General features: G+C 31.5%; 1 protein-coding gene across 1 annotated transcript; it reads left to right on the top strand.

Moving 5' to 3' along the window:
* Positions 1-34369: 34369 nt before the first annotated feature.
* LOC139490024 (homeobox protein 2-like) lies at positions 34370-67722 on the top strand. The gene is made up of 4 exons (XM_071276880.1): positions 34370-34734; positions 62496-64275; positions 65486-65600; positions 67529-67722. The coding sequence occupies exons 2-4, from the start codon at positions 62527-62529 to the stop codon at positions 67561-67563; spliced, it is 1899 nt and encodes a 632-aa protein (XP_071132981.1). The 5' UTR covers positions 34370-34734; positions 62496-62526; the 3' UTR covers positions 67564-67722.
* Positions 67723-72089: the final 4367 nt, after the last annotated feature.

Genomic DNA, 72089 nt, shown 5'->3' with positions numbered 1-72089 from the left:
ATTTCCGTCATGAATGTACGTACATGTAAACGACGGTCAGTAAGATAGAAAATATGAATTTTATATTTTGTAATTCCAATATCATATTTCAAATGTTTAATGTCACTCTGTATTATACACGATTTCAGATATATATATAAAGAATGGAAGTGTCCGCATGGTGCATAATCTATTGAACCAAGTAGAACAATTATAAGTAATGTTTGAACATTTTGTTTGACTTTATTGGATTTTGTTTAAAGTAAAAAAAAGAAATGTGGATCACCGATCTCACTTTCTTGCTAACGAGCTAAATATAGATTTTCTGTTATGAATACGAAAACGTTTAGCCTATAAATTTAGGAAGAATACTTTTTTTTAATTCATGACCAATGAATAAAGCTGGACCGTATTAACAGAAAACAAAGAGGTATTTATTAGTAAATTATTAGTATTAGACTTTTGTCTCTAAAAATTTGCATATGCTAATAATTGGTTTTTAATGTGGAAAACGACAAATTAGAAAGTTTCAAAAAAGGGCCATTATCATTTACAATAAAAAAAAATGTTATATGACAGTAATTGTGTTATATCTATAAAGCCAAACAAAAACAAAGTTGAAGAGCATTGAGGATCCAACATTCCAAAAAGTTTTGCCTAATACGCAAAGGTAATCTATGCCTGGAATAAGAAAATCCTTAGTTTTTTTTCTCGAAAAATTCAACGTTTTGTAAACAGGAAAGGAGTAGGTCCGGTAAGGACTCATTTTGGCCTCAAATTTCAGTTTTATATGACGAAAGATTTTGACCACTTTTTAAAGACTTAAGTGTCTATTTCACATGATTTAATTAGTATAAGTGAAAGATTTTAACTGATTTAGTCATTAAAAACGATCCGATTCAAGCTCAAATATGAAAAATCTCTCAAATATGCCAAAAAACGTCACTTTTCAGATGGTTTTCGTCAAAAATGAAAGTGGCCGCATCCGTGTTCATCCACAACCTTTATATATGTTATGTATTATCATAAAATACAACTTACATTTCAATATTAAGGATGAACACGAATGCGGCCATTTTCGTTTTACAAGGAAACCGTCTAAAATTTAACTAAAATGATAGAATTTTGAAGATTTCAGTAATTTAGCATGACTTAATGGTGCTACAACCCGATATATGTGCATTGTATTGTCAAAAACAGTCCATATTTATGTAGCAGAAGCATTCAACTGTCCAATAAATAACTAAAAGTTTACATTTTAACAATTTTGTAAAACTGTTATATTTTGGGGCCAAAAAGGGGTCTTACCGGACCTACTCCTTTGTAAAAATGACCACATTATAGATATTCATGTCAACTCCGAAGTGTTGACTTCTGGGCTGGTGATACCCTCGGGGACAGAACGTCAATCATAAAAGATTTATGTTACATTTATTAGGATCCAGCAGACAAACTCTGCAAACATACACTGACATACAACATAACGGACTAAAACTTTAAAACAATCATACAAATATATCTAACAAAGACTACAACTTAAAAGGTAATGATGGTTAATTTAAAGTTTTAATCATTGACAGTACATACCGTATACAGTATACACTTTCTTGATAAATTACAAAAAAAATAGATATAAAAGCAATATACGTTTCCCTTTCGTTTGATGTGTTGCGCTTCTGATTTTGCGGTTATAATCATCTTTGGAGTTTTTCTTTTTTGTTATGTTACTTTTCACATATTACATCACCATATTTATGGTAGAAACGTTATGACAATTCCCGGGGCATTTATCAATATCACGAAAATGTGTAGCTGCGCGTCAGGAGAAGTCAGATGAGTAATATTTTCACTGTTCTTAGTTTAATGTTAGTAGTTTAGAAATTGATTTTGTAATTAAAACAAAACATAAAGTCAACAATTAAATTAAATGGTAAATCATTCTATATTTATTGTCTACTCAATGTCTATATCTAATGGCATAATATTCTTAATTGAGCGTCATGTTAATCCTAGTGGGATTTTAAACGCGTTTTTTCATAGTTGTAAAGGTATGTTTATCCTTTGAAAAGTTATATTGAGTACTACGATTACGTGCAAAATCTCAGATTAGATACATTTATCATTCATAAGGAATTCAATGTATTGCTCTTTATAAATGCCAATAACAGACTAACTCTGTAAATAATCAAGAACATGAACGGAATACTTTGCTTTATTCTTTATATTTGATATTAACTATGAGTGTGGGAAACACACAGCTGTTATTCTTAAGGTGAGTTTTAAAAAAAATATATATATTTTAACTGTCGCATTTCAAAATGTGAGACCAAAGGCTGCAAAACATGTGCTATTTTAATTACAGATGCTGAATTCACTAGCAATTTGACCAAGAAGTCATATTTTACCAGAAGTTACGATGATCTGAATTGTAAATCGATAAATGTCGTCTACGGATTAGAGTGCAACCTTTGCGGATTGGTATACGTCGGTGAAACGAAAGAAAGGCTAAACAAACGTATGTGCGGTCATAGATCAGACATTAACCTCAATGCTAACGACATTCTATACCAGCATTTCAATCAGCCCGATCATTCCATCGTTTCTATGACAGTTCGCATTATCGAAAAGATATACCATAGCTCTAACAATCCTAATCTTTCAACGACTCTCCATAGACAAAAAAAGACTACTGGATTAGACAATTGGGAACTGCAACACCGTATGGCTGCAATGACAAAATTGATGGTATAGGTATTCTATCTAGTCCTTCTTGATGAATATTTTCAACTCGACTCCTCGACATAGACGTAGTCATGGTCATCGTCATTATAAATCACCTTCTCTGCATGATGTCTCTATTAATGACTTGCTGTCATTCATACAAAAGCCATTAGGTATTCATCACATTCGCAAGAAATTTTATTCATTATCCCTTTCAAAACTTCATTCTCTGTTCAATTTATGTTTGGAATCCACTGTTACAAACCCTCATTCAAACCAATACAAACTTCAAGCTATTATTTCAGATATTGCAAGTCACAGACTTTTCAAGCCAGTTCGCATTGGAAAAGATGAAAAAGAGAAAAGATCTTTTCTAAATCTTTCCTTTGCCAACAAAGGTCTCGATGGCGTCAACCTAGGCAATATCCTTCATCATAAATTAGTTCAATCGAAAATACCTCCTTATTTCAAAGACTCAAAGACCAGTCTGTACCAATAATTTCTTATACCTATACCAAACCTATTGCAACTAAAATTTTCAATTACAAACGCGTTTTGCAGAATCTCGATATTGACGACTTCAAGTCTAAACCTCCTGATTGCACTTGTGCTAGTTCCCAATTCATATATAATCCTGCTGGCCACGTTTATACCGGTGACCTTAACATTGTTAATAACACTTCTCTACGAAATGTGTTATCGAAAGGTCCGAAATATCGTGAGCCTAAATCCATCAATTGGAAATACAACTTTAAAATTTTGATGGACTCAGTCGAGGATTATGCCAGGCAATGGGCTAAACGTGAAAAGGAAGACGTAGACACTCTATCCGAATGGATTAAGGCAGTGAGGTCGTTAATACAAATCAGAATCAAGAAACTGAATGGGTACATCAATGCCCATGCTACGTCAATCTTTAAAGACCCAAATGTTGCTAAACACTTATCCGATCTCCATGATAAATATGTTGTTGTCCCCGCAGACAAAGCCCCAAATAACATCGTTTTTGTCTGTAAAAGTCACTACATTAATTGCTTGATAAATGAATTAGGTATAGACAATTCACTTGGAAAATCAACATATACCCTCACGACACTTACCAAAGAGGAAATCCTGGATAATCATAGGTCTGTTCTTTGTTCCTTTGGTATTTCAACCAAAGATGAAGAACTGGATCTTCCATCACTGTATTGGATACCTAAACTACACAAGTGTCCTTACAAACAACGGTATATTGCTGGGTCATCCAAGTGCTCCACGAAACTTCTTTCTAAATTATTAACATCTATTTTATCAGCAATCAAAGACGGACTTCAAAGTTATTGTGAAACTGCCTATTCTAGAGGTGGCGTGAATCAGATGTGGATACTTAAAAATTCCAAAGATCTTTTAGAGTACATACAATCTAACTCTCTTTCATCTTGTAACAGTATTAAAACATTTGACTTTTCTACTCTTTACACAAGTATTCCACATTCCAAACTAAAAGACAAATTGAAAGAGTTGGTATTACTTTGCTTCATAAAAAAGAATGGCCAACGTAGATACAAATATCTTGTCTTAGGGAGGGATAAATCATATTTTGTAAAGAATCACTCTGATTCAAACAAAAAATTCTCTGAAACCGATATTATCAAGATGCTTGATTTCTTGATTGACAATTTATTTGTATCGTTCGGAGGACGTGTTTTTCAACAGACTGTCGGCATCCCAATGGGAACAAACTGTGCCCCTCTACTTGCCGACTTGTTTCTTTATTATTATGAGGCTGACTTCATGCAGGAACTTCTTTGGAAGAAAGATAAGAAGTTAGCAATATCCTTTAACTCTACTTTCCGCTATATAGATGACGTTCTTTCACTAAACAATTCAAAATTTGGTGACTATGTGGAACGCATCTATCCCATCGAATTGGAGATAAAGGATACTACAGATACAGTTAAGTCGGCTTCATATCTTAACTTACATCTAGAAATTGACAATGAGGGTCGGTTGAAAACAAAACTTTACGACAAAAGAGATGATTTCAGCTTTCCAATTGTGAACTTTCCATTTCTAAGTAGCAACATTCCAGCAGCACCTGCATACCGGGTATATATCTCCCAATTGATACTATATTCCCGTGCTTGCATTTCCTATCATGATTTTCTTCACAAGGAAGCTATTAAACCAAGAGTTCCAAATGGTGAAGTTGAAATTATCCCTTCGTTAATTTTACGGACGCCATCACGAGTTGGTTGACCGTTATGGAATAACCGTTTCACAAAAGATATCAGATATGTTCCTTACGTCGTAATTACAATCCCCTTCCCTTTCACGAATATGACCTACCGAATAAGACTATTTACCGGATTTGTAATCACATAAGCAACACGACGGGTGCCACATGTGGAGCATAAACAGTTCGAGAAACCTTTTGTTTTAGATTTATGAGTTTGACTGTCCCTTTGGTATCTTTCGTCCCTCTTTTAAGATACGTCTTTTTTCAATGTTTTTGTTTTAAACGTATTTGACAACATTTTCTGTAGTAGGTTAACACCAGGAATTATGTTCAACATGTATACAAAAAGAAGATGGGGTATGATTGCCAATAAAACAACTCTCCACAATAGACCAGAATGACATATAAATTAACAATTATATGTCATCGTACGGCCTTCAACAATGAGCAAATCCTATATCGCATAGTCAGCTATATCCATTTATATCATTTCTTGTTTTGACGTATTATTTTGTATTCTTATCATATCAGTCTGTATTTGTGTTATATATTTTAAATTTGTGTCATTTTATTTTGTACTTGTGTAATGTAGTTTTTTATTTGAAAATTTGTGTCATCTTGAAAAAGTACGACCACTCAAAACCGACACCTTATGCTTTTTTTTTTGTCTGATAAAATATACTAATATACAAAGGATACAAACAAAGTACAGACAAACCCAAAATATATCTGACATGCCCGATATCCTGCTGATGTTTGGTTAAAGAGTGCAGCAGTAATATGTATTCATAGTCTTGACAATGAAAAGTAAGAGGTCATACTATTCCTTTAATTCATTAAAACGAAATGCCAAGAATATTTACCAAATTTTGGCATTCGAAAAGGATCTTAGAGAAAAACATTTAAAACAAGATAAACAAATGAAAAAAGAATTAAAATATAGTTAGTTGTAATTATCAAAATGAAAATGACACTTGAAATTATCTGCTTCAAAAGTGCTTTACTGGTTTAACCTTTTTTACGCCAACATTACAAAACCTTAAGTTAAGTACCTATAAGTACACGTTCGCCTGAAAATGTATATGATCCAAAAGTACCTACACATTTACATATTCTTTTGAGTTAAATTTTGCAGGAGGAAATTGGAGACTTTGTACATGTATTCTTGTTTATAATTTCTCTCTATATATTAATTACAAAATTCACTGAAGTTATGTTATAAAGGATATTTTTTTACTATCAAAGCACTAACTACAGAGCTTCTGATACCCTCGGTGACTAGCAGACCTATGATTTAAACCAAGAGTTCCTAATGATGAAGTTAAAATCATCCTTTCGTTAATTTTATGGACGCCATCATGAGTTCATTGACCATTATGGATTATTCGTTTCACAGAATATAGCTGACATGTTCCTAATGTCTTAACTACAATCCGAGGAGTTCTGGATTTATCTTATCGTTTTCTTATCCATTTTACATGCGTTTAATTCTTACAGGCTGTTGAATGCTACACCTCGAACATATTTGTTTATCCTGTGTGAAACTATCTTGGTTACCCGTATTACGTGCAAACTATCAGATAAAACGGATTGATCTTCAAACGGAAATGCTTTTTGCGTCATGGTTCTTCATAAATGTCCATAATAAAAGCAATTTTATAGTAAACAACAATATGAATTATATACCGCTTTATTCTGTTTAGATGAAATAAGTCATGGTAAACAGACAGCTGTCATTCTTTAAGGCGCAATTAGTTCTAAAATAAACATTAAAGGAGGATACTTATTAATGAGGTATTTGACTTAAAATTTATATGGCAAAATGTGGACTTTTGAATTTTGTTTGTTTTATTTAAACGAACAGAATGTCATTTGTTTTGTTATTGATTTCAGATACTAGTACTAATGTTAAGCACAAAAACCAACTTTACAAATAATTTGATAATACGATATTCACATTTATACCGTACTAAGTACCAACATGATGATATATTGCTTTTCCAATAAAAACGAGCGAACATGTATGGTCATTCCAATGCAAGTATAAATTGTTATGAGCTGATACGGAAGTCCGACAGAAAAAACATATCTCTATCGATGCTCGCAAAAAAAACCCAACACATTAAAACATTTTGTGCATCCCAAGTACTTTTCTAGATCTAATGTGTGATCAGGAACGACAAAATCTAAATTTCAACCGGATGACACCTTGCTAACAAACCATACCATGAGTTTTCACTACGATAGGTGTATTTTAACCAGGGGATGACAAGTGGACAATCAGTAATGAAAAGTCGAAGGAACAAACAAAACGACTGAATAATAATGCGGGGAAAAAATAAATAACTGAACAACACGATTCTACATAAATTGAAGGAATACCTCAGATGATCCGGACGAGTAAACCCCAGAGTTTTGTTATATACTTGGGACGACGGCTGTACTACATGGATCATAGTATTAAAAATATTAAATCAAGTTATACATAGAATTTGATAAATCCAATCGAGAAAAACAAACTCTATTTTGACGTTGTTTTATCTTAAATGTTTCATGTTTCTTTTTCTTGACTTTTCAGTGTTAGATATCTCCTGTTTACGCCTTGAAAACCGTTGGTCGTATTTAAATTCTTTATGACTTATTGTCTTTCGTATATTAATTTGTGAATTTCCAATGACATTAAAAAAGGAACAACTTGAAAGCAGACGGTCAAATGAAAATAGTTAGATACTCTATTCCATGTGTATTTTATTTGCTTAAGAACTAATTCATGGAAGCCATAGATTTGTTGGAAATTTAGACATGGCCTGGGACGTTATATTCGAATTTTATCCTGAACGTTAGCGAGGGATAAAATTAACGAATTTTACGGCCCAGGCCATGTGTATAAATTTCCAACAAATCTATGGCTTCCATGAATTATTTCGATTCTAATAGGAGAAATACGTTCATTCAAATACTGAAGCGAGGGTGAGTATGCCGTGTGTGTAGCTGTTCTTTTTACTCCATGTTAGATAAAGCTTAAATATTCTCATAAATCTTAAGCTTGCATTGATGTTTTCGTTAATAACCGCTCGAAAAAAATTGTTTAATTCTCAAACCCAATATTTCCGATTTTTAATTAACATGTTGCTCGTAAGCTACCGTCAAATCCAAAATTGACATTTCGTAACGAAGGAGCTGCCATGTTTACTCACTGAAATCAAATGCAATAGAATAGAAAACAAAACAAAACAAAACCTTCCTCAGAATTCCATTTTAATACAATATTATACGAACTTCGATGGTTACAAAAAAGTTGAAATTTTTGTGACATTGACTAAATATTGTTTATATACTGCAACTTAAATTAGTATATTGATAGTTTTAAAAATCGTAACATAAATATCAAGCTTATTTTCATCCCTTAATGAATCCCTCATTGTAAAGAAAGTGTTCCATGATGAAATGTACATTGCACAAAATATAGCTATGTTACTATATTTAGGAAATAAACAAAACTAGTTGCAATATATTAATTCTTTTTATGATGCATCCGAGTACTAATAAAAGTTCTTTTGTCTTTTGTTTTATTACAATTTCTAAAACAATAAAATTGGCAAAGCGTTTGCAAAGTAGGTTCAAATACATGTGGATTTACGTGGGAGGTATATTGTAACATCCATTATTATGTATATCTCTGAGTCTGCGCTAAGTATAGATATATCGAGAATTTTCACACAGTGTTGTTTACAAAGCGAAAGAAGCACGTCATATTAGCAAAAGTAATAGAAATAACGGTTTTAACGATTAACTGCGTCTATTAAATTTGTTTAACTCTAATCAAATAACGAATATGAATCATGAATACGCATAAGTCGTTGATTTATATGAATAACTGGATACCAGATATTTCTCTGCTTACTTTAAAATCTGATTTCGTAATGAAGGTGTGAGGAAATAATCGTTTTGCATGACACGGCATTAATTGATTTATATTCATATTACTTAGCTGTATCTCCGGATATCTATGTATAGTAGTATCTTGTTTTGTTTTGCTTCCTCATGGTCGTTACCTTGATATTAATAAGCAATACACAGCAATAAAAAATGTTTTAACAAAATATGTCAATACACTGTATTGTCATCAACCATTCAGGTCGGATCACGAGGCCACTACCCCTAAATTGGAGTAATTTGAAAAGCAAAAGACAAAATAAGGCAACAATACAAAGAGATAATAATCGTTTGTTTACAATCTTTTGACATAAACAGTTCGAGAAACCTTTTGTTTAGTTTTGTATAACTTTTAATATCGAGCAAACATCGTTGGTAACATGGATGTCAATATGTACAGCTGCAATCCTATCACGGCAGGATTCAAAACATCACAGGATATAATCGAACATCAAATTATGTTCAAATTTGACATCCGGAACATAAAAAAAAATGTTCGATTCATTTTTTCTTTGCGTTGTTACGGTTTTGTCGTTCTACGTCTTTGTGCTGATTTATATTGATACAATTTATGTTCATAGTTACATTGTATTGTATTGCTGTTTGATTAGATGTGTCGATTGTGGAACGTTATATTGCACGTGTTAACAAAACAACCCTATTAAGAATAAAATACTCAAAACAAACAAAAAAACTATAAATATTGGACATAAATACAAGAAGATAATTGTCAATAATGAGAAAGCTACGTAATTTGTATGCATATGTATTGACAAATATTATCAATAAAAAGCTTTCAAAATATGAATTGCTTTTATGTAGCTACTTGTATGATGAGTTTAATTTTTTCGACTACACGGACAAAGAACTATTACGATTATTGAAGAAAACTTTTGTAATCTGGAACCCCGATTTTTATTTACGGTTTCGAAGGTTAAAGCAGCCCAGTAGTCAGTATGTCTGTGGTGTTAGCATGAATTAGCATTGTCATGGTAATGATTATAAATGAACTGTTTACAAAACTACATTTTTTCAAAATAGTTTGGATGTTCTTCCCCAGGAATAGATCACATAAGCTGTACTTTGAAAAACCTTTCTGAATTATAAGTCTTCAACTTTATACTTCATATGGACCTTTTTCTTTGAAACGTCACTGGTGAGTCTTTTGTCAACAAAACCCCGCCTGACGTATACATTTTGATTTTGGTATATATGATGATCAAAACAATAATTACGTCAGCGAAAGGGTTAATTAACCATCAAACATATGACATTCTAACCGCAATAAAGTTTATTTCAAACAACGTGATAATGTTTATTTAAACCAACGACAAAACTTATTCTTTTAATATTTTCTAACTTTCTTCTCCTCATATTATATAAAAACAAAATAATTAAAGCAAATTGACAGTGCTTCTCATCATGCAAAGACGACTGCAGAAGACGAACAAGACATGCAGTGGCAGATTCAATGTACTAATTCGTACCTTTATTTTTTATTGAAAACATAATTCTCGTTTCTATCATCTGTCCTAATTTAAAACAATAAGTAAGTCAGCGTATTGTGAACATAAATGACATATGAAAGTGTAATACATTTTTTTTTATAGCGAAATTTATATGAGTCTATAATTGTGAAATCATTATGAAAATGCCTATGCCAATCACATTATGTCATTTCTGCATTTGTTAATTATATAGAAATAAGAAGATGTGATATGAGTGCCAATGAGACAACCTGCCATCAAAGTCAAAATGCGTAAAACGTTAAAAACCATATGTAAAAATACGACATTCTACACGGAGCTTTTGCTCACATCAAACAGTTACCTATAAAGATTCCCAAAATGACTAGTTCATGCAGTGTTAAACAATTCTAAAAGTAATCCTTAACTCTACCCGAAGTCAATCAAAAATTCATATTAACAAAAACGAGTCAATTTACACTGAAAGAATTAGTTTTATTGATATAATATAAACACAATATTAATTAAAAAAAGGGGGAGATGTAAAACAATACCAGAAAGACAACTTTAACCTCAGACAAAATAGCGTAAGATAAAATACACAGGTAAATGTAATAATTTTGTTGTTAGGAGTACACGTAGAACGGAAATATTTATAATTAAATACATAAATGTGTTGTTCATAGTACGAGATTAGAATTGAAAATTTATCAACAGGTATACATGGATACTCGATCCTAATCTGGATTTGTTAAATGTTGTGCTTATTGTACTGAAACAGGTTATCTGAAAGTAAAGAACCAATGCACATGGCGTTCCAATACATTTTAAAACCTGACTACATCTCATCTTTGCGCAAATTGACACGAAAGTTATAATTACCAATTATTGATTAAAAGTACTATGCTGGAGAATAATTGATCAAACATTAGGCAAACTATGATTCAATATACACAATTATGTTTTATTGAAATAAAGACCACGAATTTAAGCCTAAATGACAAGCTTGCTTGTGCAATTGATACGAAGGAAAAATTCCTCAATATTCATGCAATTACCTTTTATTGTATGACAAAACATATATTTGAAAGTACGGAAACAAAATATTTTTTTAACTTCATAATTCTCGAGTGATGTTGTATTGGCTGCATAGCCGGGTACCGTCCTAATATTGAGTTGCAATACATTGAATTGATATATAAACATACATGTTTATATACTATTCATTGTAACATAGGTTTTAATATTGCATGATTTCCTGTTTATCGCAAATTCGATTACCTATTTGACCTTCTGTATGAGTTTATTCCTATACCACGAACTATTCCCGTTTTCTAATTCATTCACCAAAGCGATAATAGTTAGTTCATTAAAATCACATGTACTGTAACAATGAAATCGCACAAAATTAATATAATGATCTTTTTTTCAAAGGAACAATGAGCTATTGTCAGTGTTATACTGCAAGTTTCCTTACCATGCACTTATTAATTAACTAAGTAGGTAAGCACGACTATCAATCATCTTGTTCTTCGTAAGTATTAATAAAAGATTCTTTTTTTTACGCTAAAACATAAAATGATTTTCTACAGTGTTCATAAAACTGGATTATCAATAATTGATTTAGGATTATGTTTGAAAAATAAATCAAGCACTACGCAATCTATTCAAGAAGTACAAGACTCAATTTAATTGAAATAACAACCATGAATTCACGCCTTAATGACAATCCTTTAACGTTATCCAATATTAGAACTAAGTTAACTGTAGCACTTTCTCTTAACAACATGTTTTCGTATCCTTTATTTCCTTTATCCTGCTTCTTGTTGTTGATCAATAATATTTTAATTAATTTCGTCTGAATTTAACGGAAGGTGAAATTTTGTTCAGAAATAAAGTTTGTATGTTTTGTTTACTTTAAGGTTTTTGTAATGTTATACGGAAAGGATCATATTGAAGTCTGTTCCGTAGCAAAAACAAGATGACGAACAGAAAAGGAATAGCAACTTTTAACCGTTACATATATCTTGACTCCCCCAAATGCTGGCAAACTGATGACAATTTAGAATGTCATTTTAAATCTGATTAATTTACTTATTAGGCTAATACTTGATATGAACATCAATTCTAGTGTTAAGGCATTTTTTTCAATAAACATGTATTTTAAAGCAACTCTCAATTAATAATTATAATCCCATATTTTAACACATTTTTTTTTCATTGCTTAAATTTTAACATCAAATCCACAATTGACATGTAACTTAGATTATGCTGTCTTATTGAATTGTAGGAGTCTAAAAATTATCCAGTGATACAATTTAATATTACATAATTCATCTCATTTGTTAAAATAACCCAAACTTGTGATACAGTTACAGGGGAGATGATGGCGTGGCTTACGTAAAACGTTGTTTTTCGCCAATTCAAACTTTGACATATCGAGAACAGATACATACTCGACTGATTTTTGTTATCACTGAGACATAATTAACTCCGAAACGAGTTCATAGACCCTTTAATAAACAGAATTGTTAGTACATGTATAAGTTTCGACCCCAGTTATATTGTTAAACAACACATACAGGTTAATTTAATTACATTTCTGATTTGCTTCGGTGTAAAATAGCTTGTATGCAAATTTTTCGTAAAAATTCACCGTGATATCAGAACTGTACCGTATGCCTTTAAATCACACATGTAACGGAATAACCTTTAGTTTAAGAGGTTGTATATGAATGTAATTTTGCCTTCATGCTGTTTATGAGTTTATTTATATTATGAAATTATCCAAAAATAATCGTCGCAGATATCTATTTTAATGTATCCGCTACGCGCCGACGGTAAATTGTATTTGCAAACGGTAAATATCCAATTGATCGTCAATGCAAAACTTTTATCTTTAAATTTGGTCCTTTTGTGTTTAGATGTGAAAATGAAGGGTAATTGTCAATATTTAGATCTCTCTGACACTACATTCACTTCTTTCAAATCATTCGAGCAATTCATAACAATTCCACCAAATACATTACTGGTATCAAAATAAAAAGATGAAAACATTTTGAAAGGAATACATAAGTTTACAAACACTATATATTTACAAACAATATATTGTTTTACAAAATATATGATTTAACCTTTGACAACTTTAAACTAAAGAAATTGATTAGAGAAAAACATTTGTTACACTTTATTCCTTGCCGTTCGTTTGTGTAATACGGTTTGTATTTTTTTATTTATTTATTCCTTTTATTGCAATGAACTGACCTACTTTATCTTCATATTTACACAATGTTGCGGTTTCATTTAGCACAATGATATTTCTATTATAATCATAGTATTGCTTATAAAAAGACATATCACTCCTTTTTGCAATTAAATCGATGTCTATATTGTGACAATTATACAAACATATTGCTTTGCACCAGGAAGAGGGCCATATATAAACATTCTTACATCAAAAGGAGCGCTTCATAATTATTTTACTGGTTTTTTTTCTTCAATTATTTAAACATCTTTATTAGTTGAAAGATAATAAATCACCTGATTGAAGTGCCTTATAAGTGATCTTCATTTGATGTATTTATTTATTTTCTTTTTCCACATTTTATCCTAAGTTCTAGATTAAGAAATAGTTTAATAAACTAAGTTTACTTAATAAAAATAGCCTGTAGCTGAAAAATACATATTAAATAATCCTTTTAAATGTGAGAAATAGTTTGTCTGCTCCCTTTGCTTCTTATTCAAGGACACTTCATATAGCATTGTACGTACTATCCATATTATAGCAAAATAGTTATATTTTATCTTTAGTTAAATCATTAGTGGCCTTCTAAAGAGATTCGAGTAATGTTTTGGTGTGATGAGTCTGTGTCTAATTGACAATACTGGTAATCATACAAAACTCCAAGCAAGTTCGTTCAAAAGGAATAAGTCCATAAACACTACCAATGCCAAAATAAAACTCTATCAATTAACAGAAAAAGTTAAAAAAAAAAACAGCTGCCGTTACTGCCATGGTAATAGGTATTTTCCGAAATGAATGGTTATTCATCTAGTGAAACCTACCGCCTGTTTCCCATTCGTTTGATGTGTATAAGCTGTCGATTTTGCCCTTTGATAAAGTACTTTCTGATTAGAATTTTCTTTAGAGTTCGTTATTTTTTGTAATTTACTTGGTGTAGGACAGTTGTTTATAGGTTCGATTTATTGACAAAGTTTGGTGACCGAACCAAACATGTAGACAATGGTAATGTGAAAATAACTGGGATTTAGCATCAAAAACAGGGTAAACATACATCATAGACATACAACACAGCGGATCAAAAATTTCAAACAAAAACATTCAATGTTATAAAAAAGTGGCGTGAAAGCAAGTATTTATCCATAAGAAAGGTCCTTATTCATTATTGTTGTTTAATAGAACTATTTGAAAGACTACTTTAATGTTGTTCAATTATTGTGTCTTTTTTTATAATGCAAGAAGTATCAAATTGCCTATTAATATCATCACTCTGCATAAACGGCTGTGGGTAACTTAAGTTACCCAGTTACCCTCAGCCCAAGATGGAGCCGCCTTGCGTCGGTTAGGGACTTCTTTTCTATAGAATAACAATACCATTAATGCATCATTTAAACCACTGAATTGAAAAATTGAATTTATCGTTTAGGGAAACCACAAAATAAAGGTAACAGTAGTATACCGCTGTTCAAAACTCATAAATGCATCGACAAAAAAAAACCAAATTGGGGTAACAAACTAAAACCGAGGGATTTAATATAAGAGGAGGACAACGACACAACACTAAAATGTAAAACACACAGAAACGGACCAAGCCTCAGACAAAATCCCACGAGAATAACAAATATAACATCAAAATTAAATACATGAATTTGGGATAGACAAGTACCGTGACACGTCTTATCGCAATGTGAATTTACACTAAAAAATAAGAGAAAACAAACGACGCAACGTTAAAATGTGACACACACAGAAACGAACAATAATATAATAACGGCCATATTCCTGACTTGGTACAGGACATTTTTAAAGGAAAAAAGGGTGGGTTGAACCTGGTTTTGTGGCATGCCAAACCTCGCACATTAATGACAATGTTAAATATAACATTGAAATGACAACATAATATTATAGGAGAACGTATTAGACAAAGAAACACATGATTAATAGATAACAAAAAGCATCAGGTTTAAAATTCAATACCATGAAAACGCGGCTCGTCCACAAAAGATTGACCAGTGACGCCCAGATATAAAAGATTGAAAGTTTAAAAAAGTACAAAGTTGTACAGCACTGAATATCAAAAGTTGAAAAAGGTTGTGTCAAATACGGCTATGTTTTTATGCTTGAGATTAGAACATCCTTATTATTTAGAACAATTAATGCTTTTGCAAACAGTAAATTTTATCAAATGAATATAAAAGATATACATAATGAAACTGAAGTAATAACTAATTACATAAAACAAAACCCGAATACATAAGGCAAAGACCAACAGAGAATAGACAAACCCGACTCAGTCCAGGCCTCAACTCAATAAATCATAAAAATGACGTCAAATACGATGGTGAAAAGGCACAAAAATTACGTCACATTTGAATTTATGAAATTTCTGAAACAGCACAAATATGACGTCACATAAGAAAAACTATATCTCAAAAGTAAGATAGAATTAGGATTGATTTAAATTATATAATAGAACTAAATACTGATATTACATTTAAATACAATGCAATACTAATTAATAGCAATTAACTATAATATATATATATGTTCAGTTTGTTATGAATCCAACTTCAAACGTAAATTATCGTACAGATTACGTTGAACAAAATTAAATCTAATAAAGGAAGGCGGTGATTAATTTTTCTTTCCATAACACATAAATATAATATATAAGACATCGACACATTTGAAAAAATACTATGAGAATTACAAATATAACATTAAACATTTAAACTAAATACATGAATTTGGGATAGACAAGTACCGTAACACGTCTTGTAGTAATGCGAATTCATACTCAGCAAAACAGTCACAATCGGGAATAATTCACGTTTGGTAATTAAAAGATTAGACGACATAATGACAAACCACATTCTACCATGTGGTAAAAATGTCCTTAGCTAGTTTGGTCAAAGACACATCGTATGGATCCACCAATTCGTGATGTTGTCCATAAAATTTACGGAGTGTCAATTTTAATCTGTCCTCCTCATAACTTTATTGGAGCAATAGAGCCTAAACTTAACAGTTGATTAAATTCTACAAAATAAACGATCACAGCACGATTTGAAAAAAAACCCACTTAGGCTGTCCGTAACTTCAAAACAATTTGTCCGTTACTTTTTTCATTATACCAGTAGGGATGTCCGTAACTTTCAAAGAATCGACATACGTGGATGTAATGTTTTAACTTATGATAGAGATTGCATCGAATACATAATCAAAAATGAAGTAGATTTCTAGTATGATATAATTCATTGTATCGATGGAAGACATTGTTCGTTATATTGTATAAAAATTCCCATGACAATTATGAAAGGTTCAGCCAAAAACGAGTATATTCAAAAGACATTCATTTCCATTAATTTTAAAAAAAAATCACTTAATTTTTAAGTCCAATGATTCGATTAGAATTTAGTGGCCTGTTGCATTCGATGCTCGAAAGATTTAACTTTAAAGATTTGCAGTAAATGAGAAGAAAGGACTTTTGTAAAAATGAATAAACCTAGTTTTACAGTTAGCTGCCTATTTCACTTGTATGTAAGTTGCATTAAATTTCATTAAATTGAACAAAACTAAAAGACACAATAGGTAAAAGTCTGTGACAATAAAAAGAATAGAGCAGTCAACATAGTGTAACAATTAGAAATAGTATATGAAAATATAAATAACTAAGACATCAGGGTAATTTAATAGTATAACAATCCCTGATAACTTATAAAAATAATAAAACATACTAGGAAACATATTCAAAAGATTATTCATCAAAGAGTATTCACCAAAATACACATAAAAAAGAAACAGAGGTGAAAGTAAACCGTAAACAGATAATTAAACTCAAACATTTAAAGAGTATGACAAAGCCATGATCCGAAGCGAAAAAACGTCGATAAGAGCCACATTAGTGAATAAAAGTTCAAACCATAACCAGGATCGAGTACCACAAACCCAACATAAAACTTCCGTTGTGTAAGTATGATGCGTTAATAAAATCACATTTGGTGGTGAATGAGCAATATAAACGGCCGTATAGGTTACAAATCAGGGGTTTATGATGTTTATTGTCCTTTAATTGTTGTTCAAAATGAAAACTCTTAAAATTTTAAATCAAAAGTTACCCACATCTGAAAATAAAGTTACGAACAGTCTGCTTAGTTTCGATCAAAAATTAAAGTTACGGACGTCTTATGCTTTTTTTTTCAAAGTTGGACTTGCGCTTAAGTGATTTCTTAATTAACAAACTTCTGGTAATTGTTAGTGATTTCTTTATTCAATAATCCTATAAATATTTACATTCTGCATGAAAAACGTCGCAAACGGTAGATTTTGTATGAATTAAATATCAACGAGTTTGAAGTCCGCCATCCTGGGCTGTGGGTAACTTAAGTTACCCCCAGTCGTTTAAGCACAGTGATTATGGAGCAGTCTGTAAATGTTTTTGTTTGCATTTAAGATCTCGATAATGTGTTTTGGTCATTGCAAACATGCATTTTCTTTTCTTATTTTACGACAAACTATTACACGATCGTTGCAATCCAGGACGGCATGATATCATTTCAGAATGTTTAGAACCTACAGTATCTTTTCGGTAAATGCAATGGTTATTTGATATGGTATTGATTGTCAATGCTATGTTTGTTAATCAGGTATTTTTTTTTATCTTTTATAATGGTATCATAAAATTAAATGTTCTTCCTGTACTGAGTTTTATTACACAACTTTTAATGTGTGTTTTTTTTTAAATTTTTGACGCACTATAATCTATATTGGTATTGAAGGCAAAACTACTTAATGGATTAGTAATCTAATCTGTTGAAAACGAACTGGCAAAATAAGAAAAAAAAACACAACCAAAAGACATCCAAGAAGGCTCTCCATTCCAGGCTATCGTCATTAGTTGCGTTTTGTGATTGGCGATGGTATTTTTGCCATTTCGTTGTCCATTCGTTCCATGTGTTTGAGCTTTTGATTTTGCCATTTGATGAGGGACTTGTGGTTTCTCTTCGAAGTTTTGTGACATTCCTTTATGATCATATTATTGATATATGTAATAACATAAAATCAACACTTTATAATTTACATACGTCCAAAGCGCTCACTAAGTCGAAAAAGATATTGAACGCCACTGATGTACAGAGCCAAACAGTCAACTTTGTTAGAGGGGGTTGACATATCATTTCTCAATTTTTCAACGAACAAATTAAGAAAATTTTCTTATAAATGGCACTGCTGGTGTAGTTTTAATTCCCCGAGGGTATCAACAGCCCAGAAGTCAGCTTTTGTACTGACATGAATTAACATTGATATGGTCATATTTATAAATTAACTGTTCACAAAACTTTTGAATTTTTGAAATACCAAGGCTTTTCCTCCTCAGGACTAGATTACTTTAGCTGTAATTAGTAAAATTTTAGGAATTTTGGTCCTCAATGCTCTTCACTTCGTACTTTACTTAGCCTTTTTACCTCTTTTGGATTCGAGCGTCAATGATTAGTATTTTAATTTGTAAACGAATGCGCGTCTGGCGTAAATAAACTATTTAATCCTACTAGTATCTATAATGAGTTTATTTATGTTACTTCGACTCAGAGGCTGATTGTCCACAATCATTATATCGTTCGTGTAAATAAGAGAAAACAAAACTCTATAAAGTTGATGCGTCCGAAGCGCTAAGGTTATGTAGTCTTCTTGTATTTGCATTTAATTTTGCTACTGGGTGTCGTTAATCAGTAAATTTTAATAAAGTATAAATATTTGCAATATCCTTTATATAACCATCTGAAATTTCAATAATGTTTTACTTCCTATCAAAATGTTTCATATCAGAAATAAGGAAATGAAACAATTATGCATCCGAAACTTTAAGTGTACCGGTAATATAATTTACTAAAATATGTACAATATCATGATAACGGAAACGTTTTTATGTTACACAATTGTCATAGGGAATTCCCGTAATTGCGTAATGAAGTTTATAAAGGAAGAAAACAAATTAAATACAACGAACATGATTCCCCGCAAATCCTTAGTTTTAAGCAATGATAACGAAGCATTTTTTCTTCAAAGAAATGTCTGATATATTTTGAACGCTTTTAAAACAAACTAACTTTACAGATTTCCACGAAAAAGGTCTAAAAAATAATGAGGGATAGTCACCATTTTTTAAATCGAATTGAGAAAGGAAATGGTGAATATGTCAAAGCGACAACCACCCGACCATAGAGCAAACAACAGCCGAAGGCAACCAATGGGTCTTCAATGTAGCGAGAATTCTCGCACCCGTAGGTGTCCTTCAGCTGGCCCCTAAAATATGCATAATAGTACAGTGATAATGGACGTCATACTAAACTCCGAATTATACACAAGAAACTAAAATTTAAAATCATACAAGACTAACAAAGGCCAGAGGCTCCTGACTTGGGACAGGCGCAAAATTGCGGCGGGGTTAAACATGTTTATGAGATCTCAACCCTCCCCCTATACCTCTAGCCAATGTAGAGAAGTAAAACAATAACAATACGCACATTAAAATTCAGTTCAAGAGAAGTCCGAGTCTGATGTCAAAAGATGTAACAAAAGAAAATAAATAAAATGACAATAATACATGAATAACAACAGACTACTAGCAGTTAACTGACATGCCAGCTCCAGACCTCAATTAAACTGATTGAAAGATTATGTCTTCATCATATGAATATCAGGTACAATCCCTCCCGTTAGGGGTTTAGTATCATACTATCATAAAATATATGAGAAGAACATAACCCGTGTCATGCCAACAACTGTTTTTTTAGAAATAAATGTGTTTAGTTCCGATGCAAAGACCCTATCAGTGAATCAATGTTAAAGCCAAAATATGCAATCTTTAATGACCTGACAACAGTATCGTAACTATATCCCCTTTTAATAAGTCTATTTAAAGGTTTTGTTAGTTTCTGAGGAGTATACTGACATTTTTGTGCTTTATAAAGAATATTTCCATAAAATTTTGGATGTGAAATACCTGAACGTATAAGATGTCTGCATGTTGAGTTATATTTACGAATTATTTCCTTATACCGGTGATAAAATTTAGTAAATGTTTTGACCAGTTTGTGATATCGAAAACCCTGGTGTAATAATTTTTCAGTAATACATAAATTTCTCTCGCTAAAATCTAATACATTGTTACATACACGAGCGAATCGTACAAGTTGAGATATATAAACACCATAAGATGGTGACAAGGGAACGTCACCATCTAAAAATGGATAATTAACAATAGGAAATGAAAAATCATCTCTTTTATCATAAATTTTTGTATTAAGCTTCCCGTTTATGATATAGATATCAAGATCGAGGAAAGGGCAGTGGTCATTGTTATCATTAGCTTTATTTAAAGTAAGTTCTACAGGATAAATTTCTTTAGTATACATACTGAAGTCGTCATTATTTAGAGCCAATATATCATCCAAATATCTAAAAGTATTGTTAAATTTTTGTATCAAATGTTGTTTTGATGGGTCTTTGCTAATTTTAGTCATAAATTGTAACTCATAACAATACAAAAACAGGTCCGCAATAAGTGGTGCACAGTTAGTCCCCATTGGAATTCCAATAACTTGACGATATACGGAATCTCCAAAGCGAACAAAAATGTTATCAAGTAAAAATTCAAGTGCATAAATAGTATCAAAGCATGTCCAATTGACATAGTTCTTTTGTTTATTGCTACTAAAAAATGATCTAAAAGAGTTTGAACATATGTACTCGCATTCCGACTTTTTAAATGCCCAGTTAATTAGGGATGTGAATTTTTTCTTAATAAGAATATGAGGCAAAGTGGTATATAGGGTAGAAAAATCAAAACTTTGAACAGATTTAAAATCACCAATATATGCATGCAATTTATCAAGTACTTCCAACGAGTTTTTGACACTCCAAAAGTAATTAATTCCACTATTTTCAAAGGCCTTATTTGAACAATTTATTATCAGGTTTTTTATTGTACCAAGTGTACTAGTAAGTAAAACAGACAATTTAGTAGTTGAACAATGGCTGGAAGATGAAATAAATCTATATTTGTAAGTTTTTTTGTGCAGCTTCGGAAGCCAGTACATAGTTGGGACTTTCATTGTGTTTGGTTCTGCTTGTAAAGAAGTAGCTAAAAGTTTATGTTTGTTACAGATGTCGTTTTCTGAAAATGAAGTCAGTTGGAATGTTGGTGAATTCGTGATTTCCTTTTGCAGAACCTCTATATAAAATTTACGTCAAACAATAATGATATTATTAGCAGCTTTATCAGCCGGGACAAAAACAAATTCCTTGGCTAGTTCTGATAGTTTATTTTTGATACGCGAAATAGGGTTTTTATAGTTTTTGTTGAGGGTAAAATGTTCTTTAAAATGTTGTATTCGAATATCAACTATCTTCATTACTGAATTAAAAAAAGAGTCCAAAGATTTTTTGTCAGCTTTTTCCCGTTTTACCCATTTCAAACAGTAGGCGCGGAGTGAGTCGTTGATGATATTACGACACTCATTCCAGTTAATAGTTGACGGGGGACGATATTTAGGTCCTTTACTGAGGAATGATTTTAACTCTCGGTCGCGAACGATGTTAAGGTCTCCTGTTATAACATGGGAAATTGGTCCATAGGTGTATTCTGAATTACTGCAATTACACGACATAGGTGTATTTTCAGTGATATTTACATCTTTACACAATTGGCTATAATTAAACACATATTTTCGGGTAGATTTCTTGTAAATATAACAAATGAGAGGGAGTTCAGTATTATCAAAATATCCAGGAATTTGGTCTTTAACAGAATGGTCGTTAAAAATACCGGCAATATTTACAAAATCAAAACCTTTATTGACATACTTTATTTTAATAAAATGTTTTTTATGATCTTCAGGGCGATCAATTTTTGGAAACAGTTTAGAATAACAATATGCCATTATAATTTGGACAATTTCATACTTAGGACTGTAATATGAAATTGTGTTGCAATCCTCTAAAATTTTATTTAATTTATTTATAGGTAAAGAACAAAGCTTGGTTAACAGATAATGTCTGCCGTTGTTTTTTGAAATGGAAATTAGGTCCGAAATATTTGTATGGTTGGTCCGAAATTTTCTTTGATTGCGATTTTTTCTGCGTCCATGAGAACGATTTTTACGAACAGTTTTAGAAACTATATCCAAAATGTTAACAGAATCGGTTCTTGATATATTGCCAATTCCCATGATATTATCATTAAGACCGAGAGGGTAGACTGTCTGTAATTTTTTAATCCAATTTAATTCATTTATTTTTCGTGATCGTACAAACTTGGAATGAGATTCACCAGGCTGCTTATTTACTACTTCTAAAGGTTGAACTGTTAAATATTTAATAGGATGACTGTGCTTCTTAAGATGTTGATAAATGATACTTTTGAATTTATTGGGTCTTTTAAAACGATACAGGTGTTCTTGCGTGCGTTTAGATAAATATCGCCCAGTTTCACCTACGTACTGAATACCGCATCCCGGTTTGTTTCATGTGAGTAAATAAATAATACTGTTTGTTTTTCAAGTAATATCAGTTTCAAAATTTAGAGAAAATGTGCGACCATTAAATGTGGACCTTACTGTATTGTTGGTGGAAAGACGGGGACACGTAAGTCATTTTTTGGCATGACACTTATCGATAGAAGGGTAACCACGATTTTTATTGTTAAAAACGTTAGCTATAGTAGTATTTTTAGATAAGCGATTCTGAAGATTGAGACGTGTAGATACCCTTTGAACGAGTTTAGTATTTAATATTTTTCCATTTCTAAGCTTCATATTTGTTTTGTGGTATGTAGATTTATTACAAAGGAGCAAAGACTGGCGTCCAGAATATGAACCATCACACAGTAGATTAAATTGTGTAAAAATGATAAAACTGTTCGGCTCAAGACGTCAAATGCTTATTGTCATAAGTTACCCGACAAATTTAACAAAAGATAGGGTATATCAGGGTAGCGACTGACGTCTGACTAAATAGATGAATGGGGCTGAATATTAAAATACTACTTTTTGATAGATATTCCTAAAGTAATGAACATAGAGAAGTTCTCGCTCGGACACACACTCCATAATCTAGTATAATATAAGAGCATAAACCTTAAGCACGGGGAGGCACTCTACTGTCTCCACACGGCACTAAAGACAAACTCTGTAAAAAATAGAATTGAGAAAGGAAATGGTGAATATGTCAAAGCGACAACCACCCGACCATAGAGCAAACAACAGCCGAAGGCAACCAATGGGTCTTCAATGTAGCGAGAATTCCCGCACCCGTAGGTGTCCTTCAGCTGGCCCCTAAAATATGCATAATAGTACAGTGATAATGGACGTCATACTAAACTCCGAATTATACACAAGAAACTAAAATTTAAAATCATACAAGACTAACAAAGGCCAGAGGCTCCTGACTTGGGACAGGCGCAAAATTGCGGCGGGGTTAAACATGTTTATGAGATCTCAACCCTCCCCCTATACCTCTAGCCAATGTAGAGAAGTAAAACAATAACAATACGCACATTAAAATTCAGTTCAAGAGAAGTCCGAGTCTGATGTCAAAAGATGTAACAAAAGAAAATAAATAAAATGACAATAATACATGAATAACAACAGACTACTAGCAGTTAACTGACATGCCAGCTCCAGACCTCAATTAAACTGATTGAAAGATTATGTCTTCATCATATGAATATCAGGTACAATCCCTCCCGTTAGGGGTTTAGTATCATACTATCATAAAATATATGAGAAGAACATAACCCGTGTCATGCCAACAACTGTTTTTTTTAGAAATAAATGTGTTTAGTTCCGATGCAAAGACCCTATCAGTGAATCAATGTTAAAGCCAAAATATGCAATCTTTAATGACCTGACAACAGTATCGTAACTATATCCCCTTTTAATAAGTCTATTTAAAGGTTTTGTTAGTTTCTGAGGAGTATACTGACATTTTTGTGCTTTATAAAGAATATTTCCATAAAATTTTGGATGTGAAATACCTGAACGTATAAGATGTCTGCATGTTGAGTTATATTTACGAATTATTTCCTTATACCGGTGATAAAATTTAGTAAATGTTTTGACCAGTTTGTGATATCGAAAACCCTGGTGTAATAATTTTTCAGTAATACATAAATTTCTCTCGCTAAAATCTAATACATTGTTACATACACGAGCGAATCGTACAAGTTGAGATATATAAACACCATAAGATGGTGACAAGGGAACGTCACCATCTAAAAATGGATAATTAACAATAGGAAATGAAAAATCATCTCTTTTATCATAAATTTTTGTATTAAGCTTCCCGTTTATGATATAGATATCAAGATCGAGGAAAGGGCAGTGGTCATTGTTATCATTAGCTTTATTTAAAGTAAGTTCTACAGGATAAATTTCTTTAGTATACATACTGAAGTCGTCATTATTTAGAGCCAATATATCATCCAAATATCTAAAAGTATTGTTAAATTTTTGTATCAAATGTTGTTTTGATGGGTCTTTGCTAATTTTAGTCATAAATTGTAACTCATAACAATACAAAAACAGGTCCGCAATAAGTGGTGCACAGTTAGTCCCCATTGGAATTCCAATAACTTGACGATATACGGAATCTCCAAAGCGAACAAAAATGTTATCAAGTAAAAATTCAAGTGCATAAATAGTATCAAAGCATGTCCAATTGACATAGTTCTTTTGTTTATTGCTACTAAAAAATGATCTAAAAGAGTTTGAACATATGTACTCGCATTCCGACTTTTTAAATGCCCAGTTAATTAGGGATGTGAATTTTTTCTTAATAAGAATATGAGGCAAAGTGGTATATAGGGTAGAAAAATCAAAACTTTGAACAGATTTAAAATCACCAATATATGCATGCAATTTATCAAGTACTTCCAACGAGTTTTTGACACTCCAAAAGTAATTAATTCCACTATTTTCAAAGGCCTTATTTGAACAATTTATTATCAGGTTTTTTATTGTACCAAGTGTACTAGTAAGTAAAACAGACAATTTAGTAGTTGAACAATGGCTGGAAGATGAAATAAATCTATATTTGTAAGGTTTTTTGTGCAGCTTCGGAAGCCAGTACATAGTTGGGACTTTCATTGTGTTTGGTTCTGCTTGTAAAGAAGTAGCTAAAAGTTTATGTTTGTTACAGATGTCGTTTTCTGAAAATGAAGTCAGTTGGAATGTTGGTGAATTCGTGATTTCCTTTTGCAGAACCTCTATATAAAATTTACGTCAAACAATAATGATATTATTAGCAGCTTTATCAGCCGGGACAAAAACAAATTCCTTGGCTAGTTCTGATAGTTTATTTTTGATACGCGAAATAGGGTTTTTATAGTTTTTGTTGAGGGTAAAATGTTCTTTAAAATGTTGTATTCGAATATCAACTATCTTCATTACTGAATTAAAAAAAGAGTCCAAAGATTTTTTGTCAGCTTTTTCCCGTTTTACCCATTTCAAACAGTAGGCGCGGAGTGAGTCGTTGATGATATTACGACACTCATTCCAGTTAATAGTTGACGGGGGACGATATTTAGGTCCTTTACTGAGGAATGATTTTAACTCTCGGTCGCGAACGATGTTAAGGTCTCCTGTTATAACATGGGAAATTGGTCCATAGGTGTATTCTGAATTACTGCAATTACACGACATAGGTGTATTTTCAGTGATATTTACATCTTTACACAATTGGCTATAATTAAACACATATTTTCGGGTAGATTTCTTGTAAATATAACAAATGAGAGGGAGTTCAGTATTATCAAAATATCCAGGAATTTGGTCTTTAACAGAATGGTCGTTAAAAATACCGGCAATATTTACAAAATCAAAACCTTTATTGACATACTTTATTTTAATAAAATGTTTTTTATGATCTTCAGGGCGATCAATTTTTGGAAACAGTTTAGAATAACAATATGCCATTATAATTTGGACAATTTCATACTTAGGACTGTAATATGAAATTGTGTTGCAATCCTCTAAAATTTTATTTAATTTATTTATAGGTAAAGAACAAAGCTTGGTTAACAGATAATGTCTGCCGTTGTTTTTTGAAATGGAAATTAGGTCCGAAATATTTGTATGGTTGGTCCGAAATTTTCTTTGATTGCGATTTTTTCTGCGTCCATGAGAACGATTTTTACGAACAGTTTTAGAAACTATATCCAAAATGTTAACAGAATCGGTTCTTGATATATTGCCAATTCCCATGATATTATCATTAAGACCGAGAGGGTAGACTGTCTGTAATTTTTTAATCCAATTTAATTCATTTATTTTTCGTGATCGTACAAACTTGGAATGAGATTCACCAGGCTGCTTATTTACTACTTCTAAAGGTTGAACTGTTAAATATTTAATAGGATGACTGTGCTTCTTAAGATGTTGATAAATGATACTTTTGAATTTATTGGGTCTTTTAAAACGATACAGGTGTTCTTGCGTGCGTTTAGATAAATATCGCCCAGTTTCACCTACGTACTGAATACCGCATCCCGGTTTGTTTCATGTGAGTAAATAAATAATACTGTTTGTTTTTCAAGTAATATCAGTTTCAAAATTTAGAGAAAATGTGCGACCATTAAATGTGGACCTTACTGTATTGTTGGTGGAAAGACGGGGACACGTAAGTCATTTTTTGGCATGACACTTATCGATAGAAGGGTAACCACGATTTTTATTGTTAAAAACGTTAGCTATAGTAGTATTTTTAGATAAGCGATTCTGAAGATTGAGACGTGTAGATACCCTTTGAACGAGTTTAGTATTTAATATTTTTCCATTTCTAAGCTTCATATTTGTTTTGTGGTATGTAGATTTATTACAAAGGAGCAAAGACTGGCGTCCAGAATATGAACCATCACACAGTAGATTAAATTGTGTAAAAATGATAAAACTGTTCGGCTCAAGACGTCAAATGCTTATTGTCATAAGTTACCCGACAAATTTAACATCTATAATTATTTATGAAAACAACAGGTTAAAAATCAATTTTGCATCCTAATTATTTATGAAAAGTAAAACAAGGTGACGAACATTACCAAGTTGTCGAAATTACAAAATTCGTTCGTCACCTTGTTTTACTTTTCATAAATAATTAGGATGCAAAATTGATTTTTAACCTGTTGTTTGACGTTTTATCATTTAATTTTATTGACTCTTGATATAGATTAGTCGATTTAAAAAATGGTGACTATCCCTCATTATTTTTGAGACCTTTTTCGTGGAAATCTTTTTACTTTTTAGCCATGGCGTTGTCAGTTTATTTTCGATTTATGAGTTTGACTGTCCCTCTGGTATCTTTCGTCCCTCTTTTATACTGTATACAGTAATATGGTCAACAACATACCTTTAAAATTAAGATGTTGTAGAGCTATTCCAGAAGATAAATATTACGATTTCCTTTTAAGGTATTACGTATATATACACTCCGTCACCTATAGACCAATCCCTCAGACGCCTTAACTTAAAATTTTGATTTTCACATTGATTTACACATTGAGAACCAAAACAAACTAACTAAAAAAGCGAGAAAATCGTATCGGTTCCGAAACAAACACAGCCAGGTGCGCCGATAAAGTGTATCCCGGTATAATGCATCATCCGCCATACGAATCTATACTCAGACAAATGGTAAATGTATGGTTATTAAAGGTACCAGGCTTATGATTAGCTAGACGCTCGTTTGATCTACATAAGACTCATCAGTGACGCTCAGATCAGAATAGTTATAAAGCTAAAACGTACAAAGTGAAGGATCATTGAGGACAGCCAATTATTCTTGTATCTAAAGATTTAAGACCACAAAAACATGTAAGTGAGTCACCTTAATTGTCTTCTTCTTTTTTTTAAAGTAACTGACATTGTACCATGATATCCTATGCTAGAACTACCTACTGACATTCAAATTGTAGACAATCGCATTTAACAACTGTGTCAAAAATGTTATTTAAAACTGGTGAAAACTTGACTCTCGTGTATATCGTGTAGGTGTGCGGAAATTATTTATCTGTCAAAACCATATCTTTAGAGCTCGAGGGATTATTATCCCATATTAAGCAGAATATAAGTTAATTGGGATATGCAAGCATTAAAAAAATGTAGAATTTAAATTTATTTCTAAATTATTTGCCTAGCTACCAAAACCTCAGTATTTACATGGCAATACCATATTGTATAATTGAATTTTGTTGTTATAAATTTTGGAAATGTTCAGATTCACATTTTGTTAAGTGTTGTTTTCCCCCGTCTTATTAGCTCTCCAACGTGCAAAATAGGTTTTGTATTTTAAAATAGGTTAGTCTCATGCACCAATTTCGAAACACGACACGTCAAAATAGTCAAAACATGTATCTGATGCAATATTATTGGAAACGACCTTCATGATATAAAAAGAGTGGACAGTATTTCATTAAAGTCCATATACACATCTAATGCACAAAATATGATAAAAATATGATAAAAACCTGAGGGAATTGCATTAACTTCAAACAGAGGAACAGTTCCTTGTGTGTCGATACGGTTCTGCTATACATGTACATGTAACTCCGTACGCATATTCGGTATGGGATAGAACACCGCTAGTATTGGTACTTGACTGATCACACGGTTTTCACGATATATAGATATAAGAAGATGTGGTATGAGTGCCAATGACACACTCTCCATCCGAGTAACAATTTGTAAAAGTAAATCATTATAGGTCAAAGTACGAACTTCAACTCGGAGCCTTGGCTCACACAGAACAGCAAGCAAAAAGGACCCCACAAAATTACTAGACAGTGTTAAACCATTAAAACGGGAAGCCAACGGTCTAATCTAACGAGACACGAAAGACACTTATGAACCACATCAACAAACGACAACTTCTGAGCATCATATTCCTGACTTAGGACAGGTGCACACAAATGCTTTAAACGTTTTAATAGGCACCAACTTTCATCCTTATCTGAAACAATAGTGTAACATCACAATATAGAAAAACATGTACTAAAATATCAATTAAAACTTGATCTATGACATAATGTAAAAACAAGATCAATGAAATAAGGGGTTATATGTAAAGCAATTTCAATAAAACAATCATAACCTTGAACAAATTGCCAACAAATACAATAATGTACATAGGTAAATGAAAACAATTTTGTTTAAAGATATACAGTATAAATGGAGAATGGAAATAGTTTTTACAAAATGAATATTTTTTGTGTTAAAAGTACAAGAATGGAAGTGAAAAACTTATAGTCATACAAAACACTTATCAGAGCTGGTATATATTAAAAAAAGAGAGACGAGATATAACCCTAAATAAGTAAACATCGAATACCAAAAACAGCAATACACATTACATCAAAAGGTCAAACGAACAAGAAAGTAGGATTTTAGAGTACTCGCAGTTACTGAAATATAGTTTACACCAAAAACAGTTATTGATAAAAACAAATCATGCATCAGATACTAAAATCAACCATAAACACATTCCAGGGATGTAGTGTTTTATCTTCACGGATAGTCAAAGAAGACATGAATTGTACAATGCCAAAAGTTATTGACAAGCAGTGGGATAGTTAGGAGTTAACTTACCTAAAATTAACATGGAAGTGTATTTTTAAAACATCCCGTTTGGAAAAAATACTAATTGAGTTTACCAATGTTAACTATTTTTAAAGATCTTTTTACAACATTAGTAAGATAACCTTGATATATATATTTTAATAAGTTTGTGTAACGGTTCGATGAGTTTGCACGGATTACATAGTGATTTCCGCGCTTTTAGTACGATAATAATAGTCCAGTCAATCTAGCATAAATTTGACCCTAACCTAAAAGAAATTGCAACAGAAGATTTTAAAGTTTTAATCTTTAGCATTATAGCCCAAATATACACAGAAAATAGTCCCATAAAATCTTACTTGAGGAAGAATAAAAAATCACCATTGTAAAAAATTCCTATGGAGATTTGCATTGAAAAGGGAGATAACTCTTGCAAAAAAAGGCAGAAATATCAATAAAAATTGATACAAAATTATAACTTTACTGCTTTTATTAATCAGAATGATTGATTCTTGATTTTTTAGCCGTCTTTAGAGTATAACTAACAACTTTAAAGGTGCTTTCATATCTTTTATCAAGCTATAATCCAGTGTATGTAAAGTGCGGATCCTAAAATATCATTTTCACTGTATATGCCAGAAATTTATGATGTAGAATGATAAATAAACAGACGATTTTTTTTTATTTTTGAAGAAAATGAAGAAAATGAGTTAAAAAGTATATGTTAAGAAACACATAATAATAATAAAACAAAGTAAGAGATGCGAACGGGGATTTTTCGCGCCTAAATCCAAATAGCTGTGAAATATATACCAAAATAGGTGAATATTTAGGACATTTCACGAACAGATCGTGCAGGTGTTTTATAACTAACAGGTAAGATGTTGTTGCAGAAAAAATATTCATTTCAACACAATTATTAAAGTTGTATAACGTAGAATAGGTTTTGTCATTCAGTTTCTTCATATTGAAATTAATTCCACTATGATGCTTTCTTTATGCGAGTCATGTTTACTGTCGAATAATGATACTATTCTTTCATTTTCACTGTAGAGCGATTCATTAGTATTGTATATGCGGCACAGTTTCACTGTATGATATATTTATTTTTTTATCTATTACAGGGTATTTTTTTAAGCATGTAAAGCAAGACGTTAGTTAGCGTGCTTGCTTTGTTTTTTTTGTACAATCATTATGATAACACCCAATTTAATTCAAATATAATAATTATATAAATACAGGTTAAACTATGCCGATCCATATTGTTTAAAGATGTCAATCTTATTTACAAAGTTTGTATAAACAATTATACAAACTAAGCAATCAAGTCAACCAAAGTTTTGCTTTACATGCATTAGGAAATTAGCTGTAAAGCCTTTTAAGCTACTTTAGCCGACTTGCTCAAACAATAGATAAAGTAAGAGACGGATTTGATAAAATTTAACTTAACGGAGGAAAGTTTGGTTTTAAAACACTCTAAATAAATTCAATAGAAATAACATTTATTTCAAATGTATTCCATTTTTAAAATTTCTTATGAATCGTATAGGGATCTTTATCCTTGTTTTTTTTATCCATTTCCATGACACTTCTCCACTAATTACGTACATCTTGATAAAGATTGAATCGTTGGTTTTCCCGTTTAAAAGGTTTTACACTTGGGCCCTTTATAACTTGCTGTTCGGTGTGAGCCAAGACTCCATGTTGAAAACCGTATTTTGACGTATAAAGGTATAAAGGGATTTTTACCAAGTTACCGAAATAGCCCATATAGAGGTCCAAAGGGTCTAAGATCATCAAACATGAATTGTAGCATGCATGTTGTGTATAATTACCCAAATGTGCATTGTTTGACCTCTGTGGTAGTATCCACTCGCGGATCTAGATATGTTTATAAGTAGGGGTCCAATGACTACCTAAGAGGGGGTCCGCTCCAGTGATTCCATATAAAAGTAACCAAATGTTTTCCCAAAAAGGGGGCAACCCCCTGCCCCCCTTAATCCTCCTCTGGCATCGAGCTGTTCATTACGGATATTTTTTTTTTGTATCAAGGGTGCTCTACTTCACGTACCAATGCAAACAAAAAAGTTCGCCCACACCTTACATTTCATGTTTTAATGACTGTGGATAATTTATGTCATCTACCGTTTCACCTTATACAGTTAAAATCATGCAAGCAACAATCGAGTCAAGAACATTTGTTCTACCAAAACTGTCTTTTTCAGAATATGGAAATTGAAGCAGTTGAGGGTACAACTGGGGAAAGTTAATCTTTTATAAGCTTTTCTGTCACCATTAATGCGTTTCAAGATGCATATTTCTCTGTTCGCAAGTGTATTTATTGCGTGGAAGATAACGTCCTCAAATGTACTCGTCTCTATTTTACACAGACTGCACTTAAACTCCGCAATATCAATCTTTGACTTAAAAAAAATACAGAAATATCTTTTAATTATTTTTTTTAAATCAAGGAAAAACGTAATTTGAAGAATACAATATGACATTTTGAGAAGCGTTTTTGTTACAAGTTTGAAAAGCTATATATTTGATAAAGAATGAATGAGGAGTTTGTATTTCAATTTGAAAATACATTTATCATAAATTCTAAAGTCATCACCAAATTTTTTCATTTGTTTCAAGTGCATTTATCACATAATTCTACAATAAAAATTCCTCGCATCTTCGAAAATTCCACATCAGAAATGACTGTACTAACAGTGATAATTCATCGCATCTATAGTTAAAATGGATCGCTTTCAAAAATCGATATGCTATATTATGATGCTTTTATAACACTTATTTGAACTTTAAAGCTATGTTTGTACATAATAAAGACATATCACAATGAAAATATGTAAAAACTTTCCTTCAAATCAATTAATTTGGTATTTTCAAAACGTAAACAAGTCCAGTTTTCCCATGATCCTTTATTCTACAATAAACATACCCGCATATGACAGTGAAAATGAACTAGCTGGATTCGCACTTTATATACACTGTAATCTAGATTTCGTAATTCATAAATGACCATTTTGTTGAATTTTTCAACATGTCAAGGTAAATAATCTCAAACTTAATAAAAAATAATTAAGCATTTATTCTTCTTTTTGTGGTTTCTTTAGACAATTAAGATGCTGAAAAAATATAATATACAGAGGTAAACAATACCAAAATTTCACATTGTTTTTTCAAAATGGTCACAAAGCCACAAATTTGCATTTTTTTTAATGAAAAATGCACAAACAAAAAATAAACTACCCATAACACTTCGGTTTTGTACTTTTCATGAGCAGAAGATTATATAATTTAATCAAATAAAAACTCATAACCCCTTCAAAGTGTCATACTTTACATAAATTTCAAGAAAATCAACCAAAAACTGACCAATAAAAGACTCATTTTTGCGGAGTTTTCTCCCCTTCCAATGTTAATTTCCATAGGAAATATGAAATGCTGATTTTGAGTTTCTTCAAGTTAGATTTAATGGAACTTTTTTCTGTGTATTTTAAGGGCTTAATGCTATAGATTAGAACTAAAACATTCTGTTGCAATTAGTTTGAGGTTAAATCTTAGTTTGACTGGACTATACTTGATCTAACAAACATGATGAAAAAGGGAATTAATTGCAAATACACATACATTATATGTAAACTTTGTTTCCTGAATGATGGATGCATTTTGTACTTTTCTAATTGATTAATTTTTTGTCTTGATATTTGCAACACGAAGCACGCACACTATATCAACTGACAACAATAGCAGATGGAAATTGATATGATGTTCTTAGAGTTAAGTAAAGGTTAATCGTAATTGCGTCAGCTTGAGATGTCCCAGAGTAACTAATAATGCCAATTTTCGGAAATTATATACCTAAGAAAATAATTGTGAACGGATATTTGTTGTATATGTTTATAAGATATGATTTTTTTTTCTGCGATGATTAGGATTGTAAGAAGAAATCTTAATTGTATTTTTTGCCCTTAATTAGCTTCCAATATTATCTGAATAAGAATAAACGAACTTCCTTAAATTTTCCCACATTATTCGCTAATTGGCCAATAAATCAATTGACCCGAGTCATTAATTAGAATAAAATTGATTTCAATGAATGTTATTTATGAAATACGAATAAGGGTGTGAAAGGATGGTCATTTGATTATTAAATCTTTAATGAGTATGATAACAATAATGCTTTATCGATGTTTTATCCTGTCGTTAAAATTCTCTTCACAATAATTATTTTCTTCTTCTAGGAATGGTTTAGAATATAAAACATGCAACAATACGTGACCATATGTATATGCTTATAGATTATGTAGATGAAAAAGACATCTTCCCGTTAAGAATAATTTTTGATTGAGTTGCACAATGACTAACTTGAAAATCAAGAATCAAACGATTTTTGAAATCTTGTAATTTATGAACTACCATGTGTTATTGAATGGAAACCGTATGACGTTGTGGTACTACACCTACGGTTAAAGGCCATGTGGAAAAGAGAAATAATTTGTAAACTTTTCAAACGGTAGACTCACAAGGGTCAAAGGAAAAGAAACACATTCTGAGGTAAGACGATTTTTTGTAATGTAAAATGATGTTTGCATTTTTTGCTGTTTAATCCAATGCAATAAAAAAAAAGTTGTGAACTTAAAAGGAAGGGTTAAAAAAGTTTTTACGTACTGGGTAGGCGAAAATATATGGCTATATATATGAAAATATATGGCACAACTCACCTAAATATTTTGCCCATAACGCAAATGAAATCAAGTTCTAATCAGAATAGGAACATTTCTTAGAATATATGCAAATAAAACCTCATGTTTTCGTTAATCGGTAAAAGGTGAAATTCGTCTTTGTTTTTCTCGCAAAAATAATGACCACTTAATTTATATTTGAATTATTACTTACCTTTAGGAAGTGAATAAAATTATAAAACTCGTTGATAAACTTGAATGGGTAATTATTAAAGGATTTAATACAAAATTTATAATTCAAATTAAAGAACCTGCCTGAATATTATTATCGTTTATTGTATAAACGTATAGTAGATGAAATGTAATTAAGCACACACACACTTAAATACAATTAAAATAAAGAAATCTATCTTTTAAAATCGTGCATTAAAGCATAAAGATTAACCAACGGTTGCAATTTGAGTATACATACAAAAGGGATAGAATATTTATAAAAGGGAAACCTTTACTGAAATTGTTCCGTTATCACAACACACACAATGAAAGGTGGTTACCGTTTTAGTTTTTAATAAGCTGCCTACATCACAAAAAAATAACATTACGACATATTTTATATTACAATTAGAGCCTTTGAGTAACCTTCGTAATAAATACAAAACTTAATTGTTACTGTCTTTAATATTTGTTAATACATCAAGTATGTCTGCGTTTTTTAGTATCAATATAAAACTACCGTATGAGAAAAAAATCATTTGAAAACAGATCATCACTGTTTCAGCTAGTCTTATAAATGCTTGGCTTTTAAATGTTTGAGTATTTCCAGACTAATATTAATACAGAAAAGCCCACGAAATTATTATATTATATATGCAAGAAGTAAGAAGATATAGTAAGATTGCTAATGAGCTTCAACAGAGACCAACTTGCGCACAAATTAGTTCTCCGTACGGCCTTCGACAACGAGCAAAACATACCAAAAAGCAAGCTTTCAAATGCCCCGCAATGAAATATGTAAAACATTTTACACGAGTAAACTAACGTCTTGATTTATGTACAAAAAAGCAATTATGCGATACAATTGCGATACAATTACAAACGCATATTTTAAATAATGATTTTCTTCTTGTACAGCCGAAGTTCCCGAAAAGATATGTTTGTATCTAGGCATGAATTTATGAAAGGTTTTGAGTAATTTGTTTGAACGACATCTTTGACTTAACGATTTACCAGTAATAGATGTGTACCGCTCATTTAAATCTTAACATCACTACAGACACGAGCATAGCGAACTAGTTTGGGTGTATGCACAACATAAGCTACCGCCAAAGCAATATCAGCGTAAAACATTTAACAATAAGAAACGAACATTCGTGACATTTAGTGTTGTTTTTATCTAATATATTGAAAGTAAGTTTCTTTGGGTAAATTTTGAAAGTGTATTTTGTGCATTCTTGATAATTTTAGGAAATCATTTCACCAAGGTAACGGTAAGTGTTTGTGAATATATCAGTCTAATGGAATTTAGGTTGTCTTTTACTGAGATCCAGTTTAGTCATTAACTGTCAATCATAACAAAATGGGAACAAAAATGCTTTTAAAGGAACTCACTTCGTGCCCTTGGGATACCCAACATCTTGTCAAAAAATATATCGAATTTCAAATACAACAGTTAAATTTTGTCATCTTATCAAACTTTCAGTGAATCTAGCATACCGGTTTTTACTTTTTTCTATTTATATAGGCTTTTAATGACTTGTAATAAACAATTTTGAAATGAACAATTAATTAAATAGAAAAACTATTGTTTGATAAAATTTTGCGTTATGTTTACTCAAATCAGAATTGAAAAAAAGAAATAGCAGTTTATTGCATTCAATAACTTGGAACGGAACGTAGGTAAGGTTTTTTTTTGTATATTCCGTTTTCACTCATTGTATAAATGCATCTGATGAGGTAAGCCTTTTTCACCTGTTTTTTATAGTTCGTTCTTATGCTGTACTGTTATACGACTGCCCATGTTAGGGGGAGGCTTGGGATCCCGCTAACATGTTTAACCCCGCTACATTATTTATTTATGTGCCTGTCCCAAGTCAGGAGCCTGTAATTCAGTGGTTGTCGTTTGTTTATGTGTTACATATTTGTTTTTCGTTCATTTTTGTACATTAATAAGGCCGTTAGTTTTCTCTTTTGAATTGTTTTACTTTGTCATATCGGGGCCTTTTATAGCCGACTATGCGGTATGGGCTTTTCTCATTGTTGAAGGCCGTACGGTGAACTATAGTTGTTAATGTCTGTATCATTTTGGTCTCTTGTGGACAGTTGTCTCATTGGCAATCATACCGCATCTTCTTTTTTATATCCATGTTTTAAATGAGATGCACGTGATTTTGACCCCTAAAATAAATCAAACTATAGTTTACCCTTTGATTTTTGTGCATGTTTTGTAATTGTAAGGAAAATCAATGGGCAATGTGTTTGTTTTTCCTTTTAAGGTAGCACAATACAAAGATTGTTTCACTCCCAGACAAACTGTGTTGTGCAAGAATCTATAAAATATTTTTGGATGCCTCGAATAACAAAGCAGCTAATTTCATTCAAGTATAGACTTCACAATATAGCAACTAATTACATAACAATTAATGATGTAATTATTATGGCGTAATGAAATTATCATAATTTGAAAGATTTGTCATTCTTCTTTCTTTTGGTGCCTCATTTATAAAATTTAAAGAAGGATGAGTGGAAATACATCAGTTTAAAGATGTCTGGTTAGGGATGAAAAATCGTTGTATTGTGCTACCTTAAACGGTCGGTTTTCATAGATATAGGAAGATGTGGTGTGAGTGCCAATGAGACAACTCTCCATACAAATAACAATTTAAAAAGTAAACCATTATAGGTTAAAGTACGGCCTTCAACACGGAGCCTTGGCTCACACCGAACAACAAGCTATAAAAGGCCCCAAAATTACTAGTGTAAAACCATTCAAACGGGAAAACCAACGGTCTAATCTATATAAACAAAACGAGAAACGAGAAACACGTATATATTACATAAACAAACGACAACTACTGTACATCAGATTCTTGACTTAGGACAGGTGCAAAGATTTGCAGCGGGATTAAACGTTTTAATGGATCCAAACCTTCTCCCTTTTTCTGAAACAATACCCTTTTCATCATCATTGTTATCTTCTAAATTTCATTAAAAGCAGTAACACCAAATATCAAATACTTAAAAGGCGAACCATTTTCGAGTTAAATTTCCCCACTTAACACACACCTAAATTATCGATCCTACTTGAATTAAGAGCAGGTAAGATTTAGCCCATAGTGATATCAAAGGTTATTCCCACGTAGTATACAAATCTGAATTTCTGTATTAAGACTGACATTTGATATTTCAGTTCAAACACAATGCCTATTTATGTGTAGAGTTTAAAGTGCAATAACTGGTACGGCACCTTATAATATTTCAACAAATTAAGGTTTCGTAAATCTTATATCTTGTCGCACCTTAGATGATAAAATTTTGACGTCAAATAGACGTTAATCAGTTAAAAATGAAGATACGGTCAATTTGGTTTGAAAAAGTAATTTCGTTTTGCATGTCTACACCTCTAAGTGATTTTCATCGGCTTTAATTATAATACTTGGTTTTCGGTAATACATTTAACTTTTTAGTATTTTGTAAGAGAACACATTACATTTACTTGTTGGTTCTTTTTTATCGACATTCACATCTCGCATGGATTTAAAAGAGACAGTTATGCCCTTGTTGTTATGCTGCAATTAACTTTTTAATAATAAAAACGTTTAAAAAATGTGCTTGCTTTGAGACGAAACTTTTATTAACGCGTATGTTATTAGCGCTGTTAAATTGTCAATACAGTTCTGTGATTAATGAAAAAACAGTGAAAGAAATAGTTGTGAATCATATAATCAAACATTGTTTCAAAGAATACTAGACAACATAAAGTTTACTAACGAATCTTCACATCACATCCGGTTTATGTCCGATCGTCATTTGCGAGCGTCAAGTCTTTTCTGATAACAAAAACAACTCTCAGTCTTACTTGACTACACAAATGTTGAAACTTTTGATGCTAGTGTCATTACAACCAAGTAACATATGTTTCAGTTATTTACATGAATGTACAATTTAAAATGTTGAAGGTTGTCACGAAATATCTCTTATCATGATACCAAGCATATACTGGAATTACATCAAGACATATAAAATTGATTTAAACTTATATGTGCTAAATTGAACAACTGTTACATTCAAACTCCCATGGCAGGAATCGTTTCCGAATGTATTTGTCTGGGTAAGTTTTTTTTTTTTTAAATAATCTTAACAATGATTAATGGTGATTTTTCAGTTTGTAATAAATGTCATAACACTTTTTGGTTTGATTTAATCCTCTTGAAATGTGTAAATGTTTGAAACATATCTGCTTTATGAGAATACATTTTAGACTATAAGAAAAGTGATAATCCTTCAAAATGCCATTCAAGTGCTGAAATGTGAAGACACCAGGTGTTAATATTGGTTAACTATGGATTAAACAGTGCAATTAATGGAATTTTACATTGACTGCAGCTAATTTAAGGATAAAGCGTCTGGAAAAGATATTAGTACGTAACATGTTTAATTCATAGCAAAACAACGACTTTATGAAAATTAATAATCAAATTAACATTTTTTAACACACAAATGAAAGTGATACCTCGAGAGTGATACACTACTTATAACAATGCAATAAAACAATTGCAACACAATATTCCCTTAGTTGACATATTTAACACCTACAATGAAATATAATCGAGAGATAGTAAATAGAGAAGTACGTTGCAATGATTAAGATGTGAAGCAACAAAAGATAAAACATACTTCAAACAAAAGAGAATGTCAGACGTCATCGTTTACAAAGGTTTACGTAAGCGTAATATTAACTTAATTGTCCAAAACTAAAAAAAAACCTGGTAAAGATATATACAGACTAAGCATCAACTCTTTGTTTTAAAGAAACTAAAGTAGGTATATGATTCCAGTTTCACTGATGAAGTATTTGTAGAAGAAATGCAAATTTTTACTACTGGTATATCGGATGAGTTTATATACGCAATGGGCCAGCAGCTGTAAAATACAAAAGCCAAATAACAACAAAGTTCAGTTGCTTTATTGGTTACAGGTTCAGACTAACTGTGCTCTTTACAAGAGGGTTATATATCACTATGGGTCAAATTGAAGCTAATTGGTCATGTTTGTTGAAATATATAACACGACGATTATTTAATATAAGGGTTTTACAAATGATGCGATTATTTGTTCATTCGATTGACAACAATTCTGTCAGCAGGTCGGAGGGTCTTCAGAAATATCGCGAAACTGTTTAATCTCGTCGTGGTATTAAACTTATTCTAAAAAACTAAGAAAGAACCTCCAGTTAATTTTAAATCTCGATCTTTCTTAGAACTAAGTTCTATCAAAACTTTTGATTTTTCAATCCTGAATACCACCATTCCCCATATGGTTTGAAAAATCGTCAAAATGAAATAATCTTCAATGCTTTTCAACATAATAGAGGTAGCATACGCCATACATTTATCACTGGTGTTAATAGTGAACAACAATTTAAAACATGCTACACAGAGGTAGCAGTGATTAGTATGCTCATTATCATTAATGTGAGAGCTATTGTCTAAGATACATATATAAAATCCAATATTATCAAAATTAAAGTACCGTTTTGGATTTTATCCAATACAAAAATACCCCTTATATAGTCAAAGCGTATGGTTGGAGGCGAACTCATTGAAAAGTCCGTATCTAATGTTTAATAAGGTCGATATACCTTATTTGGTGTCATAAATTGGGTCGCTAATGTTGTTAAAGAACCCTGTTCCAGCTAACGTTTACCTAAAGCTGTATTTTGTTAAAAAAAAATGGTTCTTGGGTCTCCATAGTCTTTAACTTTGTACTTATTTAAACTCTTTTAACGATTTTGATTCTGGCGTCACTTGTAATATTTTGTAGACGAAACGCGCGTGTGGCAGACTTCATTTCACGCCTGGTATCTACAAAAGCGAGGTCAATAACACTGTTTGTAGAGGTTTCCGTACGGAAGGTATTCCTTACAAAGTAGTCAGCACTTATGGTTGACATGAATTAGCATTGATATTGTCATAATTATAAATAAAATCGTTCATATAACTTTTGATTTTTTCAAAATTCAAAGGATTTCAACCGCAGGAATAGATATAAATGATCGTAGATGTATTTTGTGCAACATTTGGTTCTCAATGCTCGTCAACTTCGTACTTTAATGGGCCTTTTTAACTTATTTGATTAGAGTTTCCCTGATTAGTCTTTTATAGACGAAACTAGCGTCTGGCGTACTAACCTGTACACCTGGTATGTATGGCGTGAATATTCTATCAACTTCATTAAACAGATTAGACCATCTATAGATTCAGCACTATATTAAAAGATATATGTAATATATATGAAAAGCCAACGGAGTCAAAAGTAAAATCACGAAAATACTGAACTCCAAGGAAAATTCTAAATAAAAAGTCCCTAATCAAATGGCAAAATCACATGATGAAACACACCAAACGAATGGACAACAACTGTCATATTCCTAACTTGGTACAGGCATTTGCAAATTTAGAAAAATGGTGGATTGAACCTGTTTTTTTTTTATCGCTAAACCTTTCACTTGTATGACAGTCTGATCAAATTCAATTATATTTACAACGCGTTAACAAAACATCCATATAGGTAACATTGCCAAAATATGGGAACAGCAGTCATCACTGTGTCACAATCTCAAAACAAACAGATATTTCACAAAGAAGCACAAAAAACATCTATCAAATTTAACAACCACATTCATTACTTATATATGTATTTTAAATAAAAAAAACTCCAACTTTTCAATTCATAAATTGTAAATAATCATTTTCTTAACCTGACCATCTGTGTTTACTTTTACATTTTGTGGGAAAATGTCGCTTAGCTCTAAATAGCAAGGACAATATATCAAAATTGAGGCTATACCCTAACCTTTTTAGGTGTTTAAAGGTTAATCGTAATGCTTATATGTGATACACAATTAAAAATGTAAGTACTGATGTCTGTCTCATGAATGAGGATATTATTTGTTGGATTGTTATTCTTTTTTTATTTCCTAAAGCCATACAATATTGTAGTCAATGTACTTGGAAATAAAAGCGTTTTATAGACAATTACTACAGTTCCTTATTCAACGCAAATTTAGAAAACTAATGATATCAAATGAATAAATCAATGTGGTATAAATATAAAAAAAATCAGGCTTAAAACTTTTCTAATTATTATTTTCTATAATTCGTATTTGTAAATCTTCAGTATCGGGCGATAAATTAAACGGAAATAAATAGCACTCAAGTCAATACATTGATATTCTCTTGTTTGTTATTAGTCACTTAAGAATGTTTGTTTCATTTATTTTGTTTATTTTTTATATTCAGGAAATTAAAAAAAAAGCGATGACAATACGACCTGAAAAATAATCAACAGTATTGTTTGTGATAATCGATTGTTAATGTTAATTACATGTGTTTCATATACAATGTATTTTAGCACTACATGACCTGATATATTGCATTACCTCAGCATAAGCTGATTCAATAATAGTTATGGGTTAGTCATCATTAATTGACAAGAAACATCGTAATTCATTAAACCAATAAGTTCACTTATAAACGTTGATGATTTCTCAATTGTTTACTGTAGATTACTGTATGTATATCTATTGCCAGATAGAGACTACTAAACCAACTGTTCTACAAGGGAAATAAAAAAAAAACATTAATTTAGATGAAATCTTTGTGTATGTGGTTAAAATTTGCTCTTGTTTTGAATGAATATTTGTTTTTTTGTTAAGTATTTTCCTTTTTTTATTTCGCGAGTTATCATAGAGCTATCGCTTTTGTTGGCTAAGTTAACTCGTTCTCGGTAAAAGAAAAAAAAAAAAAAACTTCCAATTATATAAGTTGGGTTTTGGAGGAAAAAATAAACAACATTCAAAGATTCAATATATGGCGAAATGTATTTAAAAAATCAGGATTGAAAACTATATGAACTATGGAAGAAAAGGTATGAATTGGCATTTGTACTTATTAAAACATTTGTAATTGATTACAAGTCCTTTATTTTACCGGTTCTTATCCGAATCGGAAATAATTCAAACTGCATAGTCTTTAACAATTGTTTAGCTCCTGTAGATTTTTAAGTTAAAGTCGTCTACAAAATTAAATAAAAACATAAGATATTAAACCAACTGGTTAATATATTCTGCTATTACAGACACATGACTTATTTTGAACTGAGTTTTTCTGTACGTATTGTTGTGTGTTTTTTTTCTACATTAGCTAGATGTATAGGGGGAGGGTTGAGATTTCAAAAAAAATAATTTCGCCTGTCCTAATTTAGGAACCTCTGGCCTTTGTTCTTCTTGTATGATTTTTAATTTTACAAATATACATTTTTGTTAAGGGTCCAGCTGAAGCGTGCCTCCCGGTGCGGATGTATCTCGCTGCATTAAAGACCCATTGGTGGCCTTCGGCTGTTGCCTGCTATTTGGTCGGGTTGATGTCTCTTTGACACATTCCCCTTTTTAATTCTCAATTTTATATTTTCAATTGATGATTTCTGCACAATTCCATTGAAAGTTTGTACCACAATTTGGCATTGCCTTTATGAAAGATACTCGGTTGGTTGACCATTCTTGAAAAAAAATAATTTGCAAAATCTTGATAATCCGTATGAAAATAAATATATTCCTAATATCTTCTGCTAATTCTAATATCGACGAATCAATTTTAATTGCAAACTATCTGTAGACACTTTTCTGAAAATAGACACATACGTCTAGATTATAAAATTAACATGAGGAGGTATCTGGCGACAAGGGTGTAAAATTCTCCCTTAATTACCCATTTAACTGCTGTTATTAAAACATTTATTGTATATCATGTAAATAAAAAACGACTTTTACACACTATCGTTATACAACTATTTCATTTTGCTTCTAATTTACGACTGTTATGACGTTGAATTTATCATTTTATTGGTCTGATATAAGTATTCTGGGACTGACATTATCTATAGTAAAACTTTCTAAAATTGTCCATTTATAGATTTTGAAATTATCAAAAAAACAAGCTTTCAACTCCTTCAGGCATGGTTGACTTCAGATGTATTTGGCTAATTTGTTTGTATGTCCTTTTGTTGAAATAGCTCTTTAATCGTTTATGTTCTTAAACATAAAGGCACCAGTTTTATAGCGCTGTTCACATCGTTGTCTTTTGAACAATCGGCTTTGAGCATTACTGATAAAGGTAAATCCAGAAAAGCGATTCGGACGCACACAATTTATAACCTGTTGTTTTAGTTGGTAATAAACATGATATGATTAATATGATAGTAAAACTAGATTCAAATTCAAAAATGTCCTTTCATTGTCAAGATATATCAGAACAAGTAAATTAAACAAAGACAAACTTATGGTCACCTATACTAACTGAAATCAAACCGTCAAGGAATCTAACAGTAAGCAAGGACAACAAGTTATATCTAACAATAAAACGTAGTTAACTGACGAACTGATTGAAACTAGAAAGGAGTAAGTTCAAAAAGGGCCATATTTGGCCCCAATTATTAAGTTTAATGTTACAAGGTAATAAATGTTTTGAGTTGATTTACAGACATGTGAGAAAATTTATATGTGTCAATTTTTTTGTTTCTGAAGCGTTCATTTTTTCATCCCGATTAGGTCAAAATAAGAGATTTTATCAAAATTTAACAAAATCAGCCATATTTCAGCCAAATTTAGAACCAGGAACATAGATCGCAGGCGTCGACAACTAAATATTCAAGTTAGAAATCTAAAATGTTATTATAAACATTATTTTAGATTTAAGCTAAACAAGGGGGCCATTTAAGGGCCTTATCGAATCTACTCCTTTATAACGAAACCGATTAAGACAGATGTAAACCATCGTTACATCACTGGCCTACAGACATCTTAATTAGAACAGACACCCCAAAAAGAAGTGTTACGGTTGCCCATGAGACTAGGACCTGTTTAAAATTTGATAAATAAAAACAACAACACAATCGTATGCAAAATGATGCAGTGTATAAACATTACACATATAAATACTTTCACTGTTTTATATACTACCTCGTGAACTTGATTCGGGGGACAATTTGTTTCAACAGGCAAATAGCTTAAATATTCCCCAATAATAGTTCCCTAAATTTGAGAGAATATGTTGTATGTCTTTGCCTTAATGACAACACTTAAGTAAAAATCAATAATTTGTTTTTTTAAATGTTTGTATATTTGCTTTATTATTTTCTCAGATTATAAATACCAGTTCAGTACTAAGCATAAGATTTATTTCATCTGACCAGATTATGGTTTATAGTTGCATGTTACCTCCTTTTATTCAAACATTTATAATTTACTATTGAAGTCAAATTCTTGAAAAAAGTACACTTATCTAGTGTTTTTGTGGCATTAACCTTACAGCAGGAATGTCAGATTTGCTTATAGAAAATGGCTAATATTGCTGTTGACCTTTTTTGTTACTTTTAATCATTTATCATTTACGTTCCCAATGCGAATTTTGTTTTATCTGGATACACGAGTCCTCTGATGCAATATGAATACTGGTGACCTTGTTTCCAGTAAATTGACAGACAGTGTGATTTTAACAAGTATAACCAAATGAACAATAAAATATTGAAATGAAAAAGCTATCATATTCCCGAGATGCTAAGACAGATGCATTAAATAAAGAAAAGAAAAACACTTTATAATTTTTAAATGAAGAAACTTTGTCCTAGTTAAATTTACTGAACGCATTTTTCATATTTCTATTTCTATAAGGTAATTTCATGGATTATAGATCATTTGCAGAAATACTAAACGCTTGCAAGTAAATTCATTTTTCTGAGATTTACGTACTGTATCCGAAATTACATAACACATTTCCGGATTGGGTTTAAAGATATAATAGGTCTTTGGGTTATAAGGCTGGGTGAAACTTAAAATTCTTTTTTAAATCAGGATAACTCATATTGATTTGTATGGGAATGATTTTTAAAACTTATAATTCATCGAAAGAAACAAATATTATGTTTTAAAAATCAATAAAAGCACAACTAAAAAGGTATTTGGATACTCACATACACTCCTGTTGCTCCCACATACAGTTGATACTTTATATTCATATGTTTGTACTGCAAAAGGTCGTTTTTTTTTTATTTTGTAGAATGTTTATGACGTCTTTACACTAAATGCGTTGGATGTGTAATCTACGAGAAGATGATTTATGATTTGTACTTGGTCTTTACAATTGCACAAGGTTTGAGTCACAGTACTCTTAGATAGTTATTTGTTTCTATTATGTTGCGCTAATGTACGACTAGCGCTAATTAAAGGAGAGTTGGTGCTTAAAACATGCTTAACACCGTCACGTTTTGTATATGCCTGTAGGTCAGTGGTGTTGTATGTTGCTGTCTCTTACCTGGTATTTTTTCTATCGTTTTATTATTACTGTGGCCATTTTTTGTCTAGTGCAATTTGTTTTTATTGGTAAAATTTAAACTAACAACGCTGTAGGTAAAAACAAACAAGTACACAAAACACAATATAGGAAACTAAAGACTCAGAGACAAGAACCCCACCAAAAACTGGAAAGCACATCCCGCTCCACATGTAGCACATAGTATAGTTTTGTCTTTATAAAAACGTTATCTACATTGATTATAATTATCATTTTCATTATATAATATTATCGAGTGTGAGTGATAGAATCAATTTAAAGTTTGAAAGTAAATGTTATTTAGATCTGACTAATTATACAACCGAACTTTCTTTAAAGTCATATGAAACGAGTGAGTGGTGAAAAATAATGTTTTTCCAATTCTTGAACCAACGCATATATATATCACAAACTAAGTCCTCTGTGCACGATTTTATCATTATTTACGCAAATATATCGTATAATCGTCAATTTTTTTTCTCTCTGTCTGTTATGATTTAACAAATATGGCTGCTCATTAAATGCCGTGTTTTGAAGCCGAAGCTTACCGATTGTCACCTTATAGTAGATAAATAACAAAAAGCATGGGTATTGAGCACGTGCTTAACATGTACAATCAGATAATTGTTTATTTTAATGACAGATTTATGCGTATTGCGATCACCGGATTTTTACGAGGAGGGTTACGCTCAGGTCACTATGCATACGGAAAATATGTCGGCGAATTGCTTCCTGGAAGCAAGCAATTAAAAATAAGTAAACTTCTTCTAAATGTGGACAAATTAAAGAATTTTCCTCAGAAAAAAGTATATGTACAAAAGTTTTATAATGAAAACTATCCATTTAGTTATAAAAAACAGATGCATATTTTTTTTTTAATTTGAGGTTTCATATGACTTTAAGCTTTGTATTGAATTATTTGTTATTTAGTGTGACATTGTTTTATTCTTTTTTTATTTTTATTTAAAAAGAGATAAAAATAACCACTGATAATGAGTGATTTGAAATATACAAATACATATTTATTTCTTCTTATTCGGTTTTATTGGAAATACATTATTGAATTTTCATAATATATAACATTAATTATAATTTCATGATTCTGTCATTCATATAGATCACGACTTTAACAATCAAACGCATGCTCTAAAATGATGATTGCTTTACAAAGATCGCTCATCATTGTAGACCTTTCTGATACAATGAATTACTTTCTTTTCGAAATGACATTCCTTTCTAATGATTTATAAGACAAGCTTATTGCGACCAAAACCACAATTTGCCATTTCAGGGAAAAACACCCATGGGTAATCTTTTAAAAGGCGTGTAAGAAAATTATCTGATTGGCTCAGTAGGTTAAAACAAAGAAAATTTAATCAATGAAATTGCATCATTCATTTTGGTAAAGAAATATGAATCAGAAACAACCGATAGATTCGTCTATTTAGAAGGGAATAGTAATCAGCAGCCAGTCTTTTAAAATATTTTTCGAATGTAAAGGATATACAAATATGATGAAAGATTCTTGTAGTTTATACATTTAAGGTAAGATCCTATTAGAAAAACAGTCTTTTGAAAAAAGTAATGCATTTCGTTTGGCATATAAAAAAAGAACTTTAAGAAATGCATATAAAAGAAGGGCGAAAGATACCAATGGTACATTCAAACTCATAGATCTAAGATAAACTGACAACTCTATGACTTAAAAAGAAAAAGACAAGCAGACAAACAATAGTACACAAGACACAACATAGAAAACTAACTTCTAAGCAACACAAACCCCACCAAAAACAGGCGGTGATCTCAGATATATTGTGTTTATATGCTACTTACTGAGGAGTGTTTTCTTTTAAGCCTCGGTCACTAGGCGAGTGATATGAGAGGCAAATTTACATTTTTAATGTACCTATCTAACACACGGCTAAATTATATATCATTGGAAAGCTAAGAACGTGTACTTTCTAAATATCCCGGTCGTCAAAAGAAATTATGGTGCATTTTTTTAAAAATAGAGATCAAAGGTCATGGGTGCAATTTCAATTTACGGATACTTCCAGTAGAAAAATCGAGTCAAAACAAATGCAAAAATGAAACAATTTTATAGGAATGCTGTATTACTGTTGGGAAAATATATTTCTATCATAGTACTAATTAATTTTCGTTGATTTTAACGGTAACGCATGTTACGTAACGTTTTCTCTCGGAGTCTTTGAAAATCAACCATTAAGTCACACAAATGTATCTGTACAGTAGTCGCCCTTGCATTATCTAAATCGTATAATACCTCCATATCATTTGATTGCACGTATTTACAAACATATATCTGCAAATTTGATATAAATAGTCCGAAACAAAATATTTGAAGCAAGGGGAAAATATAACATATGACGTATTTTTAATTGTTTTGAAAGTCCCATGATGAGCTGTACATTAAAATTGAGGAAGCGTATGTTCTCCTGTTAGTTTGAAAGCTTTCCAACCGCTTCAAGATCAGACAACCATAGGGCGGATTTTTTTTTATTATTGTAGTGCAATATGTTGAGTCTGGATCATACCGCAATTTCATTTACATCACTAAATCAGATATGATAAGAGTACTACATTGTAACTAACATTACTAAAATGAGTAAAGTGCTACTAGTATATTTATATCAACAAATTGACAATTTTAATATAAAAACATCACAAGGAAAATATGACCACTCATTGTACGTCAAACTGTGTTTATTTTTACTTTAGTCGGCCGCCGTGTATCTTTAGATATCTTATTAATCAAACAACACTTGACAAAGGAGTTTGTACTTTTTTTAAATTACGCTAATGATGACCTTCGGCTACTTTGGCACTACGTATTACTTTTTTATATCTTGTTTCACTGCTTCAAACGGAGGACAAGGTTATCCTAATATTGAACCTTTTATTTGGCTTTCTTATGTTAAAATTCCGTTAGCGTATAACCTAAATGATCGAAACGTCGGACCAATGGGATGTAGGACCATTTAGGTGTCGGAACATTGCAATATCGGAATATTATAGCTTCATTTTAACTTGTAATCTCATCATTCTTATCGGTTAAAATATCCTTACAAAGACAAATTCCTTGGCATGGGCATATACCAGTACAGCAGAGGTTTTGCTCAAAGTGGACACAAGATCTACTATATACAGATTGAATTAAAAAGTGGAAATGGACATGAGGGATTTGCCAAAGAGCCACCAACCCGTTCAAAATGCAGGCAACGGCCGAAGACCACCAATGGGTCATCAATGCAGCAAGAAACTCCCAAACCCGGTGGCGTTCTTCAGCTGGCCCCTAAACAAAAATGTACTAGTTTGAAATGATAATGGACGTCATACTAAGCTTCGAAATATACTCAAAAAATTAAAACAAAAAATTATATAAAAAGAAGAAAGGCCAGAGGCTCCTGACTTGGGGCATGCGCAAAATTGCGGCGGGGTTAAACATGTTTTTGCAATCTTAACCCTCCCCCTGCGTGAACAGATCAAATCTTGTAGAAAGTTGGATAACATCATACCGGACCGATGTTGCCTTTTAACCAACCAAAGTCATACGGAGAACTTTTATTGTTTCTGTAGTTAGGTCGACATTGTTTTGGATAAAATTTTGACTCCAGAAGAAAAATAATGCCATGTAGAATGTATGCCTCATTTTCATTTTTTCTAATCTGTTGATCAGTTAAACTTGTTAATAGTTATCAAAGGTGTGTCAATAAATACGGTGCATTTGTTATGATAAATCTAAATGAAAAAGAGTTAAAAAGAATAAGACAAAATTATAGAGCTACTGTATACAATATTGGATGTACCTTGGCCTTGTTGAGGCTGTATACATGTACATTGTAACTATAAATTGACCATATATTTTTAGTATTTGTTGAAGCTGATAATAAGTTATGTAGTTTTCTCGGCGGCGATCCTCGGGCATAAATTAAGCCCGGTTAGCTGATCAAGTAATTAAAGTTGTTAACCAGAATACTTCCTTGTGTACAGGTACGTCATCTTTAATCGGCGAAATGTTAGTAAAAGCTGTTTTATGTTCAGAATAAAATAGCTCTTTACTTTCTGACTTCAAATTTTGTAGCAAACATTTAGCGATGCAAGGTCGATGGTATAAAGATTTAATAGTAAAATTATCATGAGTTATTTTGTAAATCAGATCATTACGTCCACTTGTATTTTTGTCCATCTATTAAATGAGTTAAGCCTTTTTCAACTGATTTTTATAATTCGTTTATGTTGTACTGTTATACCACTGTCCCAGGTTAGGGGGAAGGTTGGGATCCCGATAACATGTTTAAACCCGCCACATTATTTATGTATGTGCCTGTCCCAAGTCAGGAGCCTGTAATTCAGTGGTTGTCGTTTGTTTATGTGTTACATATTTGTTTTTCGTTCATTTTTTTTACATAAATAAGGACGTTAGTTTTCTCGTTTGAATTGTTTTACATTGTCTTAACGGGGCCTTTTATAGCTGACTATGCGGGATGGGCTTTGTTCATTGTTGAAGGCCGTATGGTGACCTATAGTTGTTAATGTTTGTGTCATTTTGGTCTTTTGTGGATAGTTGTCTCATTGGCAATCATACCACATCTTTTTTATATATTGTAGGAGATATATGTATTAACACTCAATACAGCTTGAGTTTGCTACTCAGAGGATACCTTATGAAGTTGTGTAACTTGATTATAGGCTTTATACATTTGCAAAATGTACAAACCGACAAATCAGAATGAGTTGTAAATCTACTGCCCTCGTTGATATATGAGAAGAGACTGGTCGGTAGAATTGGTACATGTAGTAAAAAGTCTTTGTACAGACAAAACAGAAGATGATAGGTTGTGCTTACTTTTGAAATATTCATAGCAACTCTTATGGTATTTTGTATTTTCAAATGGGATGTTTTCATTTTTTTTATATTCATCGACCAGTCTTCTGTAAACTTCATCTTTTCGTTTTCCCACTGCGGCAATACAACTGTATCTTCATTTAAGTGTTTAACTACATAGTTTCTATGTAGTAAATACATGACAGACTATGCATCTGTGTCAATCAATGGATAGTGTTTGCTCTTTAGCACAGGAAGGGTTTCATTGTGAACTGGACTGTTTGATATTTTATCGTATGTTTTTCTTTGTTGTGATGTTATGCTATTGTTTCAGAAAAAGGGAGAAGGTTTGGATCCATTAAAACGTTTAATCCCGCTGCAAATGTTTGCAACTGTCCTAAGTCAGGAATCTGATGTACAGTAGTTGTCGTTTGTTTATGTAATATATACGTGTTTCTCGTTTCTCGTTTTGTTTATATAGATTAGACCGTTGGTTTTCCCGTTTGAATGGTTTTACACTAGTAATTTTGGGGCCCTTTATAGCTTGTTGTTCGGTGTGAGCCAAGGCTCCGTGTTGAAGGCCGTACTTTAACCTATAATGGTTTACTTTTAAAATTGTTATTTGTATGGAGAGTTGTCTCATTGGCACTCACACCACATCTTCCTATATCTATGTGAAAATTTGACACGACTCGGAAGATTTTCTACAATTTTCCGATACGATTCCTTATTTAGAAATGGGTGAATTCTACAGAACTCAAAAACTATGTTTTACTTTGATTTGATCTTAATTTCGGACGATTTTATATCTATTTAAGCTACACTGAAGTTCAAGATAGAAATAGAACCGTTTAAAAATGATTTATCGTACTCTAATAGCACTTTTAAGCACACGGAAATCGACTAATATATTCAGTAAAAAAACGATAACGAAATAGATAAGGGATTCCGGAAACTATAGTGATTTTACCCAACATCATAAAATTACAGAAATTCGTGATTTTAAGAAATGTTGAGATTAAGTCTTGATCTTGAGTGAAAAAACGATAACTGATGAGTTATTTGGTGTGTTCTAAAACGGATAGAGTGCAAAAGCGTTTAATAAAAAATTTAATTGTAGATCCGAAACGGTCAAGATTATGAAAATTTTCGTACAAAATTTCAAATATTTAGAAGGAATGCAAAAGCATGCGGAGTTAAAGTTGTAAATATTGTTTTTCAATTTTTTAAGAATCTAATTCACTTAATTATTCTGTCTAAAAGAAGAGATACGACCAAAATCTTTTGCTTGAAAAATATGTCGTAATTTTATAATTTTCAACTAATTTCTGAAATAAACGCCAATTTTACAAAAACTGCACCGCACGATTTTGTGACGACCGGGAAAAAATCAAAGTTAAATCATTATTCTTTCATTTAAAAAAGAAATTAGCCGTGTGTTAGGTGGGTGCATTAAAGTCCTTAACTAGACGTCTTTTTCAAATATTGCACTCGCCTACACACCTTACCGGATAGCACGAACGGACGACTAACGAATGAAACTAAAAGTTGTCCGTTGACAAAATTGTTATCCGTTGGGAGTTCTTTGATGTACTGGACAAATAAAACGGACGCGTAACGAGTGTATAAGGGATACACAACGGATACATTTGTACGCAACGGACAAGAAACTGAAACGTACCGGACAAAACGGATGTTGGCCGTACATTCAACGGACAAGTACCGCATAAAACGGACATCAAACGGAAGCGTAACGGATAAAACGGATGAATAAGATATACGGTAAAATTAAAGGCGACAATAATAATACATGTAAAACGCATAAATATTCAAAATGTTTCTGTGTTTAACTTACTGGTTTTGGTTTATTCTTCAAACTGCCACCAAAGGCCAGTGTCTGGCCTGAATAAGAGCTGCTTGATTGTGAAGAAGTGCCCTTACTCTAAGATCGATTATGAATAATAACAAGTCATGAACCTTAAGAAATCTGACATACCAATAATTGGTCTTTCTGACGCGAAATTTTATCCCTTTTAGATCCGTTCATCATCCGTTTTATCCGTTAAATACGTCCGGTAGAAGTCCGTTTTACACTCGTTCAACATCCGTTTTATCCGTTAAACGTCCGGTAGAAGGCCGTTGGTGAATTTATCTGGCAGACCTCCAACGGATGTATAACGGACAGTAACAGATACAAAAATGAAACGAAACGGACGAGTACCCTACAAAACGGACGCCTACCGGACGTTCAACGGACATTTCATCCGTTGGACGTCCGTTCAAAGTTTTGAACATGCTCAAAATTTTCCGTCGGACAGAACTGTCGTCGACGGATAAAATGTACGCTTAACGGACATGCAACGGATATGGACGGACATGTAACGGATAATAACGGACGACTAACGGACATGAACGGATTGAAAAAAAAGTTATCCGTTAGGCATCCGTTCGAGCTATCCGTTAAGGTGTGACCGAGGCTTTATATACGTTAATTGGCGTTTTTATTTTAATGTTCTTTTGAAGTTTAATTCTTTATTTTTCATGTTCGGTTTTGCAATTAACATCTATAGTTCAGTACCTTTAATGGTCATTGACACACTATTCTAAGCTTGTGTCAATGATAAATGAGCCATCTACTGTATTGTAATACCAGTCTTTTTGTCATATGAAATACTGGCATTTGCTTTTGTGATACTGACTCTACCAGCGACCCTGTACTGTGAGCATGTTAGAACGTATGATGGTGTTGATACGAAATATATATATGTATATATACAACTCGTCTAAACATCAACCCAACAATGTTATATATAACATTTTTTTGAAATCTTTATTCATTTTGCATATAACCTTTATACAGTTAGGACAGATTAATTGGATGATACAAATAAAGACATTATAACCAGAAATGATACGACAGGATATGTTAGTATAACAGAAAAATTTTACAACGTTTTTTTAAACGTTTTTTTATCATTTCGTTATTTTTTTTTTAAAGAAACTATTGTTTTGTTCTAGATGATGTCGATAAACCCTTCCGATGTATATAACAAGAAATCCTTGGAGATACAGGTTCCTTGGAAATCATAATAAATACGAAAATTATGCTCCGAAAATCGCACCAAGTGGTTGATTTATATATGCTAAATGTAAAAGTGCTGTTTTAATTGAATTACCTAGAACACAATAAAAGAAATCTTCAATGTTAAATTGAGACATGTTTTAATCCGAAAGACTTATTCTTAATCGACCGCATATTCCATATTCCGATTTGCGCAATGGTGTGATTAAATCTTAATATATCTATACGTATTTTAGTTTCAAGTTGACTGTTATAATAACCTTATAGGTAGAAACTTACTTCAAGAGATAATTATTCGTTGGATAACCATTTTCGCGGATTTCGTTGGTACAGAAGATCCATTAAATTTAATTTTCAATGAATGACAAACTTTCTATATGCTAGTATCTAGACTTTTACAAAACTACAAAATTAAATATCAAAGAACATGTTTTTTCTTATCTAAGAAAACTGGTACCCACGAAAATAAATGAATCCACAGTAGTAAAAAATGTTGAAATCACCTTTCTAAATTTTGAAGACCTAATAAAACCACACGGAACAAAGAAGATACAGTCGAAATTGGATAAAAAATCAGAACTATGTATAATGTGAATACCTTACTTTATTTAAAATGTTATACAGAATTTTACATCAGTTAATTACAACAAAGATATTTTGCCTGGCTAGTACTGATATACTTGATATAGAGCGGTGATATCCTAAGGGGAACAGCCCATTATTTAGTTATCGACCAAGTGGTACCAACATCGGATGCATAGCGAAATATTAAGTTGAAGTATGTGATAGCACATTTTAATTCTTATTGAGAAGCCCCATTATTTGATACATGGTTGCTGCTCACAAGGAAGCTATAACACGAAGGGTTGAATTCTTCCTTTTGATACAGGGTCTTTTTACTTTTTCTGAGCAAATAAAGGCACCAAAAGATTTGAGGATGCTCGTGTTATTTATTCTTCTGTATTCTGTGTTCTGTTTTGTATACCGCTTTTTGTCTTTTTGTCTTTTTTCGTTTTTTTACCATGGTGTTGTCCGTTCATTTTTGGCATATTAGTTTGAGTATCCATTTCTAAAATGTTCATCGGAAAATGCAAAGACCTTACTTATAGATAATCTGTATCAACTTCCAAATCAATACATGACGGTTTTGAAGAATAAATTCTAAGTACTGACATTGTTTATCTTCTTAATGACGTATTAAAATGATATTTTATTTGACATTGTCACTTAACATATACTGTTTTGTTCAATTTTTTAATATCATTTTGGCAAAGCTCGATACTTATACATTCCGACAATGTGGTATAGTGCTATGACCACATGATTTATATTCTTGTCTTTTATTTAAGGTTAAATTAATGTGCTTTGTCTTTATGCCATTATTTTATCTTTATTGACTTATTTGTTTGTTTTACAGTGATTAAGATTATAAAATAATGTGAACTGCTGTACCCCTATTTTTGATATGTTAACCTATTATATCTTTTTGTTTTGTTCACGCATCGTTGTCAATATAATGAAATTGTATGCGACTGTCGTAAAAGTGAAGGGTTAGCTAGCTATGAATCCAGGTTAAAGCTACACGCAGAATTGTCTGTACCAAGTAAGGAATATGACAGTTGTTTTCGGCTGATGTGTTTGAGCTATTCTTACATGTATATAGATGTGAATATTATTTCAAGCACCAGGTAATATAATACTACAGTTTGTGTATTTACGACATTGCAGCAAACACATTGACGTCATCTTATTGTACGTGTACATTTTTACAAGTCAGTGTATAACATTTGTTAGAGACAGTTATTATGCACTATGGCCATGCTCATGTATCCTGCATATAAACGTTTTGAACTTCAAGAACTTGTTCTCTTCAAATAAACATAGGATAGAGTTAAGTATCCGAAAGACATGTAATCTGAACTATCGGTTTCAAATGACGCGAATGAAGGGTTAATTTTGCTTGTAACTGGTAATTTTGATTTGAACAAATTGGCGCAAATCCAACATAAGTAATTCTGAACTCAAAGGAAAATTCAAAACGGCAAGTCCGTAAGCAAATGACAAAATTAAACGCTCAAACACATCAAACGAAAGGATAACTGTTATATTCCTGACTTGGTAAAGACATATTCTTATGTAAAAAAAATAAGTGTGTTTAGTCAAAAATAAAAGATTTACGGTTGCCAGATTATATTAATCTAATGATGTAACATAATCATAGATCATAGAGTTCGAGGTAGATTGTCATTGGATATTGATTGTATGTTGAGTGATACTCATATGATAATAACGAAAGCCAGCGATCAATGAATATTTGATTGACTTAAATATTAAGTGTAACAAATCGAATATGCATGCGAAAAAAAAGTCTGAGACTGTCAATTTCCCTAAGTTTATTAAAATATATTTTAGTATATGTATGAACTGTTTTTGTAATTCGCATGTTTCCATTTCCGATTTTGATTACTCCCAATGCGTTCTCTTAGTATAAAAGAAATAAAAAATACAACTGAGGAGACTACTTTACGCAATAGTTATTATTATTCTATATTAAGGAATTGTTCAAACTTTCGTAGAATATTTGGGTTTCGAAAATTCTGTCCTGTAATGTTTGCGAAAGAAATTTAAGAAACTAACTAATATAATGAACAATGACATAGCAAGTTAATCTATTGCAATAAAAATTCATAATATGTAATAAAATTTGTAGATTTAGCTAACAAAGTCCTTATATTTGTATAAAGTAGCATTCTTTTATAGTGGAAAATTGTTTTAACGTTAAATAAGCTACAATTAAAAATCGCTTGCTAGTCCCGCTCTGTGATTAATATTAGATAACGCTGATTAATTTCCCAATCAATCTCTATCATGAAGGGGAGATAATTAATTCGGCTTTCATTTATAGTCTTTTTCAAAAATGATGAATGATACTTTTTATTGGTATGTTATCATTTTAAACGTTTCAAATTTATGATCTTATATTCGTACACCAATGTCTTTGATACAACAAGAACAAAAGCTGAAATATATTGAATTGAGACATTTTGTAATTATTCAAAATTAAATCAGAAACCTATACTTATTATAAATTATTATACCTCCTGTAAGAATGTCCTTCTATAGAAAAATTGCTCTATTTTTGCATAGTTTTTTTAAAGAAATATATAGCGTTAACTGCACTATGCGAAAATAGTATGCCTTGCTGTTGCAACAGACTATTGATTTTCATGTCAATCATTGTCAATTTCACGTGAAAAGGCGGAGCTTAGTTGCTTTGACAGACAAGTGGGTTGGATTTATAAGCATTGCAATTAATAAACTATTACAATTGAACAATAAGAGGGAAATAGAAGATATATTCATTTAAATTTCTCTGACATTTTAAGAGACTTTAAATTACTGTAGTTTCTGTTAGACCGTTTTTGTTCTTTGTTTACTTCTGCTGCCGTTGAAGCCAAAATTGTTTGAATACTTTAGAAGTAATTTGTTTAAAGATAAATAGTTATGATCCGCTATTATTGTTTTTTTGTAAGTTATTGAGTTATATGAGTATTGCTTTTATACTGCAACTTAAATTAATAAAATCATAGCTTTTTTAATCGTAAAACAAAACCTTTTGTATCCCTTAATGGACCTCTGATTGTTGAGAAAGTGTTCCATGATGAAATTGACATTATACAAAATATAGCTATGCTTCTATATTTAGGAAATAAACACAACTAGTTGCAGTATAAATACATCTATATGCAGAGTTAAATAAAGCGCATTTTTTTACACTGAAATACACTACTGTCACTATTCAAAATAGTAAACAGTCAGTATAATAATGATATTAATGTTGTGTTTAACATTGACTATGGAAAAAAGTAGCCAGGGTTTGAGACAATAGTGCACGACCCTTCGGGTCGTGCACTATTGTCTCTCACCCTGGCTACTATTTTCGCATAGTCAATGTTAAACACAACATCTATAATACTAAAATTACGAGGTCCAATTTGTCAGCCGTCATCACGTAAAAACGACGAATCAAAGAATTCCATTTTATATATAACTAATATAGTACAAAGGTGTAGATTAAAAATTACACCACTCCAGGCCCTTTTGTTTTCCACGTAATTAATATTGCCAATAATTAAGAAGTTCCGGGTCGAGTCCGATACCGATACCAATAGTATATTCACCTGTTACCTATTACCTTATCTGTACGTTCCGCATATCAGGCGCACCACCAAACGTTGTATTCAGGATTAATATGCTATATACACGGGTCATAATCACTGGGTTGACACTACTAAATTGTCAAATTGTTACCTATTGTAGTATTTTAATCAGTAAGACTTTCTAAGATAACAATACGAATACTAAAAATCTGTGACTAAAAATAAGGCGTATAGGTACAGTTTTCAATTTGTTAGCGGGCATGGCGTAAAACAGCGAATCAAAGAATTCAACTTTATTTTATAACTAATAAAGGACAATGCTGTTGATTAAAAAATATTCCATTCCAGGAACGTTTGCTTTCTAAATAATTAATATTACCAATAATTGATAAGTTCCAGTCAGAAAGACTTTGATAGCAGAGAAAACTTTGTATCTTATAATCGGCATGACTTTATCAGATGACCATTCTAATACTAAAATAAGGCTTGCGCATAGTTATATACTTTAATTCAGTCACGGACCCGCGATATCACGGGTGTGTTCTAGTTATTATATAAATAGTGAACCTGTTAAAGGAAGAAAATACTCGCATAACCTTTTTTCGAATCGGTACATAATACAAAGGAATGTCACTCTTGCATACAAATGGCACATCAATATAATTAATTAACTGTGCATTCGTGCTCCACCTTCAATGAAGATTCTAAATTATGAATATAACTAAAAGTTGTTAATCTATAGGATAGTGAAGACTAATGAAAGCTAACCCACTGTAAAAAATATTTCTTAGAAATTTTTCAAAACTTACTCAGAATATTGCTCGAGCCACTTGACTTTCATAGCTCATAATTAACGTTTTTACACCATATTTTAATAAAGTAGTTAAAGATTATTTTCTTCTCAAAGTCTAAGACGCAATACAAATCGTATGCTTGCAACATCTTACCCAAATACAGATTTGATTAAGTTCTGAACATTTCGAAATTTGTTTGTTTATTTTTATCAAAAACGGTTTGTAAACAAAATACAAACACATGTTAAGATCCGACTAAATACCTATATCCCGATCTCGTCAGGTAAATAAGCTGAATGACAATCTAGACCCATTATTTTGATATTTTCCTGAAAGAAAATGTTATTCATTATGGTCGTGTGTTTTCCATTTTGAATGGCATGCAGTGACCACCCTTTTTGACATACACTAGAATTAATAATCGTTAGAATGGTATTACCGTACAAAGAGAACGCGAAGCTCTCGCATAGTACTCTTTATTTAGTTTGATTTCTACCTTTTCCAATGTTTACGTTGGACGAATATGATAAATAAAATAGGGTTTCATGGCGGAAAGATAATAAAACGAGTCGAGTTCATCATTGCCAATAATAACAGTGATACCTTATCTCATCGCGTCCTAAACTTTGCTACAAATTCACTATATCAGTTTGAAAGTATAAATCAAAGAGAATCTCAGAATAATATTGAAAAAAGCTGAACGAGGAAAAGACTCACAAACGTTTTCAAACCATTGAATAAAGTACCTCTCTTACTACTATTAAAGAACTTGTTATTAACTATGGTAATAAAGCTAATTGGAGTGTTAACATTCTTTATAAAAATATGTGCTTTTGGTGTTTCTTTTATGTCACAAAAGAATCTTCTCTAAAAATACCATTATGACACACTAGTCAAAATATCAATTCTAGTGCAGTAACTAATATGTTTTGAGTCATGTACTAATACATAGATTTATTTGAACATTTCAGATATTGTTTAAATATCAGGCTAATTTATTATTACCGCCTACAATTGATATTGTTTCACATCTGGCGTATACATATCTCTCTTACTTTTATTACGTTAAACGCGGTTTTATAGTTGTTTGTTTGACAATTTGGTCGCTTTATTTTCAAATTGTACTTCTTTTAAGCTAAACAAACAAACATTACTACTTAATAAAAGAAAGATAAATATAATTTTAATGTCATTTTGTTTGTTAGTTAAAAGGATATTAATTAATCAAAAATAAGAATAAAAACTCTAAATTTGGCGGTTTAAAACTGCGAATGTTTTTTTTAACGTTTCTAGTACCAAGTACGTGGGATAATCTACGCCATGCTGGTGTCCATTTGTATAATAGTCTTAAGACAAAAGAAAGGAAAATATAACAATCGTTCTTTCAATCGTCCTTTTTCTTTTTTTATGAATATATTAGTTCGATACAATTAAAGTCGCAATTTAACTGCGACAACTCTTCACCCTGAGTTTATACTTTTCAAATACTTTCTATCACATTGCATATCTGGCAATGGGAGTTTCTCTAAAAACTGAATCAGTTTAGGTGTTATACCCACAACTTATATACCTCTCGTGGTTCAATCATTCAAGCTAAGACAGTTTTGCAGAATTAGTAAAGTTAACTAAGATAAAAGTGTACTTCTGATACAACATTAAGTAAATATGATATTCATATATCTGAAGTTTGCAAATGATTGCACTTTTTAAATCAGCTTTCAAGATTTACATGACTGTGCTACTTTTTTCAACATCGTTCTTTCCATCGTCCATTTTCCTTTGCACCACCTTGAAAACTAATTTTTCACTTAAAACAATCCTTATGGACATATTGTTACTTTACAACCAAAGTCACATTTAAACCGCGACAATTCTTTACCCTGCAGTTATACTATTTAAATACTTTCCATATTGAATTTCTACCAATGGGAGTTTAAATCGCTTTAGGTGCAATACCACCACCTCATAGTATGTCACATGCGGATGCCTACGAAAAAGGGGCTGAAAAATATTCCTTGAATTCAACAGCGGTAGGAAATGAGTCCCACATTTCCTCGCAGTATAAAGATCCTGAGTCATAAAAATATATCTTAGGTGTTTCAAAGCACTATTATATTTATTTGGAATTTCTATAGAATGTTTTAATGTTTACTAAAGCTTATACACAGGAAACAAATAGGGTGAACATTTGATTGGTTAACCTGCAGTGATGGTTATTGTCTCATATAAAATCAAATAGTATATAAAACTTTGTCTGTAAAACTGGACAGGTTTAACTTTACTCATGCCAAGAATTTCTTTGTTTCAACTCAAGATGCATTCAACACAATATTATCAAAGACTAATAAAGGGAAACAATGATTGTATTATACCTTAAAAACATGTTCTCTATTGATGGTAACACACTGCGTTTCCGTACGAGCACTTAAGCAAACATGTAGATATGCTACTATTTCCGAGAAGCAACATATTCGATCACGAATAAAAAACGGTATATATCCTCGAAAATCATGCAAACTTGTATAGGTTAAGGCAAATTAAGATTTTATTTAGGTATTTAATTTCTTCTACAATTCTAAGTTGCTGATGATTTTATTGATAATAAAACGAAATTGATTTTTTTTACCACTATGAGCTACATTTATTGCTGCTTTTATATTTTGTTGTAGTTAATTCTAAAGCTAAATAGTTCTTATTTTCTACTAATATGTCAATTAAATCTTCTTCTGATTAAAAACTTGTGGGAGAAGTATTAATTGACACCATTAGTCGCCAGAGGGATTTGTATAGACAGAAATGTACAAGATTAAAAATAGTAATTTACAAATTTTCAAAGCAATCTAACGTTTCTCATAATCAGTGCCTTATTTCGAAAACCAGGTCGACTAATTTTTAAGAAGTACAGGCAGTTTCTAGATTGGTAAAAGTTTCGAAGCCTAATAATCAATAAATTTCAAAACTTTATTGAAATTAACGCTCTTTTTCTATATATATTTTCTACGTATTAGACATTCCTGTTTTCATACTACAAGGCATTCGGTTATCAAATTGTAGATATACTTATCGTTTTTTTTTTAAATTTTTGCTTACTATTGCCTTCTAATGCCTTAATTTCATCTTTTAAATAACTGTTGTTATTATATTTTAGGCCTTAGGACCAGATATAAGATACCGTCTTGATGAATCTGTCGCCGGTAATTATATCAGCGCTGTTTCAATTTTGCCTGGGATTAGGGTGGTATGATGGATCTGGTTACCATATATTTACAACTAAATACCTGAAGAAACACATACCAAGGACATATCAATCATCAAGTTCTCCATTATGGAAAAAACATTTTTTCTGGAGAAAAAGGCGGATGGCTGAGACGGGAAGTAATTATAAACAAAATGATGTTTTTCTTTTCAACAGAGTTCCAGCCAGGAAAAGATTTTTTCAATTTTCACCTTATTTTCCAAGTCATTCTGAAAAGTTAAGAAGCAAATCAAATTCTGAGGTTCGCAAAGATAAATCTAGAGTGAGATTTAATGACTTAAAATTCTATAGCAATGACTATGCTAGTAATGCATTTGTTCGTCGTAACTTTATTCGTCCACCTTATTACCTGTTTCATTTAAAGTCTCCCCTTATGTATTTAACACATCTAAATGACGTAGGTCATATGCATTCAGGCACGTCCGAAAATCAACAAACAAATGTAAACAAAGCAAGAGAGTTATTCAGAAATCCTCTTGTAGAAGATAGATTTGGATTACTTAGAAGTAGAGATAGTACTAGCTTAGATAAAAATTATGATTCTGCTGATCCTATGTTAGTTCTAGAAAACAGTAATACAAATATTTTAGATACAGTAGCTGATTTTGGAGGGAAACATTATTCACAAATTATTAATCCTGTGTCGAAACCATCGATAAAACAAGAGATCTTTGAAGATAGACCGAACAAGGTTCCACAGCAACAATTTCAAGCTTCACGATCCGTATTTGAGAATTTACATGAAATTACAAATGACAGGATACTGAGACCTCATCTGAAAAGCCCAGATATCCACCAATTAGAAGAACATGGCTTTGGATATTTTGACCAATCAAAATCAGACAGTTCTAATCAAAATGCTGAAACTTCATTTCAATCCAACACTGGTTTAACAAAAGCACTTAATAATGGTAACGATGTTGAAAATTCTGTTTCCAACAATAATTATGGTTTTCCAAGTAAAAATGATAACCCACTTGACACTTTTGTTTTAGAAAATCAAGATGTGTACTTTGAAAATGAAAATAGTAAAAATTTAAAAATGGATATACATGATGGTAATGATAAATATTACCCACAAGAGCCTACTATTGAAACATTTCTTCCGTCGAGTAATTCAGGCTATTTTAAAATAGATAAAGAATTTGAAACTTTTCCCGTAGAACATCCAAGACCAACTAGTTTTTTGGATAAAGATGTCATATTAAAACCATCTTTAAAAGAAAATTCAGGAACGCTTACGGAATCAAGTTTTGGTAAATTAAAGGATTATCCATATTTTCCACTAACTTTTCACTCGTCTAACCTGTCAAAACCGACAGCGCGGTATAAAAACCAACACTCTGAACACACGTTGAACAGTTTTGGAGATATCGACACAGAACAAGAATTACCGAATAAAAATGATGCATCCTTCTTGAAATCATTATATAATAATACTAATTCCCAATCCAGATCGAACCAATTAGGTTTTCAATCTTCTATCCCAACAGATAGAACGTTATTTAATCCAAGCAACATACATTTCCACAATAAGCCTCTAGAATTTTCAAATCAAGGATCAAGAGCATCTCATCTGATGGATGGCTTTGATACTGGTGCCGGATTTCAAGATAGTACAGACGGGATGTTTTTAAACATGCCAGAAGAAGGGTCCTTTAATAATGATGATGTAAGTATAACTCGCGTTATCCGCATTGATTGTTTTGAACTAAACGACAAGCAACACAATGCTTCAAAGACCACGTGGTCTAAATAGGTCAATCATTGTATCAGTAGCCAGTCAACACTAAAGTATTGAGTTCGAAAACCAAACACGTCAGGTACACTCGACTCCAATTTGATTAACAAAGAATTGTCTGGTCTTATGCTAAAGGTAGCTGGTATCTCCTGTCACTTTGACTTCCTCTAACAGTAATAACATACCGCCACGAAATAGCACAAAAGTGCTGAAAGTATATAAAGCATCAACCAATCAATTAATTAGGGATAAAAATGATACTTTGCACCCTATTTTGCGGACAATGTTATTTTAAAGATAGAATTATTCTTGTTTATTTACCTTTAGAAATGCTATTCAACTTCATCAATATCAATTAATATGGTTAATAGTAAATAACCCATTCTTAAGGCTATTGTTCAAAAGAAATACTAGTCGAAAAACTTAGTGAAATGCGGAACACAATGACAAATAAAGTTACAAAACACGGAAAATAATATAAACCTTTTTAAAAGGTTATATCATGTTACAATATATGTTAAAATTGAAAGGGGCAAAGAAATGAAATCGGAAGTGAACATCAAGTATTTCATTTTCATTTATTGTTTTTGATTCAATGATTTGATATTCGATAAGAACTTTACTATGAAATGTAAAATTGTTTAAATATAATGTGAGAATCCATAATTGTTTTTTGATTCACGAAAACTAAATGGTAATTGATTACAAATTCCCACTAACTATTAACCATGTAAACCGTTAGCCTTAGGCAGCCGATTTCTTCATTAAAAACGACAATTAAGCTGACCTTGAAAACGATTGTAGGGTTGGATGTCATCAATTGTGTATTACTGCGCTAAAATCTTATCATACAATGAAGTAAATAAATGAAATAAGCACAAAGCGAGCATATTGTTGACGTTTTACTTTCAATTTTGTTTCTTTAATTTTGAAATGAAAAGATTAGAAATAATTTGTAACGAAAAGAGTGATTAAATATTACACTTTCTAACTTTAACTCACATTATATTATGATTTAAGGTATTCAAGTGCAATATACGCAATGTTTTTTCCATCTTTTTTTTACTCTATCATTTTTTTTTTTATTTTAAAAAATTCTTTAGGACAGAAAATTATCGACACTCATAACTTTCTTTTTCAGAGTGGATGTGAAGGTATAACCACACGGACATGCAATGAAGACAAGGAATGTAACTGTTATGGAAGCTTTTTTTGCATAGAAAGAAAATGCTCAATGATGACAGCATCAAATAGTGGTACGAATTTAGCCCATAAATAATTTTTGGTTTTTATGTTAGAAACAAATGTTAGAAATTTGATAACACAATATAGTATAATTTAAAAAAAAATCTAACGTCAGTTAAAAAAAATGTTAGTTTATAAATCTGGAAAAAAAACCAAAGAAACTCTGGGTTTAATATTACCAACCAACACAATGGATGGAACGAATCTGTCATATTCCGAACTTGGTACGGGCATACTTATTTGAAAATCATGGTTTTATAGCCAGCTTGAACGCATAGACATATGCAGCTACATGAATTCATAAAACAATTGTTTCTTTTCTCGGTAACTATGTGTTTTGCCATGCATATGTCAAGTACGATTATATTTCTGATTTTTTTCTAGTTCGTTATATTATACACTTACACTTAGTCCATTCAATTTAAAAAAAATTACAGATATATAAAGGAAAAATATAGCATAGGTATATGTATTCGATTCGTATTTGCTACGTCTAAGATTTTTCAAAAGAAGTGTACATGGGTTAATTAAATGTCACCAGAAAAGTCTGTAAAACTTTCAAGTTTCTATTCGAAAAACAATATGCAACATAAAGTAAATTATTCCCTGCCATTCAATGTAAAATAAATGTATCATATGCACAAAATAATTCCATAAACTGGAAAAGGGTTTAACATTTACTACCCGAAAGAGCAGTGACTTCTTCATATACCGAATCGTATTTAAGTGTATGAGGTCAGCTGATTTGGTCACACCATTTAATGTGTGTGGTTAGGCTCCTCAGGCTTAACTATTTCTTAATACTTTACGAATGTATACAAAAACCATAATAACAGTTTAAAAAATATTTAAAAATAAATAAATGTAGAAATATATTGACTAGTCAATCAAAAACTTTCAATTTATGTTTACTGTCTTTCGCATTTGGTTTCAAATTTATAGTTACCTTTATTAGTATATAAGTGTATACGATTTCGGTATCTGATTTAATCATAAAGAAGAAGCAGATTCCTTTCAATTGTGTTTACATTGAAAATGGAAATGACGACAGTTTTTAAAATAAGAGATCTAGACTTACATACTCTCTGCACGTTTCTCTTTTTCAAGTTACAGAAATTATAATCTGGGAATTCTTTATTTTAACAATTTTTCAAAACAGGTTAATTATTGTCCTGATTTCAACTTTGGCACCATTGACGTGGGATGTCCATATATATTTGAAAAAAGGAATCATATCAAAGATAATGCTATATGAAAAAAACATGGTGCGATAGTTTTGATTTTTTGTGCAAAATGAATGAGGCGTTTCTAAATATATTTTTTTATTTGAACTTCGTCTTATTTAACATTATACACCTGCCTAGTGTTAAATGTCTTTTCTATCTTGTATAAACATAGTTACGTCACAGAAATTAGAGAAATATAAATAATAAGATTTTGTACGAGTGGCACTGAGACAACTCTCAATCCAAGTCACAACTTTAAAAAGTTAATTAAAGAGGGGCGGAAGATACCAGATGGACAGTCAAACTCATAGATCGAACACAAACCCACAACGCAGTGGTCTACAATTGTAGGTCAAAATACGTCCTGCAACATGGAGCCTTAGATCACCCAAAACAGCAATGGATTAAAGGCCCAAAAAATGATTAGTGTAAAACAATACAGACAGAAAAACAAACAGTCCAATATATGTAAATAAAACAAGAAAGGAGGAACAATTATGAACCACACCATCAAATGACAACTCCTGTGAACAAGTTCTTTTCTTAATACCGGTGAATAAATTGCAGGGTGTTAAACGTCTTTTTAAACAAACAATAACTCGTCTATATGGTTGGTCCCGATTGGAAATATTAGGTGGCATCATTATCTAATGGTTGAGGTTTATGCCATGGATATCAGGATACACCATTTACACTCAATTTTATACTTGCAGATGATACAGAAAATAGTGGAGAGTTCTTGGAGTGACAACGTACAGCACAAAGAACATTTGTTATTACATTGTTTTAAAATAATTACTGTTTGAAATTAAAAAAAATCTGTTAACTTGTAACGAGAATATCAACAGTCTACAACAACGTGTTTACGAATTTTAATCACGTGATTTTAATAAATCTTATCCGACGGTATTTGAATTATGAATTAACTGTTAACAAAACTTGGAATTTTTAAAAAACTAAGGCTTTTCTACCTCAGGAATAGATTACCTTAGCTGTATTTGGCAAATCCTTTAGGAATTTTTAGACCTCAATACTCTTCAACTTCGAACTTTATTTGGCCTTTTATAACATTTTTGATTTGAGCGTCACTGATGAGTCTTTTTTAGACGAAACGCGCGTCTGGCGTATGTATTAAATTTTATTCCTGGTATCTATGATGTGTTTATTTGTATGTTATTGCAATTACATGTAGCTACACAGGACTTGATGAAACGAGGATGAAACATTCACAAGGCAAAGATTCAAGTATAAGTTCATAACACTACAATATAAAGCAAAATTAGATAACGCTGTTCAAATGTCTATCAATTATTAATCTACATATTCAGATACAAATTATACACAGTTGTAAATTTCTGTGGCAATGAGCATATAGTCAAGAGGCAACACGAACAAGGTAAACATATAATTTACATTCTGGATACGATATACCTAATAGAACTATAGAATATGTTATTTTCATACTTTGAACGACAAAATTATTGTATTCTACATGTGTGACTTTTACATTCTGACGTTAAATGCGCGATTCTACGGCAGAGTTTATTTTAATCTAACCATTCGGACCCAGTACTTAAATCTTTCAATCCTTTATGGGTGTTTTTAACATACATAAATAAAATGCAAATATAAGAAAGCAATGAATGAGATTTTTATATTTGATTTATTCCTATTTGTGCTCCTTTGTTATATTTTGGGTTGTAATTGTGATTAAGATTATAACACGATGTTGACTGCTGTACCACTTATTTTGATATTTTTATGTCTGTTTTGTTTTGTTCACGCATCGTTATCAATATAATGGAACTTGATACGACTGTCGTACAAGTAAGAGGTTTATTGCTATTAAACAAGTTCAATCCACCATTTCTACATAAGAACATGCCTGTACCAAGTCAGGAATACAACAGTTGCTGTCCATTTGTTTGATGTGTTTAGTCTCTTGTGAAGAGTTGTCTCATTGACCAAAATACCGCATCTCCTATTTTATACAAAAGGAATAACATGAACACTTTACTGAACGCGCCCCAGTGGTTTGAAAGTATAATGCCTTTTTCTACTTATGCATCAATAGCGTTGCGATTCATTTCCCAGTCAAGATATCACCAAACGGAATAGACCACTGAAGGAAAATTTACAGATCAGTCCACTGTGTTGGTATCAAGAAAACAGTTTAACAAAAATGCCGCACTCTAAGGACAATTTAACGGGAATTCCATAAAATCTATAAAATCAACCGTTTATCAATCAACGAATCGAGTGGTACAGGTATTTTCGGAAAAGTTGTGGGTTCAATTTGGTTATCTAGGAGAAAAAACACCAACTAGTATGACATTATGTTGTAATAGTTCATCAGAAGATCTACGACCGCTTGTCATGCCACTTGTAAAGTAAAATTAAGACATGTAATATCGGACAACCAATCTTCACTGTGACTGACCATAAAACTTTTTTAGTGTCCTTTTCTGTTAATATAGAAATATATGAACCAGCGGTGACTGTATTTTTGTCAGGACACCACTGTTATTTAAGAATACCGTAATATCTGAACATGCACCTACGTAACTAATCCATTAAGATACATCATATAAATAAATCGAAAAAAAAGGACAGTTTACTCTAAAGGTGTTAACAATCTTCCATTTGAGAATGGAAAATAGAAGGGAAGAACGTAAAAACATGTTTATATCATCGGATTGGCACTGCTGAATCAGCATACCTCATCACAATACTTTACTCATACTACTGAAAGGTTAAGCTAGCTATACAACAAGGTTCAATCCACGATTTTCTACATAAGAAAATGCCTGTACCAAGTCAAGAATATGACAGTTGTAATCCATTCGTTTGCTGTGTTTGAGTTTTTGATTTTGCTATTTGATTAGGGACTTTCCTTTTTAAATTTTCCTTGGAGTTCAGTTTTTGTGTGATTTTCCTTTTTTAAATGCTAAAGTTTACCGTAGTTTGAAAAGAAGTAACAACTATTTAAAATCTAATATCTATACATACGACCATTTAGGAAGTGGTTTATGGAATCCAGTGTAAAGAAATTATATTTTAGAATGTTTTACGTTAGTACCAAATAATTTATTATTTTCTATAATCTCTTAAGGTAGCACTACAGTCTAACAATGATTTTTTGAAGATATTTTTTTTATCACATAATTTTGAAGTAAGAATTATTCTGCACAGTTTGTAAAAATCCCAAAGTCATTATCATATCACAACAGGGAGTAAATTGATAATGAACTTATGTAAATAAAAGCACATGGTAATTAATCTAAATATATAGGCATTTGGGAGGGCTAATATGTCAATCATCTGTTGATACCAGTATCCAGCTGTTAATCCCTGACCACAAGATAAATATTGTAGTCTTATCTTATTGTTTTGCAACAAAAATAATTTATATAACATGGAAGTGAACAAAGAAAAAGAAAAAATCTAAAAGGAAAAAATCTACAAAAAATGAAATAAAATTAATATGGTACTATGGAAAAGAGTGGGAAAGTATTTTTGAAAGCCTCTGACTGTCTGTATAAATGTCTTCTCTTTGGTCTTATTCATTTAAATACAGTTTTATGCATTTTAACTAATTTTCAATTGCATTAAATTAAAAAAACATGTGGGAAAGTGGATTTTCAAGAAGAGTGTGGTCTAACTCTTGATCTTTTGATGAACATGTTTTTTGATGCACACTTTTAATGTTCTAGCATATTTCAGACAGTTTATTTCTGTTTCTAAATTCAAATGAAAGTTATTCTTTATATATAGAGAATAATGATGTTAAACATTGATTATATGCAGCTGGTCAATCATGTTATTCTCTTATCCTAGACTGTCTGGAAAGAGACGGAGCTTTGTCTATATTTAATTACTACATCACAGATGTTGGTCAAATCTGTGACGTCAAAACTCCCGCCAAATGCCAAGTTAGTGTTGGACAGTTCACATATTATGCAAAATTTACAGCATTAGAGCATCAAAGACACAAAGTGTGTGTTTCTATTGATATAGTAATGGTATCAGAACACTCCTGGGGTGTTCCCAGTGGAATTTTTGTATTTATATTGTCTTTATAGGGGTTCTAAGGGGGGAAATTCAGTTTTTAGGTCATTTCTAAGCACAATTTCTCATGAAAATTGTAAGGAAAAAATGAGAATAGAAACTTAATGATTACCCCCATTGGCATGACTTTGATATATATGATTAAAGGGTGTATTTTCTACAATACAGTGTCCCAGTTTTTTGATAATTTGTTTCTAAATGAATTTATAGGTCTTCAAAGATGAAAGGTGAAATGAGGTTTGGACCCAGCAGTTAAATTAATATATCTTCTTACTGGAGGCATATATAAAAAAAAAACTAAGACACGGTTTTGTTGATTGTATATGGTTGATTAAAGGGATGAAAACAAATTTTTACTACCATTTGACATGAATGTGCCATTTTCATCAAAGTTGGAAGACCACTTTTGGGCAATAATTGAGCTATATTTTGAAATTAATCAAACCAAAAATATATTTATATATAGATTAAGAAAGAGTTATATTTCAGCTTTAAAATGAGTTAAAGATTTTAAAAATCCATTGAGTAGTTTTGTAGAAATTAATCTTTAAAGACTGTTGATTGGAGTCAGAAAATTTTGACTGTAGTGCTACCTTAAGATAACCAATCTCTTTGATTTACTCAAAGTATACAAATCAAGATAAAAAATTCCGCAACTTAGAATGAGACCATTCATATGAAAAAAAATGATTTAAACACAATATGTTCACAGCAAATGCCTTTTGACGTTTAAACACGTGGTGAATGTGGGTGTATATCAATAAGACAATAATTAATCAACAAACACAAACTTATTAAATGAACAAGAAAAGGTCACCACATGATCTTAAAAAAAAACAGATGTGAGGACAAATTGTGATTAATTTAACTGACCTTATGAATTTTCTGTCAACAACTTCAGGACAGTCGGAGGCCACTGGGGATATTATTTCGTCCCCGAAAGTATCAGTCTATGCGTCAGCACTTTAATGTTGACATGAATATCTGAGCGTCACTACTGAGTTTTATGTAGCCGAAAAGCGCGTCTGACGTATCAAGTTATAAGCCTGGAACCTTTAATAAATATTGGACACACAAATTAAGTTTGAGAACTTCTATAAGTAATCGGCAAATAAAGGGGAAATATAAAAGACTAGATTCACAATGATTGTATAGTCGTTAAGGCAAATATAGAGAACCAGATAATTGAATGCAGAATTCTGTTCA

Source organism: Mytilus edulis, chromosome 1, assembly GCF_963676685.1.
Source record: "Mytilus edulis chromosome 1, xbMytEdul2.2, whole genome shotgun sequence".
Classification (NCBI taxonomy): Eukaryota; Metazoa; Mollusca; class Bivalvia; order Mytilida; family Mytilidae; genus Mytilus; species Mytilus edulis.
Note: the sequence above shows the minus strand (reverse complement) of the source record. Positions and strands in the feature narration are given on the sequence as shown.

What these genes read in the sequence shown, in the direction of transcription:
- LOC139490024 (XM_071276880.1), top strand. Translation starts at nt 62,527, where the DNA reads ATGAATCTGTCGCCGGTAATTATATCAGCGCTGTTTCAATTTTGCCTG. An exon ending in GGTCCTTTAATAATGATGAT is followed by an intron (nt 64,276 to 65,485) that starts GTAAGTATAACT and finishes TTTCTTTTTCAG; the next exon opens with AGTGGATGTGAAGGTATAAC. An exon ending in GATGACAGCATCAAATAGTG is followed by an intron (nt 65,601 to 67,528) that starts GTACGAATTTAG and finishes TTATACTTGCAG; the next exon opens with ATGATACAGAAAATAGTGGA.